At 44.1% G+C, this 68,994-nt stretch overlaps 8 protein-coding genes across 10 annotated transcripts in view; 2 read left to right on the forward strand and 6 right to left on the reverse strand.

Moving 5' to 3' along the window:
- Positions 1-276: 276 nt before the first annotated feature.
- On the forward strand, positions 277-7,876 carry LOC112938173 (ricin B-like lectin R40C1). Its single transcript, XM_026023656.1, has 5 exons — positions 277-384; positions 542-664; positions 792-1,127; positions 1,219-1,338; positions 7,643-7,876. Exons 1-5 carry the CDS (start codon positions 277-279, stop codon positions 7,874-7,876), a joined length of 921 nt encoding a protein of 306 aa, XP_025879441.1.
- A 2,040-nt stretch (positions 7,877-9,916) lies between these two features.
- LOC112938174 (ricin B-like lectin R40C1) lies at positions 9,917-12,733 on the forward strand. Its single transcript, XM_066308456.1, has 4 exons — positions 9,917-10,024; positions 10,158-10,280; positions 11,673-12,005; positions 12,076-12,733. The coding sequence occupies exons 1-4, from the start codon at positions 9,917-9,919 to the stop codon at positions 12,238-12,240; spliced, it is 729 nt and encodes a 242-aa protein (XP_066164553.1). The 3' UTR covers positions 12,241-12,733.
- Positions 12,734-14,560: 1,827 nt separating this feature from the next.
- On the reverse strand, positions 14,561-19,329 carry LOC4332708 (phospholipid-transporting ATPase 1). Its single transcript, XM_015775760.3, has 7 exons — positions 17,709-19,329; positions 17,306-17,612; positions 16,153-16,837; positions 15,941-16,064; positions 15,637-15,856; positions 15,102-15,560; positions 14,561-15,015 (listed from the first exon to the last, which is right to left on the reverse strand). The coding sequence occupies exons 1-7, from the start codon at positions 19,063-19,065 to the stop codon at positions 14,805-14,807; spliced, it is 3,363 nt and encodes a 1,120-aa protein (XP_015631246.1). The 5' UTR covers positions 19,066-19,329; the 3' UTR covers positions 14,561-14,804.
- Positions 19,330-25,548: 6,219 nt separating this feature from the next.
- LOC136351267 (phospholipid-transporting ATPase 1-like) lies at positions 25,549-28,991 on the reverse strand. Its single transcript, XM_066308649.1, has 2 exons — positions 27,090-28,991; positions 25,549-26,068 (listed from the first exon to the last, which is right to left on the reverse strand). Exons 1-2 carry the CDS (start codon positions 28,687-28,689, stop codon positions 25,674-25,676), a joined length of 1,995 nt encoding a protein of 664 aa, XP_066164746.1. The 5' UTR covers positions 28,690-28,991; the 3' UTR covers positions 25,549-25,673.
- Positions 28,992-33,631: 4,640 nt separating this feature from the next.
- LOC4332711 (uncharacterized) lies at positions 33,632-38,116 on the reverse strand. The gene is made up of 4 exons (XM_015776219.3): positions 37,992-38,116; positions 36,930-37,446; positions 35,017-35,057; positions 33,632-34,886 (listed from the first exon to the last, which is right to left on the reverse strand). Exons 2-4 carry the CDS (start codon positions 37,240-37,242, stop codon positions 33,903-33,905), a joined length of 1,338 nt encoding a protein of 445 aa, XP_015631705.1. The 5' UTR covers positions 37,243-37,446; positions 37,992-38,116; the 3' UTR covers positions 33,632-33,902.
- An 11,900-nt stretch (positions 38,117-50,016) lies between these two features.
- On the reverse strand, positions 50,017-52,108 carry LOC4332712 (thioredoxin-like 1-2, chloroplastic). Its single transcript, NM_001417637.1, has 4 exons — positions 51,795-52,108; positions 51,395-51,571; positions 51,134-51,298; positions 50,017-50,638 (listed from the first exon to the last, which is right to left on the reverse strand). Exons 1-4 carry the CDS (start codon positions 52,020-52,022, stop codon positions 50,369-50,371), a joined length of 840 nt encoding a protein of 279 aa, NP_001404566.1. The 5' UTR covers positions 52,023-52,108; the 3' UTR covers positions 50,017-50,368.
- A 3,106-nt stretch (positions 52,109-55,214) lies between these two features.
- Positions 55,215-60,687, reverse strand: LOC4332713 (U11/U12 small nuclear ribonucleoprotein 65 kDa protein). Of its 3 annotated transcripts, none has more exons than XR_010740088.1 (12): positions 60,219-60,687; positions 59,976-60,047; positions 59,630-59,836; positions 58,808-58,889; positions 58,530-58,712; positions 58,283-58,441; positions 58,035-58,205; positions 57,347-57,434; positions 57,174-57,232; positions 56,881-56,946; positions 56,046-56,217; positions 55,215-55,508 (listed from the first exon to the last, which is right to left on the reverse strand). XR_010740088.1 is itself a non-coding variant. In XM_066308650.1 (11 exons), the coding sequence occupies exons 1-11, from the start codon at positions 60,449-60,451 to the stop codon at positions 56,134-56,136; spliced, it is 1,404 nt and encodes a 467-aa protein (XP_066164747.1). In that variant the 5' UTR covers positions 60,452-60,687; the 3' UTR covers positions 55,215-56,133. The 3 variants fall into 3 exon arrangements, 1 of the variants encoding a protein (XP_066164747.1); XR_010740087.1 differs by having other exon boundaries at positions 55,215-55,950; XM_066308650.1 differs by having other exon boundaries at positions 55,215-56,217.
- Positions 60,688-68,200: 7,513 nt separating this feature from the next.
- LOC4332714 (NAC domain-containing protein 92) overlaps positions 68,201-68,994 on the reverse strand; it is a 2,038-nt gene continuing 1,244 nt past the window's right edge. Inside the window, exon 3 of the mRNA XM_015777635.3 lies at positions 68,201-68,994. This exon is cut by the window's right edge and continues 351 nt beyond it. Within this exon, the coding sequence (XP_015633121.1) occupies positions 68,749-68,994 (246 nt within the window). The 3' untranslated portion in view covers positions 68,201-68,748.

Genomic DNA, 68,994 nt, shown 5'->3' on the forward strand with positions numbered 1-68,994 from the left:
CTAGGGGACCTGACAAGGCCTGACAGGTTTAGAACCGGGACTAAAGATCAAATATGCCCACTGTAGCCATCAACCGGGACTAAAGATCATCTTTAGTCTTTCTATTATTGATTTTGGCCGACCGAACAAAGATAGTTTCTCTACCATTGGAAGTTTGAACGAACATGTGGAATCTGCCACCGTTCCGTCTTCCAAGTTCCAAGTGACTACAAAAGCCAACAGTTCTGCACTTTTGCTTTCACCCACAGGCGCACCGCTAGCCCACTACTACCAGCCATGGCTCACATGTTCAGGATCCAGTGCCGCGCGTCCGACGTCCTCAGACTCACCATCGTTAACGGCGAGGTCATCCTCGGCAAGTCCGACCCACGCGACGACCGTCAGGCAAGGCCTCTTCACTTCCCTTCTGCATCACTTTTCCATCGTCTCCGCCATGCACACCACGTCCTTGCGCTGTGCACCCTTCGTCAGTATGGTCAGCAGTATCCCAAGATCATCTCTGCACTCGTTGTATGATACTGGTACGCTTTCTACAATGTAGGTCTGGCACAAGGACGCAAAATACAGCGCCGGCATCAAGGACGAGGCAGGCCGTCCTGCCTTCGCACTCGTGAACAAGGCCACTGGCGATGCCCTCAAACACTCCTTGGGCTACTGTTGCCCTGTAAGCAACTGCTGCCATCCCCGGCCTCGTTCTCCCTGCTGCCGTTTCCTTGTGAGAGTTAAAGAGTAGGTTTAAACATGAAGATGACGTTTGTATTTCACCAAATCATTTGGTAAGGGTGATCAAGTTTGAGCCGGGGTATCTGGACGAGTCGGTCCTGTGGACTGCGAGCGTGGACGTGGCCGACGGCTACAGGCGCATCCACATGATGAACAACGCCGACTACATATTCGACGCAGAGGAGGACACCCCGCAGTACGGCGGCGCGCGCGACGGCACGCGGCTCATATTGTTCCGGTGGAACGAAGGCCTGAACCAGATCTGGCGGATGGTTCCGTGCGGTGGCGGCGTGCTGGAGCACGAGAAGCCCCTCCGCGTCGTCTGCCACAGCAACCAGGCACTCTTCCTCTCTGTTCGTGACGGTGTGGTCGTGCTCGCCGACATCGACATAAAGTCGCGTCGCGTACTATAGCCCGCCCTATGATCAGTTGCTTTGCCTAGGAAATCAGCAGTGTTTCACTTGACTTACGTCTCTATGCTTGAGCTCTCGGTAGCAATGGATCGTGAGCTTCCAGAACACCGGACGCGTGACAGATGCTGAGGGGCACCGGTCGTTTGTCCTCGTGAACTGGTCCTCTGGGAAGGTGATGAAGCGCTCTGGTGATGGAGAGCCGGTACGTGTCGGTCGGCCTGTTAGAATTAATAATTTATGAACCTCATATCTAAGAACTAGAACACCATCATAAATCCATATTATAACTTAAGATGCGGAAGCGTACCAGAAACTGTAGCCATGGTTGTGAGTTGAATCGGCGGCGAGGGTTTTGATCTTCCAAAACAATAGGCAAACCTAATTTCTCCAACTATTGACGGGATATAATGGATTGGTTCGTGCCCTACTTTGGGGACCTGACCCTGTTTTTATAGGAGAACTTGAGTTGTTGGATTCCTATTCTAACCCATCACAGAATAGGAAACAACATCCGGTCTCTACACGTATATAAATCCATGTTTCTATAATTAGATGCTTTGGCCCCAATACGACTTTAGTTGATCACTTTATTTTTGAGGCAACTGTCATAATAGCCATAATATGTGTATGTGCATCCACATATAGGAAATTATTCTAACAATCTCCCACTTGGATCACATGGTTAAACACATATTTCAAAATAATATGTATGAGCTCAAAAATGCTATTATTATATTAAGCACCTACAACAATCCGGTCCATCAATTATATCAATAAAGGATCATAGCGGCTTTTGTCACAGTAAGAGTAACTCAGCCAAACAATGGTCACATATATTAACATACTGAATGACATGGATCAAACATGGACGTGTAGCAAGGAAATTATATGAATGTGATCATAACATATCTATTTCCAATAGGTCCAACTTAATTCTTTAGTGAGATCAATTTATTTCATTAACCACACATGATAAATGTATGAATCAGAGTGAGAAAAACTAGTGTTTCTGCGGAACAAATAGCTTTATGCCTTTAACTAAAGAAAAAAATATCATATATGCATTAAAAATATTACAAACTCCCACTAAAATTGAATTTCTTCAATTAAGCCTACACCCATACGAGCAACATGCCCATAAAAAACTTTGGGTGCTAAACCTTTAGTAAACGGATCCGCAACCATGGAGTTTGTACAATATGCTCTATTGACAACTGCCCACTCTGAACCCTTTCCTTCACAACAAGGAACTTGATGTCGATAAATTTAGACTTTGTCGAGCTCCTATTGTTATTAGAATATAAAACCGCAGATTTGTTGTCACAATATAATTTTAGTGGTCTATCAACATAATCCACTATGCGCAGCCCAGTGACAAAATTCCGCAGCCACAAACCATGATTTGATGCCTCGTAGCAAGCAATGAACTCTGCAGCCATAGTGGATGAAGCAACTAGCGATTGCTTAGCACTTTTCCATGAAATGGCTCCTTCAGCAAGCAGATAAATGTATCCTGAAGTTGACTTGCGACTATCTTGACATCCAGCAAAATCAGAATCAGAATACCCAATAATCTCCAATTGATCTGATTTTCTGTAAGTGAGCATATAATCCTTTGTTCTTTGCAAATATCGCAACACTCGCTTGGCTGCTACCCAATGATCCAATCCAGGATTGCTTAAAAATCTGCTTAGTATTCCAACTATATATGCTATATCTGGACGTGTGCAAACCTGAGCATACATCAGACTCCCTATCAATGCTGCATAAGGAACCTTTTGCATTTGCTTAGTTTCAAACTCATTCTTGGGGCATTGACTGAGATTGAATATTTCTCCTTTAGCTACAGGGGTGTCTCCTGGTTTACAATTTTGCATGCCAAATCTTTCCAAAACTTTATCGATATAGCTCTTTTGTGACAATCCAAGTATACCTCGACCACGATCTCGGTATATCCGAATTCCTAATACAAAAGAAGCATCACCAAGATCTTTCATTTCAAAATTCTTTGATAGAAATCTCTTAGTTTCGTGCAATGAGCCTATATCATTACTAGCAAGCAATATGTCATCAACATATAAAACCAGAAAAACAACCTTACTCCCACTAAATTTATGTTACACACAATCTTCCACTGCATTTATCTCGAAACCAAATGAGATGACAATTTCATGAAATTTGTGATAGCACTGACGGGATGCTTGCTTGAGACCATAGATGGATTTCTTTAATTTGCAGAACATTTTATTCGCTTCGCCAGATACAAAATTTTCCGGTTGCACCATATAAATTGTTTCATCAATGTCACCATTTAGAAACACAGTTTTCACATCCATCTGATGTAACTCAAGATCGAAATGTGCCACAAGTGCCATAATAATTCTAAAAGAGTCTTTCAAAGAAACCCGAGAGAAAGTCTCTTTATAATCAATACCTTCTTTTTGAGTATAGCCTTTTGCGACAAGACAAGCCTTATATCTTTCCACATTGCCCTTTGAATCCCTCTTGGTTTTAAATATCCATTTACAACCAATGGGTTTAAAACCTTCCGGCAATGGAACAAGATCCCAAACGTCGTTGTCTTTCATGGACTTAAACTCATCATTCATGGCATTGATCCACTTTTGTGCATTAGGGCTTTGTATGGCTTTCTGAAAATTGATAGGATCTTCTTCCTCTATTCCAACATCACCCTCATGCTCCTGAAGAAAGATAATATAATCATCTGGAATTGCACTTTTTCTTTCTCTAGTGGATCTCCTTAATGGCACTAGTTCTTGAGACTGTTGAGTTTGTTCTTATGTAGTTTCCTGATTTTGAGAGGAATTTTCTAGGACATTTTCTTGATTTGCTTCAACAAAATCAGGTAAAGTAACTTGATCTTGATTATTGTTAATAACCAAAGGAAAAGAAATAAATTCCTCTTCATGAATTTCTTCAAAAATAATGTCCCTAACCTTATCACCCCTCGCAAACTCAACATCCTCAAAAAACTTGGCATTTCCCGTTTCAAAAATTGCCTTAGTAGTAGGATCAAAAAATTTATAACCCATGGATCTTTCAGCATATCCAACAAAATAGCTACTAATAGTCCTGAAGTCCAATTTCTTTTCATTAGGCCTATAAGGCCTAGCCTCAGCTGGACAACCCCACGTGCGGACATGATTTAAGCTAGGCTTTTTATTTGTCCAGTGCTCGTACGGGGTTTTGTTAGTCGCTTTAGTTGGAACTCTGTTGAGCAAATAAGCTGCAGTCTTTAACGCTTCTCCCCATAGTGACTTAGGTAATGTAGAATGACTAATCATGCTTCTTACCATGTCCTTAAGCGTTCTGTTTCGTCGCTCAGCAACACCATTCATCCTAGGAGAACCTGGCATGGTATACTGAGGAACGACACCACATTCCTCAAGAAATTTGGCAAAAGGCCCTGGACATTGTTCACCTGATCCATCATATCGACCATAGTATTCACCACCACGGTCTGATCTGACAGATTTAATCCTTTTGCCAAGTTGGTTTTCCACCTCGGCTTTAAAATTTTTAAACACATTCAGGGCCTGAGACTTCTCATGAATTAGATATATATAGCCATATCTTGAGAAATCGTCTATGAACGTGATAAAATATCATTGACCATTCCAGGAAGCCGTAGGGAATGGCCCACAAATATCTGTATGAATCAGTTCTAAGACATCCGTAGCTCTTTGGGCACTTAATTTCCTTGTATTCGTTTGTTTCCCCTTTATGCAATTAACACAAACATCAAAGTCTGTGAAATCAAGTTGATCTAGAACCCCATCAGACACAAGCCTCTGAATTCTTTGTTTAGAAATATGACCTAAACGCTTATGCCATAAGGAACTAGAATTCTCATTAGTTAATTTTCTCTTTACACCACGAGAACAAGTATGCAGGACTTCATTAAATGAGGCAACAGTATCAAGTAAATATAGGCTATCATTCCATATTAAAGAACCAGTACCAACTTTATTAGAATTCTGGAAAAGACCAAACAATCCATCTCCAATTGTACAATGATAACCTGATTTGTCCAATTGGCAAATAGAAACCAAATTCCGTCTGAATGACGGTACAATGTAAGTCTCTTCTAAATCTAAATAATAACCAGTCTTTAATAATAACCTAAATGTGCCTAAAGCCTCCACTTCCACTGGTTTGCCATCGCCCACAAAGATGAATCTTTCAACATCACTTGGCTTTCGGCAGTTCAGGCAACCCTGCATTGTTACACTGACGTTAACAGTTGCACCAGTGTCTAACCACCAAGTGTGTTTGGAAACAGAAATTAAGTTAACCTCAGAGCAAAGTGTAGCAAAAATTGTACCTTTCTTAGCACGCCAAGCGTGATATTTGGTGCATTTTTTCTTCTTATGTCCTTCCTTCTTGCAAAAATAACAGAGCTCCTCGCCACGGTTATTTTCCCTTTTCTTCAAAGGAGGTTGGACATCTGCAGCTTCTTTGCTCTTTCTTTTCTTGTTATTTGAGGTCAGAGATAAATGAGCACTTTCTGTTCTATTTTGCTTTAACCTTTCTTCCTCTTGCACACAGTGAGTGATGAGCTCATTAAGTGTCCATTTGTCCTTCTGACAATTATAGCTCACCTTAAACTGGTTAAATTGTGTAGGAAGTGATATCAAAATTAAGTGCACGAGCAAATCCTCGGATAAGTCTAACTTAAGTGCCTTTAATTTTGAAGCAAGATGAGACATCTCCATGATGTACTCCCTCATGTTTCCTTTTCCCTTATACCTCATTGAGATGAGCTTTGCTAAAAGAGTACTAGTTTCAGCCTTCTCATTTCTAGCAAATCTCTTCTGAAGTGTTTCAAGGAAAACCTTAGCTGTAGTGACCTCCTCAGATGCACTATCCCGGAAAGCTTCCGGTATAGAACGCTTCATGATCATAAGACTCATGTGATTTGAACGATCCCATCTCTCATATTCCATATTTTCATATTTAGTACTTTTGTCTAAGAGAATAGGTTGTTCCTTCCGAAGTACAAGGTCCAGATCCATAACCCCGAGAACGATTAATACATTCTCTTTCCATTCTTTAAAGTTTGCACTAGTAAGCATAGGAATTGAATTGATGCTAGCAGAAATATTAGAAGCAGAATTTGCAGCTGGAAAAGGATTAAAAAAATGCTCATAAGTATATTTTAAATTAATTCAAAAATAATGATACTTCCCATCACAAGATACCATGCAACATCAAAATTTCGTCTTTCGACAGAAATATTAACTTGCAAGTGGTATTCTTGACGTAATAATCAAACACTAACAGTAAATTCCTGTCAAACAACAAGCCTTTCTTTGGACCGACATATTGTTCACATGGAAACCGTAAGACTGTTACGTATCTATTACTACAGTCTATATAAATAATCCGGCCAAGCATTGATTTTCCTTTGGGCTAATCAACAAGTGCATGAATTATATATATAGTAAACTGTCTATATGTTCCAAAATAAAAAATTAACCTACACAACAGAGGCTACTTTGGCAGCTTATTGCTTCAATTAATCCCTTCTAAAACACCATGAAAAAAATGTATCGGCCGGTATTGAATTAATTTTACTGTAGGGCTGTAAACTAAATTACACCCTATTATACTAGCTTTAGTCTACCATATAATTAGCAATCTAGTGCCAACTATAAGCATACGTGTACGATATACTTAAAAAAATATTAATACTGTACCCCTTCGTGTATTGTGCCAATAAATAAAATATCCAAAATTGCATGCAAGCATAACAATCTAATTACTGTACTGAAATTTGATTAGCACATAGTACTAGGGAACAAACAGATCTATAGGATACGGACACCAGAAAAATTAATAAGACAAAACCAGCTTTGCCGACTCGGAATCGAATCGAACTTGCTAATTCAATAACTCGACGACTTGGCTAAACAGATCAATAAAACTTTAACCCAGATATGCGACATGCTCGGCGGAATCGAGCAAACGCAAAAGACCAGAGACTAATTAAACGGCAATTAAATAAAAAAATTATCGCTGGATTCTAATCCTACATGTGTTGCTTTGATACCACTTGTTAGAATTAATAATTTATGAATCTCACATGTAAGAACTAGAACATCATCATAAATCCATATTATAACTTAAGATACGGAAGCGTACCAGAAACTGTAGCCATGGTTGTGAGTTGAATCGGCGGCGAGGGTTTCGATCTTCCAAAACAATAGGCAAACCTAATTCCTCCAACTATTGACGGGATACAGTGGATTGGTTCGTGCCCTACTTTGGGATATGACCCGTATAATTAGATGCTTTGGCCCCAATACGACTTTAGTTGATCACTTTATTTTTTAAGGTAACTGTCATAATAGCTATAATATGTGTATGTGCATCCACGTAATAGGAAATTATTTTAACACGGCCTACTTCTTCCTAAACTATCGAGCAGAACTCGTGATGTTGTGGGTTTTTAATCTCCTTGGCACCTGGCTTGAACGCTGCAGGTTGAACTCGTCGGTCACAGCCTAGACTCGGTGGACGTGGCGCTGCTCTGGACGCGCGGCGACGACCTCGGAGAGGAATTTAATTGCATTCGCACCGTCAGCGATGTTGGTCTCGTCCTTGATGCGGCGGGAGGCGTGCCTGAATTCGGCGGCGCGCACGATTGCACGCAGATTATCGTGTTCCCCTGTCACGGCGGTGCAAACCAGAGGTGGTCTATGCTTCCGCTTGACTGACTGTAGCAGCAGAATTTTGGATTTGCTCTATTATCAGCGGCAACACATTTCTACTCGCATGTTATAGATGCATGGAGTGATAAATTATGGAGCAGTACTGCCCCATACTATGGTTCGGCAAATCCTCAATTCTTTTATTTTTATCAAAATCTATTTTCAAGTTTTGTTTCAAATTGTCAAGCAGCAAATGCTTTTTTAAAGAGTCGATTGACTGAATTGGAAGAATGTGGTACCGAAAATTGTATGTTCGGCTGCACTACTTGGGCTGTGGTGCAGCCATCTTTCACAGTACTTTGTATCAGCGTGCAGCTGTATGGCTACATTACAGCGGCTACAAGCGTGCAGCCGAACAGAACCATGATATGCATGTCGCCCAGACATCGTAATTTATTGCAGATCTTTTAGTGTCCGTTTTTATGATTTTAAATAGATTTTTAAACTTTTTTGGTTCTTAAGTTTAAAAGATCTGAATCTTTTGATGACATCAGTCGGACTGATATAGTAAAACAACATCGTCCATCAGTCTATATAATGTGGTTGGCGTGACATGAGAAAACTGAAAAGCTTAGCATGATTGCTTTGCGATGCTAAGCTGTAGGGGTGGGCATTTGGTTAGATCGAGCAATTAGGTCTTGGTCTTCACTGAAATTTCAGTCATCAGAAACTCAAGAGTGGAGACTGAATCTGTCTTTACAGAAATTGAAGACTGAGCAATTTGGTCTCAGTCAAAATCGAGATTCTTGAGATGAAAAAAAAATACACATAAGCTATCCAGAATTTTAGATATGAACCCGCCCCTCCACCCCCCCCCCCCCCCTCTCAAAAAAAAAAGAAGTGCATGCTAACAAGAGAGGAGTTAATGGTACGAGCAGCACATGGAGGCGGGCTTTGACACTGGCACGACCGCACGGGGTCTTCACGACAGGATGTGGCACTGGATATGGGCAGGTGGACGGCGGTTGTTGCTCTATCATGATGGAGCTGGATTTGTGAGTGGTTTCCCGCCGCAAGTCCATCGGCAACTATGGCCTCCACCAACACCTGTTGGAGGTGTGGCGGCGTCTCTATGAAGCTGTCGTTGCGTCGCCCTGTTGGATTGAATTAGGTGCATGCAACAACATCCACGGCATGGGGAGGAAAAGGCGGTTGTGGTGCGAGGAGGAGGCAGCAGCAAATGCGGCATGGCTTGGAGGAATAGTGTGGCGCACCGCGCAGGTGGTGAGGATTCGAGGAGAGGTGGGGATGGGCGATGGAAGGGTAGGGTTTTCTCTAGTTGGTTATTGGGTCGGTGTGTTGTATAGGTTTTTATTGGGCTTTAACAATGATTCAATTAGTTTGGTGATTTCGATTAACTGAACTAGATGATAAAAAACAACGTGTTAAATTTAGAGAAGAAGAGGAGAGGGAGGGAGAGGACGGGTTGATGAAGAAGGATAGTGATTTAGTGAGGCATGCGCAGAGAAAGGGGAGAGAGTGCGAGAGATAAGGGAGATGGAGGGAGAAGGAAGAAGGAAAAGAGAGAGAATGACATGTGGGTCCCATATATTTTTTTAATTCTAATGTCACAAAAGCGTCACGTTAATGTTGCATGGGACGAAGACCACGTCAACACTGCCATATAGGCGATATGCCAGCAAAACCGTTAAGGGAGTCAAATTACACCGGTTTTAATAGTTGGGGTTCGAGATATTTGGTGTTGTGGTTTAGGCACCGGTTTTAATCAGACTCTATCACTAGTTAAGGGACTCATTGTGGACTTATTCCACACAAAATCCATGACGACGCACGCTCGAGACGGGTCGGAGAGGCCTCTGATCTTGCGGTCCATATCATCTCTTTACGCCACCTAACCTGGGCCCTGAGGAAGATTTATCTGATCCGGTGTGTCTTATACTCATCTCTGTAGTTCGTGACATCTCGGGTCTCCAAGTGCTAACTAGTGCCAACCGAAATCATCCACCGGTCATCTTTCAGGTGAGTACAAAACCCATCTGCACTTCTGCTTGCACCCGGAGGGGCTCGCCATCACCATCACCAGGCATGGAACACGCGTTCAGGATCCAGTGCCGCGCGTCCGACGACCTTAGCCTCGCCATCGTCAACGGCGAGGTCATCCTCGCCAAGTCCGACCCACGCGACGACCGTCAGGCAAGGCCTTCTTCTCTTTTACTTCGCTTCTGCGTCACGTTCACATCCTTTCCCTGTCTAGGGCATGCACGTACGGATACACCTTTGTACTCAGATTCAACAAGATCTTTCAAATTTGCACCCTTGAGTGCAGGTCTGGCACAAGGACGTACGATACAGTGCCGGGCTCAAGGACGAGGCAGGCCGTCTGGCGTTCGCGCTCGTGAATAAGGCCACCGGCGAAGCCATCAAGCACTCGTTCGGTTACAATCACCCGGTAATAGCAAGTTTAATAGTATAAACAACTACTAGCTTCAAATCATCTATAATCAATATAATAGCCAATTTATACAATAGTTGTTTACTATACTATTAATACCTAGACCTACCTGTCATACACCCAGTACGTCTTAAAGTTCTTACTGTAGCTAGCTACATATCTGTAATCCGTTGCTCTTCTCTCTCTTCCTTTCTCTCTTTAAAATATATTTATAGCTGGCTTATAGCCTACTATTGTACATGCTCTCCTGCAGTGTTCTACCAGCCTACCACTCATGCTCCTCGTACTTCTGTTAGGTTTTCTATCCCGTAAAAAACTTCTGTCTATAGATTAAATCTTGATATAGAAGTTGATTCTTTTTCTACGAAGATAATACTATCTCCGTCCTATTCTAAATGTAGTTGTGGATTTTCGTGTCCAACGTTTAACCGTCCGTCATATTCCCCCGTTTCTAAATTTTCGACGCCGTTGATTTTTTTAAAACATATTTAACCATTCGTCTTATTAAAAAAAATTAAGTAATTATTAATTTTTTCCTATCATTTGATTCATTGTTAAATATATACTTTTGTGTATACATATAGTTTTACATATTTCACAAAAGGTTTTGAATAAGACGAACTGTCAAACATGTGCTAAAAAGTCAACGGTGTCAAATATTTAGAACGGAGGGAAAACTTTTGTGAAATATGTAAAACTATATGTATACATATAAGTATATTTAACAATGAATCAAATGATAACATGTTTAAGAAAATCAACGGCGTCAAATATTTAGAAACGGAGGGAGTATTTGAAATATATATATTTTTAAAAAATAGTCACACATAAAGTGTCTTTTTCGGACAGAGGTAGTACTATACGGTTTTTTGACGTATACGGAACACATTTGAAGTATTAGAAGTAGACTAATAACAAAATAAATTACAGATTCTGCCTGTAAACTGCGAGACAAATCTATTAAGCCTAATTAATCCGTCATTAGTAAATTTTTACTGTAGCACCACATTATTAAATCATGGCGTAATTAGGCTCAAAAGATTCGTCTCGCAATTTATATGCAAACTGTGCAATTGGTCTTTTTTTCGTCCACATTTAATGCTACATGCATATGTCCAAATATTTGAGTGATGAAAAAGTTACAAGTTCGAAGGGAACTAAACATAGCCGTAGGCTAAAAGTTTTTTTTTTATGAATTACTCCCTCCGTCTCATAATATAGCAATCTAGGACCGGACAAGACATTTCATAGTACAACAAATCTGGGCATGCATCTGTTCAGATTCGTTGTACTATGAAATGTCCCATTCAGTTCTAGTTTGCTAGTATGTTATAAGACGGAGAGAGTAAGTACTACTGTAGTATGTCAGCCGTGCATTTCTTTCATCAGGTACGTCTTGTCAAGTTCGAGCCGGGGTATCTGGACGAGTCGGTCCTGTGGACCGAAAGCGAGGACACGGGCGACGGCTTCCACCGCATCCACATGATCAACAACGCCGACTACATCTTCGACGCGGAGGAGGCCGTCCCTCTCTGCGACGGTGCGCGCGACGGCACGCGGCTCATCCTGTTCCGGTGGAACGGCGGCGATAACCAACTATGGCGGATGGCCCCATGCATCGGCGCCGAGCCAGATCACGAGCCGCCCGTCCACGTCGTGTGCCTCACCGTTCGTCACGGCGCGGTTGTACTCGCCCGCATCGACCACAAGGACCCCAAACAGGTACCAGTCTCGCGCTGCGTACTACCAGTTGCTTTGCGTCTTACGGCCAATTGATGTGCTCTCTTGGCAGCATTGGACCGTGAGCTTCCGGAACACCGGGCGCGTGACCGACGAGGAAGGACACCGGTCGTTTCTCCTCCTGAACCCGTCCACCGGGAAGGCGATGAAGCGTTCTGCTGACAAAGAGCAGCCGGTACGTCTTGGCCTGCACACAGTTTCTCGCTCATTCCGTTGAGCGGAACGTGTGATGTGTGGCGTCTGCTTGTAACTCCTTGTGCGTTGCAGGTTGAGCTCGTCGGCCACGGCCCGGACTCGGTGGACGTGGCGCTGCTCTGGACGCGTAGCGACAATGTCGGCGAGGGATTCCATTGCATCCGCACCGTCAGCGACGTCAGTCTCGTCCTTGACGCGGCGGGAGGCGGCAGGCACGACGGCACGCCGATTATCGTGTTTCCTTGGAACGGTGGCGCGAACCAGAGGTGGTCTATGCTTCCGCTTGACTGACCGTGACAGCAGATTTGTGGATTTGCCTTTATTAGTACTTGCAACTGTAGTATTTGCAACACAATTGTACTCACATGTTAGAGATTTGTGGATTAACAAACTATAGAGCACTGTCCCATGCTAAGGGGTTCATCAAAATCAAAGTAGTCAATCGAGTGAATTGGGACAGTAGGACAGCGAAAATTGTACTATTCAGGGGCAGGGCTATTGACTCGGAGAAGGTCAATTCACAGAGGGAATGTTGAAGTAATCCATCCGTCCCATAATATATGGGATTTTGGATGGATATGAGACATCATTCCATATTCGTTGTACTAGGATGTGTCACATCCACTTAAAATCTCTTATATTATGGGATAGAAGGAGTACTTCTGAATTCTAATAGTATTGTAGTATCGAAAGTATGCTACGGTTTTTTATTATTATATTTTCTTCACATTTGTGTTAATGACTCATTTTTCTTCTGAATGTTTTTGGGTCTGGTAGTTTCTGAGAGCGGAGGCTCCCGTGCCATTCTCCTTGGGTGACACGGAAGGCGAATAGACCCGAGCGGAGGCTTGCCGGCCACGTCCTGCTAGCATCACCACCGCCAGCGATGGCGATGCGGTGACACCTCCCTCCCCACCCCCATCCATCCTTCCTCCCTCCCTCTTCCTTCTACCTTCCCCTCTCTATCTCTACAAATCCAGATCCAGTTGCTATGGTGGTCTCCATGTGGGGACTGTCTAGTGGGTGGCAGCGACGGTTTGGTTCCACAGCTAATTGCTAGAGCTACGCCGATCCAGCTAGGTGGAGCAGGTTGTCAAAAGCGTTGTCTGGCCGTGGTGCAGGTCGTTGCAGCGTGTAGGTGGTGGTGTACATAGTGCAAGTAGCTTCGGTGTGCATGTGGTGTTTAGTGGCTTCCGTTCTGGTCACTATGGTTAGGTGGGACTCTGAGGCAAAAGTCTTGCTCGGCTTGACGATGTTAGTGACGGCGACATCCTTGGACACCGTTCACCTTCTTTAGTTCAATGTGTCAATGCGAGGGATTTCTCCGGTTTTTCGTAAATTAACCGTAGCGTGGTGAGGTTTTTGGATCCGGTTTTTCTTATAAACTGGATCGACTCTCTTCTATAGTGAATTGCAGGAGCTCTCTACCCGTTCCCATGAAAAAACTATCATCCAAAACAATTACACTGACGATTGTGCTCTGACGACCCATCATGACTGTATACTGTTTTTCTACAAACAATTCCGTTTCCAGGCAGATGATGAATTTTACTGTCATTTGTGAAACACAAATAGTTGGAGTCGTTTCGGATTTTATGCCAAAACATGTCCAACCTTTGAATAGTAAATGTGATATTTCAGTTTGAGGATAAGCCATTAGCATTGCCAACATCCAATTGGTACCAATTTACTAGAATCTAACAAAAGTTTGGCTATAACTGACACCAAACCAAATACAACTTTACCTTGAAACTACTAAATTTTGCTATAGTACTGAACAGAGACGGCCAATGATTTATAGTGCCGTAGAATCTTTGAGAAAACGTTGGTTAAACCCAAACAAACTTGGGTATACTAAATATACTGCCAAGTCTGTAACTTATCTGATGGATTGACGAGGCAATTAGCTGGTTACATCATGGTACTTTCAGCTGACCTAGTGACAACAACCGAAGAGAATTTTAAAGATTCCTTTGTTTGTTGTTGCGTGTATGAGACTGCTAATCATTTGTTTTTAGGTAGCTCTCGAATGTTTTTCGCTAAAATGAACCAATACACAAGCTGCGTTGAAGACTTGAAGTCTGAAACTGTCGAAAGAACGGCGAAACAGCCTGCATGATTTTATTGTCAAGTTGAACTCTGATGGTCAATAGGTTTGATTTCAGATTTTTTTTTTTGGCTGATAAACAGGATCAGTTACGTATTTTGCTGCTCGGTTGCCCCTCAACCAATAAATCTTTACGGAATGAAAACGTGCAACCATCATTAACACTACCAGTACCAATAACTAACTCTGGACCCGGCAAAAAGAACTTACTCTGGTTAGGAATCAACAGGGGCAATTTCTGAAAATGTACAGTTTACTCCTGTATGATTTCTTTTTTGGTATAAATCAACAAAATTTGGCAGGCGGATACACAGCATGGGTACAAAGAAACCTATCCTTTGGATAGCTGACAAAGGCAGCAAGCAACAAGAAATGTGCTTACTACAGAAAGAATTGCCTAGTATACACACAGTAAAAAGAACCAAAGAAAGGTGTAGAGCTATCCTATCTGAATGAACAAAAAGTATGTGACCCCTAACCTAAGCTCGTGCCACTGTACTCATCTGAATTTCTGGATGAGTGACATCATGAGAATCTTGAGATTTCTCCATTTCTCTCGCAATCTGAATATCATTCGGAAGGAAATGCTCCCTTATGGCCTTAGCGACAAAATGAGGAATCATTCCAACCACAATTACCGCGAGCAGCAATGCCCAAAACAGTCCAGTTCCCATCACCTTGTATATTGCCCTGTCATACAAATGCAGAGTCAGCAACCAGGTATACATTTATCCGGGGAAAAAAAAGCAACCAAAATAGTTCAAATGAGTGCATACCAGAAACCAGGCAATATCGGTATGGAGTCTATGACCATGACACAAATCAGCGTTGCGACTATACTGCCCCATATTGCTGCGTGCGTGATCCAGTTCCATCTGATGACATCGATTGCAAGGTGAATGTTCACAAGAATGACAACAGCTAGTGTCCAGAGGTCTCCCAGACTCGCACCGTCGATTGTACTCTTTCTGTATGCAAGGTAAGGGATAAAGAAAACTGCGAGGCTCTGCCAGATGGAGTCCAGCATGACAAAAATGAACAGCCTTAGGTTGTAACTCTCCTCGCGCTGCCCTGCACCATAGAGTTGGGGGTATTTCAACAATGTCCTCCTACTCAGATCCTTGTCGAGAATCGCAACAACGATAGTTGGGACAGCAGTATAGATCACAGAATATAACACACTGCTCCACTCGGTTATTGCTGTTGTCAGGGTGAAACCAGTGTTAAGTACGTACCTGCAGTCATTAAGGAGTTAATATTTGATAATTATAAGCAGGCGAGCAAACATAGCAAAAATAGGAGCGCACTTACCAAAAAAGCACGAATACGAAAGTAGCATTTCTGTAGAAGTTATATAGGATCATGTAGCCCATTCTCTGGTAGTTCCAATGACCATGAACCAACAACAGGTCAACCAAAAATCTGAATTGTCCCATGGCAAAATCTGATGCCATAACAGCTTGCCTTCCTTCTTGTCCACTGATGCCAATACCAACATCAGCCATTTGAATCATGGATACATCATTTGCACCTGGAAAGGTACCTCTTTTCAGATTGAGAAAAATATAGTAAATCAAGTAATTCCTGAATATTTGGCGAGAAAAAAAAACTGTACCATCTCCAATAGCCAAAGTCATGTCACTTGTCCGCTTTTTTATTAGATCGACAATACCGGCCTTCTGTAGGGGAGCTACCCGGCAACATAGAACAACATCACAAGCTATTGCCACTTCAAAAAGCTGCAACAAAATCGATAATTCATGAGCAATTTATGTGTTTATAATAGAATTCATTGGGATGACTCAGAAACATAGTATGATTGATTACCTTCTCTTCCCGTTCTGTATCAAAAATGTAGACAAGGCTGTTACCATCAATGATCAAAGCGAGAGGGACTCTAGCTTGTGAGTCCGTTGATAATGACCGGAGTTTGTTAACCATTGAAATTGCATCATCAAGACTCTTTCTACATGACTCTCTTGAGTTACTGTTAATTACAATCTGTGTCATCTCCCTTGTCAAAAGCTTGCAGGAAAAGCCAATGGAGATAGCAGTTTCTTGCTTGTCACCAGTTAGTACCCAAACCTTAATCCCAGCTTCCCTGAGTTTTTCGATCGCCTCGGGTACACCATCTTGCAGCTTGTCTTCAATACCAGAGGCTCCCAATAGGCACAGGTTCTGTTCGATGTTGGCAGCCACACCACGGAGTAGGCCTCCTCTTCCTAGCAATGCAGTACTAGCCTTCTCATAAGCCATTTGCCACTCCTGAAACTCTTCCTGGCTAAGTTCCCTGACACCGATAACAAGTGTACGCAGCCCCAGTGAGGAATATGCATGGAGATGCTTCTCAGTTGCACGAACAACATCGGGATTCATTGTTTTGTCGATGACTCCAAACATCGAATTATCCGCGCCTTTTACGAACAGCTTGACAGTTTTGTCAGGACAGCCAATGATAACAGACATCCTCTTGCGATCGCTGTCAAACTCATGAAGTCCAAGAACATCAAATCTGCACATGAAAGTCAAGTAAAGGAAACTAAATAAATAAAAGTTAAGTGAAATTCATACACCAATGTTTATCAGAACAAGAAAATTACAACACGCAAAAAGATATTAGAGCAAAATGGAGCAATATTGCAGCAACAAACAATAGTAACTGAACCAATTGCATCCACCTACAAAAGTCAACCAAAATGAAGCACTTCCTGCAGTTGTTCAGTTACTGAACTACTACTACAAATAGCATTGACATTTATGCACTAGAACCAAAAAAAGAGAATGCAAGCAACAGCCACAAACCAACAAAGTTTCAACTACTAACAGACATGAACTAACAGCAAAGTCTCCTACCAATACCACGAGAATAAAAAACCGCACGCCTCTTTTGTCCCTATTCCTCAAGCTGTTAATCTCAGTGGAGCACCACCAAAAGCGCCAAAAATTTTAATCGCAACAAGGGTGTGGTCTCGATCTGTACCTCTGCTTCTCACCAAGGACGTCAATGACAATGTGCCCGGAGGTTCGTTCAACTAGCACGAAACCATACGCGGCGGCGGCGGAGACCAACGCCTGCTCGTCCGGGGACTCGCCCTGGTAGTCGACGATCTTCTTCTTCGGGTCCGGGCCATCAAGAATCAAGGGAACAATGGTGTTGCACGTCGCAAGAGCAAGGAAGAACTCCCGGGCGTACCTTCCTTGCTCTGTCTCTCCCCCATTCCTCAGCAACTCCACGATCTCCCCGTCGACGTTCACCGGAATCTTGGGCACCCAAATCCGATCACCCTCTGCCATGTATCAGAAGCCATCAGCTCCCCATCCATGGCTTCCCGCCCCGAATGGAAAGAATTCAGGATAAGAGAGAAGAGAGCTAGTCCTCCTACCAACAGGTTGCTGCCGTGCGATGTCGCTGTAATCGACGCCGCCGACGCTCGCGCACCGGAACTCCATCTTGTTCTGAGTGAGCGTGCCGGTCTTATCGGAGAAGACGCACTTGACCTGGCCTAGGTCCTCGTTGATGTTGAGCGCCCTACACTGGAACCTCGAGTTGGAGGACGCGTCGTACAGCGTCGTGTCCCGGATCATGAAGTAGGCCTGCCCGAGCCTGACGAGCTCCATGGAGATGTAGAGCGAGATGGGTATCATGATCTGGAACACGATGACGGCCATGAGGAACACGAACACGATCTGGGCAGCGATGCCGTAGTAGTTGTAGTTGGCGTTCTTGTCGTCGCTCACGTAGTTCTTCTTGTGGAAGAACTGGGCCAGCTCGAGGTCGGCCTTGTGGGTGCGCAGCCACACGCCCGAGAGCGCCGCCACGAGCGAGCAGAGCACGACGAGGATGGCGGAGAGGAAGAGCGTCTCCCGGTTCATCTGCGTCTCGAGGCGGCTGCGCTTGGTCGGCGCGCCGGCGTTGTTCAGCATCGCCTTGGTCTCGCGCCCCGCGTACACCACCACGCCGATGGCCCAGGTCGTGTTCTTGAGCTCGCAGCCTCGCAGCACGATGTTGGACGGGCCGAGCGGTATCCGGCGGCTCTCCCCCTCCAGCTCGAGGTTGGCCTGGAACCCGTAGATGTTGCGGTTCGGGCGCTCGCAGCGGATGACGGCGCCGGTGAGCTGCTCCGGCGGCGTGGTGAGCGTTTCTTGCTTTGCGTAGCGCGTCTTGAGGTTGGACTCGCCATCAAGGTTGAGCGTCTGCACGTAGGCGACGCCGGTGGGATCGCTGGTAGCGAGGAGGACCATGTCAGCCGGGAGGGACTCGTCGGAGTAGACGCGCACGACGTCGCCGACGCGGACGTGCTTCCACTTGGTCGGGGCGAAGTGGGTGCCCGCGCCAGGGGATAGGAGGACGGCGGCGAGGCGGCCGTTCTCGGCGCGGTCAGAGCGGTGTCGCCGCCAGTCCTCGTACGCGTCCTTGACGGCGGTGACGGTGAGGACGAACGCGAGCGGCATGACCGACGCGCCGCGCCCGAAGACGGCGAGCTGGGGGAGCTGGTTGAGCACGGCGATGACGAGGAAGTAGACGTACGCGAGGCGGTGGAACTGCTCGAACAGGTTCCGCGGCAGGAACGTGAGCGGCGAGTACTTGGCCGTCCGCACCGCGTTCCCGGCGAACTCCAGCTGCTCGTTGGTGCGCTCGGCGTCCCCGACGCGCACCACCCGCGCGTCCTCGTCGCCGAGCTCCTTCTGCGACGCCGACATGTGCCGCGACGACCCATGGTGGTCGTGTTCCTCGGCCATACCGGGCGGGCGGCGACCGCTGACCCACCCCAAGGCCTCAAGCCAAGAACCACGGCGAATCCCCGCTCGCGTTCCCGGCCATGGAGATCCCGCCGTGCCACTCAACACCAAATTTTGACCAGCGGATCGGAGGGAACACGGGGAGGCCGATCAGGGCCAAGAAACAAACAGGGGAGAGATGGATGGGAAGGGGAGGAAACGAGTTGGGTTTTGGCAACCACGAACCAAAGCGTGGGGAGTGGTTGGGTCGAAGTGGACACGCCTGGAAGTAACTAATGCAATCGATGCATTAAAAGTTTGGCTGCCACGGGAGAAAACGAAATTTATTCTCAGATGTTGAAGAAGAAAGGGGTAGCGAGTACAAGAGGATGAATGTTGCAGAGCAAGAGCTGAAATAGTTTGGCCTTGGTCATGGGGGGCTTCAAATCTGGAAGGGAGGAGTTGGTGAGGAACAAACAAACGCACCGTTTGTATGATACCCTCCCCAGCTTGGACTTTTGGACTTCTACGTTGGCCTCTCTTGCCTGTGTTTCTTGTTGTGTTCTCTCATCAATATCCAATTCAAAATTTCTAGGCTAATAGTCGCTAGTTGACGCATGATGATAGGGCTAGATATTGGATTAGGAGGAGATGTGAACATGTGTTTTGATGCCCTGCCTCCATGGAAGCTTCTAATTGAGTAGGACTGATTGAGCTACAGAGGAGGGAATGAGGCTAAGCGCATTCCCAACCCAATAACTAGGATGGTGTCCTTAGCATTAAATAAGCTTGTCACCTAGGATGAAAAATGATGTGGCAAGTGAATAAATGAGGAAAGAGAAGGAAACCATGTCTTGCATGAGACATGGTTTCTTCACAACATCCAAGACATCACGTGAGATAAGTAGCATTAAATTTAAGTATGGAATAGTGGTGTTTGCATTGGAAGAGTAGTGTCTAGTACTAGTTTCTTAATGATGTGGAGTTTATGGAAACTATATCTAGTGTTTTGGGTTGGGAATTGACTAACATAGCTGATTTCTTTAGAGTTTCCTCCTAAGTTAATTTAGGGGCGGCTTTAGGGCAGTCCCAACCCATAACACTAGACATGGTTTCCATAAACTCCACATCATCAAGAAACTAGTATTAAACACTACTCTTCCAATGCAAACACCACTATTCCATACTTCAATTTAATGCTACTTATCTCACATGATGTCTTGGATGTTGTATATTTCATTCTCTTTCCTCATTTATTCACTTGACACATCATTTTTTATCCTATGTGATAACTTATTTAATACTATAGACACCATTCTAGTCATTGGGTTAGGAATGCCCTTAATAGGCTGTCATCGAGTAGTACACTCCTGGTACATCTGTACATGTTGGTGCGGGTCAAGAATGGACGGACGGGAACGTGGTGTGCAAAGTGGACGGACGGTGGGGGGGCGGCATGGTACTTGGGGTTTAGATGGCCGGCTTTGCTTTGTGGCGGAGATCTTGAAGCTTCCAGAAGGCCAAGCAGGTCGGAGACGATCAGACGATATGGTTCTTTTGGCCACTGACAGTTTTTGGTGGGCCCCGGAACACGTCAACTAAAGTTTATCTATCTACCAGTAGCTATCTGCGTATTAGCACCCTATTTAAGGAAGGCTTAAGTGAGTGATTAAATGCAAAAGAGCTTGTTTGTTGCCAGCGGCGATCACCGCTCTCAACCGTTCGATCGAGCAGGATTTGCATCTGAGCCGTTTAAACCTTTCCGTTTCTTGCTTTCAAAATCCTCACTCCCGAATCCTAGTGGGCTTACGATCTCGTTTTGGATTGAAATTTGAGTACTAGGGCTCCATCGTTTGGAATAAGCCATAAGGCATATTTGCAAACGAAAAGTAATTTATGAATATTTTATATATATGTTTTCTTAGTGATCTAGAAACAAAGGCTGAAAAATAAATTTCGATAAAAAAAACCCTCAAAATTAGCTTTGAAAACTTAATTTTTAGCTAATAAGTATAAGTGAAAAGATAAGGCTGTCATTAAGATTACGAAATTCGTTTGAGCAATCTCGAACAAAATTCGATCTACATACATCCCCACTTGTAATGTAGCCCGGTGCGACCGCTAGCCTTAAGGACAATGTCATGATCTAACGTTACTGTGCCTATATCTACGTCATTTCTTATTTTGGAATTTCTTCTTTTTTAGAAAAGGAAATGTGGAAAACCTCTTTCCTTAGAATCTCCAGTTTTACATTATCTTTATCCTTTTCTGTTATTTATCTTTAAATTATTTGTTCGATTGTAGTATTCACTTTGTCTAAATAACTTTCTTTTGGAATTTTTGCTTTTGATTCTCCCTTTTGGTCGTCTTTTTACTTTTAATATATTTCAGTTTCCAGTTTGGTTTTTCCCATGTTTTGATTATTTTTATTCGAAAACATAGTGCTTGTACACATTCGAGAGCTTAAGACCACCTTTGAAATAGATGGATTGAAATATGTATCAAATGTCTATATTTGATTAATACTGAAGTAAAAGTTTTGACTTTCTAATCCCGGCAAAAATAAAATAGGCTGCGAAACAAAATCAAACTATCCAAATACTCCTATCAGAAAGACTTGAACCCGTGACAAGCGAAATTAGAAAATGCAATTTCGCATTACTTGCACGGCAATCACTAAACACTTTCTCTGACCTACTGACTTCCGCTACTCCAAGACTAACAACCCCTTTCAGCGTTTGAATTCGAAACAAGATAATCGAATACCAATATTCAATCACGCCAAACTAACAAGTGGGGGTGTTAAATATAAAACGATACAATATCTTTAGCCGGGTAGAATCTTTGGCACCAAGGTAACTACTCTGCTCCAGGATCACTGTACAGAACTAATCAACCATTCGTTAAGCCGCCGATCAACGCCCTCATAATCTAATTACTGTACTACGCAGAGTTGACATTGAACTCTAGACTGAAAAAAAAACGCCATCGTTCGTGTCCTTCCAGAAGCTTCCGCGGGTGACGACCGTGCATGCGCCATGCCACTGGAGGAAGTTCAGCTGTTCTAAACTATGCAAGTCGTAGTACGTGCGTGCTCTAATTAAGTACTGTACTACTGGTTCGTGACAGTCCAAGGAAAACCAAGGCTGACACGGCATAGTGATGGAAACTCTAAAAATTATGGGCTGTTCACTTTGATGCTATTTTCAACCTTACCAAATTTTAGTAAAGTTAAAAAAAAGTTGCTACATTTAGTTTGTTATCAAATTTTGGTAACTATATAAGAAATCCTGTCAAAATTTTGGTAAACATTATACCAAAATTTTAACAATCCTATACTCTTTCCGTTCAAAAAAAAACTTAATCTAAAAAAGAATACGACCTCTTAAGATAATAAATTTGGACAAAAGCGTAGCGGCGATGAGGCGAAATGCTTCGTAACATCGCGATGAAACCATGGAGATGGAGCTAGGAACAGCTTGGATTTGGTGGCGCGGCATCAATTGCGGCACTACTGCTCCACTTGAAAAACTCCTGGAAAAGATAGGCAAACTGGAGGCGCTTGTCCCTGAAATTCAGAGCTCGTCGCATTGCATGGCCGGGTGACCACGCCATGTCGCACAGTGGATTTGACTGGAAGAATCTATTTCGAAAAAAAGAAGGGAGTATTTTATGGTTGGATGTGATCTGTCCTTGCCCCTTTTGGCAGGAAGAGTACTCGATCAAGGGGCTAGCTAGGGCACTAGGGCAAGACAAGGGTGCTCTTTTCTTGTCCTTCCTTTCGTGCCCAACCTGACCAGGATCAGCTCCCATATGGTCCTTTTTCCAGGAAAAGGGCGCTTAAACCCGGGATATTTTTAGTACTAGCACACAACGGATTGACCATGAATATGTCAGCCCCCATGTACCGGAGTAGTCGCATTGGAGAAAATCCCTGATTTAATTTTGGTTAGTATATGATGGATCAAGGTTTCTTGCCCATGAAGATGAAGAGCTGTTGACGAAAAGGAGGTTAAGGAATATCTCCGGTGTTAAGCTGTACAGAATTGACTAATCGTATGGTACTAGTAGAAGACAATCGTATAATCGAGGAGGATATGATCAGGGAAGGATCGGTTGGAATCATGTGGTGGGGCTTGATCCAAGATTAATTAGCTCGAGTCAAATCCGTTAAACTATTGGCTGCCGGACTAACGAACCAAGGTGCGCGGGGAAAAGGATAGGTCTACACGTGCTAATCTGCACCAAATCGCCCAAACTGAGCACATAAAAAGCGCCTCCTTGTTTTCTTTAATAAACAAAAAGTAGTATATACCAGTTCAATTCTAACGATGATTTTATTATCCTAGTGGATCTATCTAAAGAAAAAAAAATCAAAAGTGAGAAAAAAAAATCTAAAATGACCCAGATAAAAGCAAAATACCTAGTACTGGTTTTGCCGGCCGGACGTTTGGGTAAAATGGCATGAAAAATAGATGAGGAGACCAGCTGAAAACTCCACTGAATTGCTCCGTTCTACACGGCACGCTAATGCCCATCATTAACGTGGTGGAAGCGGAAATTATCAAACCCAATGGGGCATCGCCGCCGCGCGCGACCGTGAGAAACGCGCAACGCTAGCCTAGGGCAGTAGTACTAGTACTCCAGCTTCCCGTGTCCAGGGAGTTTGACGTGGGAATTTTCGGAGGCCTCGGTGGCATCGCCCGGTTAGGCCGGCTAGTCCGGGCGAGACACGGCCCGGGCCCCGGCCGTTGCTTGTGCAGCACGGGAGGATCCTTGGCCGTCCGGCCACTGCTGACAGCCAGCATCGGTCAAATCTTGGCCTCCTTTTTTTTTGTTTGTTTTTCTCCCTGTTTTTTTTTCTTTTAATAGATGTCGTGTGACATGTGTTGTTGGTGTGCCAATGAGAGCATGTGTGTATGTATATAAAAAGGAAAAGGAAAAATGGAAAATAGAGAAACAATAAATTGGACGTGTAAAGAGTCCTTTCCAAGAACTGTGGCGTGGCTGGCCCGTGGGCCTGTCCTTCGCCGTGCTGGATTGACCCATTCGGCATGTCGTTTTATTTTAAGAACTTGTTATAGTTAAATCGTGTACTAGTATAGTACCAGGGTTATGATTCCTGCGGTGTACGATTGTAGAGTACGAGCTAGTACTACCAGTTTCAGAGATCTTGTAAATCATTTAGAATATTGGTTAGTTAATCTCTGCGCTATCAGTGGTATGATTTGTGCAATGACGTTGCGCGCTAGGCCACCACCGGCGAGATCTTCTCTCAGATTAAACAAAAGATGTAGAAAATCCTCGGTATTTTGACTTTCTGCAAGGGGCTGTGAGATATGGGATGGCCCAAAGTCTACATGGTGCACATGTGGAATTGTGGATAAGCCACATGAATTCTGTGTGTTTAATTTGGACGTCCGGGCCCACATGTAAGCCAGACGTGTGGACCAAGAATTCCTCGTTGCTATGAATGGCCATACCCTTCGACGACGTAACACGAGTACTTACACGTTGATGGCTTGTACTCCTACTTGCATTAATTAATTAATTAATTAGTTTTTCCATATGCCTAACTCTGCCCCTTCTAGATGGTCGAACAATTTCGTACCGTATCCATCATTACGACTTCTTCCCTCATTTCCATATCAAAATTTATTGTTGATGTTGGCCTACGGCAAGATCCATCACGTTCATCACCTCGCTTAAAATGTGCGAGTAGCCGTGAACTTAGCCCCTGCGAGGGGCTGCGTGCGGTACTGCGGTGCAATGCAAAGCTAGCTATGCCGGCGATGGCAAAAGCCTCGCGAATGTTGCCAATATGTGCCACACAAGTGTAATTCATCTTTCCGTTGCGAATTAATACTACTCGTTGTCGTTGATCAGCTATCATGGTTGGGTTGGTCAGGGAGCTGAAAAGTCTATAAATCTGATTATTCTTCCAGGTTTGCCTTGGAAGAAAGCTAGGATAAGATGTAACTACAGGTTACTGATGGAAACCGACGGGTTTGGATGGGCATATAACCAAGCCGCCGGCCAATCATACCCTGATAAGTGTTCATGGCCCCATGGAATTCTACTCCATGATATCGACGACCTGACCATGACGAATCCAATTTGTCCATAATCATGCTTAGAAAATTGATTTCAACACTAATATTCTAGCCTGAAATTTGGGTTGCCCGTACGTACATACTGTAGTATAATGAGCCAGGGTAAGGACTGCCAGATATGATTGGTCAAGAGGCCTAACACGGTACTAGTACGATACAAACAACAAACCTAACCGGTAGTAGTACTACTTAAAAAAATAACGATCTTATTTATCCTGATCTGTTGTCACTAGCAGCCTGCAGCCACACACGTTTGACTTGTAGCGAGGTGGAGCAGTTGGGAGTACTTTTTGCTGATCGGATGCAGAGCATTTAGCAATGGATCATCAGCCGTCAGGGCCCAAGATTTGGTGACATTTGCCACAACCTTTATCCTGATCTGTTGCTTTGCCCTTGTCCCACACTCATTAGTCCCCGCAATCATGCTAAACCCTAGATAGCCCATTATTATCCTAACAAGCAAGCAGAGATTTCACCCAAAGCAATGCAATCCAATCAGAAGCAAGCAATGCAATTTCACAGCCAAAAAAACAAAAAAAGCAACCGGAAACATAGAATTTGCAGGTGATGGGTTCGTCGTCCATACCTTTGCCTGGTGCCAAACACGTCGATGATGATGTGCCCGGAGGTGCGCTCGACGAGCGTGTAGCCGTACGCAGCGGCAGCGTAGACCAGCGCCTGCTCGTCGGGGGACTCGCCCTGGTACTCCACCAGCTTTGCCGCCGCTGCCGCCGGGTCGTCGTTGTCCTCGTCGTCGTCGACGATGATGGGCACGATAGTGTTGCAGGTGACCAGCGTGAGGAAGAAGTCGCGGGCAGCGTCGGCCTTGGCGCCGGTGCCGTCCTTGAGCATCGCCATCAGCTTGGGGTCCGTCTTGACCGCCGTCTTCGGCCGCAGGACCACGCCGTCCGCTGCACCAAAGAAGCAGACGTACCACGGCACATGATTCAGAAATATTTTCAGACGAGTTGCAGCTAAAGTTTCAGATGGGTTGCAGCTGAATCGGTCATCAGTAGCAGGCTAGCAGCACTGCTGGTGGCAACCCCAAAACTGCCACGTTTTCCCCTTGTTTAATTAAATGAGATGAAATTCCGATTGGTTAATTAACACCAGCAGGTGTACAGCATTTTGCCAAGTAATTGCTCTGCTTCTACGTCAGGCTTTAAAACCAGGTGAAAATGAGTGGTGATGATCAATCGTTATTGGTAGGAGTACATTGGAATCCCTAAAGAATGCAAGATAAATATTGGATTAGTTGAGGACGGATGTCTAGTGATTTTAATGTTCTATTCTTATCCAAGACTAATTCGTTTTTGTCCAGGAGTAGTACGATGGATGATCCTTGGTTATGCCGTTCTCTAGCTAGGTTATAACAATGTACGAACAAGACAGTCAAATGGCAACAAAAGCAGCAACACTTTCAGCTGGAGATACAGCTTTTTTTGACGCAACTGGAGATACAGCTTAAAAACCGTATGTCCATGTGCTGGAAAAAGGGCATTTTTCTACGTGGGATCAAATTATCAAAGAGGGGCGAAAAGTTTGTTGAAAAGCTTTGACTTCGACGGTGCCAGATACTAGTACTCCTAACTAGTCAAAGCTTATGACCGGCTAAATTAAGATGGCACTGTAAGGATACCACCATCCAACTATTTGTTCCGGCGTTTCTAGCTTGCAGTTTGCGCAAACTCAACGTGCTTTGGTACACCGGTGTACCCATTTCTGCTCTGGGTCAGCATTGATGGAAGCTTCAAGCAGCATGTCAGTTTGAATCATTGATGCAACTGACAAGTGCCATTTCTACGACTAATTTTACCATCTTGTCAGTTCAGGTGTGCTAACTAAAACGACTAGCAGCTGTCAATCGATGACTAGTCAGCGGAGCTTAGCGTTGATTTCCAATTCCAACCGAATAAACTGAAAGTTACTTACCGGCCACGGCATGGCCGTCCGCGTCGCCGCCGTCGGTCTCGCTGAAGTCGCCGCCGTGCACGCTGGCGCAGCGGAACTCCATGCGGTTCTCGGTGAGCGTGCCGGTCTTGTCGGAGAAGACGTACTTGATCTGGCCCAGGTCCTCGTTGATGTTGAGCGCCCGGCATTGGAACTTGGCCTGCCTCTTGTCGTCGAACATGTGCTCGTCCTGCACCATGAAGTAGGCCTGCCCGACCCTGACGAGCTCCATGGAGATGAAGAGCGCGATGGGGATCATCACCTGGAACTGGATCACCGCCATCATGAACGTGAACACCACCTGCGCGCCCGTGCCGTACCATTTGTACTTCTCGGCCTCGTTGGGATTGGAGAAGTCCTTCTTGCGGAAGTAGGGGATGACGCCCAGCTCGTCGCTGTGGTCGCTCAGCCAGATGCCGGCGAGGAGGGAGACGAGGGTGCAGAGGAGGGTGAGGACGACGGCGAGCACGATGGTCTCGCGGTTCGTGTGGGTCTCCAGGCGGCTGCGCTTGGAGGGGGCGCCGGAGTTGTTGAGCATGACCTTGGTGTCCCGCCCGGTGTAGACCGCGACGCCGATGGCCCAGGCCGTGTTCTTGAGCTCGCAGCCGCGGAGCATGATGTTGGAGGTGCCGAGGGAGACGGCGCGGCGGCCGTCGAGGTCGACGGTGGCGAGGAAGCCGTAGATGTTGCGGTTGGGCTTCTCGCACTTGATGAGCCCCGCGAGCGCCTCCGGCGGCGTGGACATCGTCTCCTGCTTGGCGTACCGCGTCTTGAGGTTGGACTCGCCGTCGAGGTTGATGGTCTGGACGTAGGCAACGCCGGTGGGGTCGCTCGTCGACACCAGCACCATGTCGCACGGCAGCGTCTCGTTGGCCACCACGCGCACCAGCTCGCCCACCTGTATCTCCCTCCACGGCTTCGGCTGGAACACGCCGTCGACCAGCACCGACGCCGTGCGGTTGTTCTCGGTCTTGTCAGACCGGTGCCGCCGCCAGTCCTCGTACGCGTCCTTGACGGCCGTGACGCCGAGCACGAACGCCAGCGGCAGGACGGACGCCACCGGCGAGAACACGCCGAGCTGCGGCACCTGGTTCAGCGCCGCCAGGATGAGGAAGTACACGTAGGCCACCCGGTGGAACTGCTCGTAGAGGTTGCGCGGGATGAAGGTGAGGACGGAGTACTTGGTCGTCGTCACCGAGTTGTCCGGGAACTTGGCCGGCGGCGCGTTGGTGCGCGCTGCGTCGTTCACGTACACGAACCGGGCGTCCTCGTCGCGGAGGTCCCGCTGCGAGCCGGCGCGCTCGGACGCGGACCGCCTCGTGGGCATCCGCGCGACGGCGCCAACCGGTTGCGGCCGCGACCCGGCGCGCCGGAAGCTCTCGAAGGATGACGCGGTGGACTCGGCCCTGCAGGAGCCCGACCTCATGTCGCCCGCGAACGTGACCGACGGCATGTCGCCCACGGACCGCAGTGACCGAGACGTCGACGGCGAGTGCCTCAGGATCGGCGATGGCACCGGGTCCGGCAGCCTGGCCTGCACGACGTCCATGGCCTCTTCACCCGATTGCCGTTCCGGTCGCATGCTTGGCGAATTCGCACTAACTGGCAGAAAAAACGATTGGGGTTTTAGCAAGGAGGGATCATCACTAAACGTGCCCGTGCACTGGAGTTTACAAGACGAGCGCGCGGCACAATTGTTGGAGGGATCGACGGCTTGGTGGTTTGCACGAGAGAGACGGGGAGCCCGAAGGAAGGACGAGGAGAAGCTCACGATCGTCTGGTCGGATCAGGTGCCGCGCGCTACGAGTGTCCCGAGCGGAGAGGGGGTGTGGTTGCTGATGGATACGGGGAGATGGAATGGAATTGGAGGCAGAAAAGAAAGTCAGTGGATGATGGCGGGTGCACCAATTGGACCAGAAGGTGTCAGCGTTTGATTTTGGCGCCGCCGTAGCCCGACCACTGGACCGAGTTCACGGGGTGTAAATGGGCGGGGACGTCCAATTTTTTAATGGGACTTGATCACATGGTAGGAATTTAGTGGCATTTTTTGGAAATCAGCACGGTTTTACTTTTATCCAAGAGTTTCGGTGGCATTTCTCCCATTTATAGATGGAAAAGTCTATACGTACTGAATTTTACTCTTTATAGATCCCTTCTGTACATTTTAGAAGTTCGGACGCCTACCAGAATGTTCATTTTTTTTCCAATATCAATTATCTATTAACAAATATTTTTTATGATAATTTACGGAAAAACTGATGTGACACTATCGCAGCTAATAACACCAATCATTTTTTAAGCATGAACAATATTTGAAAAAAAAAGAGATTTAGAGAGAGAAGTCACTCTAGATATTTTCTAAGAAGAAATTATAAGTGTATTAAGAATTAAACACGAGACATCAGAGTTGAAAGCACACCCCTTACCAAAAACACTATCAAGTGCATCTCCAATATATAGAAAACAATGCCACGACTTCTGGAAAAGCGGAAAAGCATCCACAAGAGCGGCATTCGATTCGTTCTTGAAGGCATTGCTGTGAAGAATGGTACTTGATATGTGTGAAAAATATCTCTTTGATATGATCTAGTATTCACCATTTAAATTTAGTGACGAGGATGATACTCTTTTTTTCGAGGAGTTACCATGAGGACTAAAATCTCAACACCCTTTTATTTCATAGTAATCGACTTTGTATGTTCTAGTATTGAGTCCAGTTTCGAGGCTGTGCTTTTCTAGATTAGTCAACATTGACAGTTTGTTTTCGTTATGTTTCTTTTGGTTTTTTACCATTTTCCTTGTAACAAGGGAGTTGTATTTAGGGATGTAATGAAGGTGTGCATCCTTAGTTGATATAAAGGTCAGGAGAGAATTACTTACTGTTGATGGGCTATATCCGCATATGGTATTTGTAAAGTATGGGGTTCATTAGAACCAGGATATACGCGAGATTGAGACAAAAGAGATGGGAGACAAATTTTTATACAGGTCTGGAGCCCTTAACTGACAGGTAATAGCCCTCTTGTTGACCGAAGCCGGTGTTGTCTTTATATACTAGTACCACACGAGTACAATGTTTGGAATGACCTAATCTAGTTTCTATTGGCTTAGTGGTATATGAAGCTCTCACACGTAGTTGACGGATAGTTTAATCTTCTTCCTTGATATGAACTCGACGAGATTGAAGATAGAGTTAGATCCCTCTTATAGATCTTTATGGCTTCCACATTGGGTTTGCCCAGGCTTGCCTTGGATTGTCTAGATCTGTATTGGCTTTATTTCGTTATCCTCTCCTCTACTAGGGGGGTCTTGTATCTATAGTGAAGATCATCTTCTCCGACTAGGACTATAACTCCTTCTATTCCGGGAAGACAATTTTTTTCTTTATCCGTCATATTTCCTTAATCAAAGAATATATTTTCGTATACTATTAGGTATATGGTATTTGGTATTGTCATATTACACGAATCCATATACCTTATTGACACTAACACTTACATTATCTAAAAATACATTGAAAAATATAGTAAACAAAAGAGTCACATGTTCTTTTTTTACTACAAACTCTTATATAGGGAAAAGGCTAAGGGTGCAATGACTGTAATTAACTTTATCTTTATCAGTTTTAAACACCACCTTAGTTTGCTAGCTAGCTCTTCGTACAACATATTAGGAGTATGTGTTGTGTTCTTTCGTACGGTTAACAGAATTCACATCAGTCGGGTAGGCATCGTGGACTATTTAAGCTAGTTCTGTGTTAATTTCTAACAAAGTGTCGTCACTTTCTTCTGGTCTTTTCTTGTTGGAATTAATTCTCACAACCCCATGATCGTCACCAAATCCCGTACATCGTACGTACATGGTAATTCCAAATAATCGAATTGGTGATTGCCACCTGATATAAAACACTCAAGAGCATTTTCAACGTTCTTGCAGAGTTACAGTTATCACTATTTCTAGTACTGTTAAAAATAAGATACCTCTTAAATATATCTAACGTTAGACATATCACAATCTCTACACAGCAATATAAACTAAGAGTTACTTGAACATTAGTTAAAACATTAATTGATGCCTCGCCAGTCGCCATAACTCTACTCAAGTACTAATGAAAACCTCCTTATATATAGCACTAACCGTAATTAGTCCATTCATATAAAAATAAAGTGTATGTTGTTTTGTTTGAATAAAATCTTGACAAATTACTCTCTGTTAGAATACATTATTTTACATAAAATTGATATAATTATATTTGTATTAAAAATGATTATATTTTTGAGTAAAAAACAATATATTAATATAGTAAAGTAACAGTTGGTTAAAATCTTATACTAATAAAACAAAACGCGCCTTAAATTTTAATCGGGAGAATAATCTAGAGAGACCAAAGACAAAGCAATGGGGTTGGATTATGCTACGGTCGGCCAAGCTCCATTCTTTATTGTGGCTGCTAATAGTACTTTACTAATAGAGTCAGACGGCAACAATATTAATTCAAGTGCACTCGGTCTAATAGACTATCTGTTTAACACTACGGTTTCTAGATTACCAGTAGAAAATTAAATGGCCCTGGTTGGAAGCTTCTGCATCATTGCTTCGGTCATCCATCGAGAAGGCCAGCGCTACGAGTGAGTACACCACATGCATGGAGTGCGTGCCGTGCGCATCTAGAACAAGGATTCCTCTCCTTGGAGGGTCAACCGACATCACGTTCACGCCGATGGTTCAACCAAGTATTCAACGCAGGAGCACGCTCGGCTCCCTTCGATTCCACCGGTATTTCGCCTCTAGAGAACCCGGCCGCGCGGTCGTCCACCCCTTCTAGAAGGCCACTAGCTAGTTTCCGGCTTTTTTTTTCTTTTTTTCCCATAGCTGGCCCTGCATGCCATGTCCTATGTACGTGGAAGTTTCACAAATCAAGCTGAATAACGCGTCACGTGTCGTCGTTACTACGACTCCCTGCACGAGCAGCACCGGTTCTTCCAATCATGGGAACGGAAGGATCCCGTTGATACTCGTGGCAGATGGGCTGGGAATCCGGGCGCGCTCCACCGGTTCTTCCAATCATGGGCCGGCTGCCACCGTGAGTCCGTGTGGCGTATTTCCCGCGGAATAAGTTCATTCTAGGTCCCTTACATTATCATCGAGTTTAATTAAACCGCAATACACATTTTCTCAACTTGTAAAACCCAAGTATATGAGATCTCACAGCAGAATTAAGGCCGATTTTAGGTGACTTTGCACTTAAAATCAATAAAATAAAATAAAATAAGAACTCGTGATCCAATTGCTTTTCGTGATGTACGTTTTCTTATGCATGTAAGCCTCCATCGTACGTACGAGCTGCAAATCCAGTTTCGGCCAAAGGCCCAAAGCTGCTTGGAAGGGGGCATTACAGCCGCTTGCTGCTCTTGCCGCCGGTGCGTAGAGTGAGAAGCAGCGTGGGGAGCGCCGGCGGTGCCTGGGGCTGCGCCGAGACGTCGCGCCATGACTTGCAAACGGCGGCGAAGCGGACGCGTTCGACTAGTGGTAGTAGGACGACTTTTTGTTTGACATGTGGGTCCTCTCATATTTTTTTTTCTTTTTCTAACTTTGAGTGTTACGTCATCGTCACGTTATTTAAACCTTCCTCAATACTGTCATCTCATATATTCCGGTTTAAATCAGGGTTCATCTTTTCGATCGACTGTCAGATCCCGACCTCAGCAATATGACATTTTTCACCAAATTTCGATCAAATTTCGTTTGGATTTTTTAGAGTGAAGGCCAAAGGCCCGGCTTTTACTGAAAGCACAGCGGTCTGATGCACTTGTTCTTGCTGGGAAGTGGGAACACCAGCTTTACAAAAAAGAAGCAATTTTGTTTGGATTTTACTATTTTTAAAATTTAAATTCTCGAAAATCATTCAAAATTTCACTTGGAATCTATTTAGTCAAAACCTCAAAATTATATACTCTCTTCGTTTCATGTTATAAGATGTTTTGACTTTCGTTAAAGTTAAACTGCTACAAGTTTAACTAAATTTATAAAAAAAATATAATAATATTTACATTACCAAATTAGTTTTATTAAATTAATAATTAAATATATTTTTATAATAAATTTATCTTGGTCGAAAATAATACTATTTTTTTCTATAAACATGATCGAACTTAAAGCAGTTTGACTTTACCAATATCTTATACCCTGCTTAGCCAGTTTGACTTTATCAAAGTCAAAATATCTTATACCCTGCTTAGCCATGTAGCATACCCAACAGATCGTACGCTTACACAAGCAGGCCAACATGTCGCGTTGGTAGGCTCGACAGACTTACCTTCGTTTATTATAAGTTGCTTTGGTATGTTTCGTGATAAAAATATTTCTATATATTCCTATAAACTTATAATATGAAACCGAGAGAGTACCAATGTTGGTTGCTGACAAATAATTGTCGCTGTCAACATGTTTGGCCGTTGCCCGTTCCCAGCACAAGTGTGCACAACAATAAACACAGATTTTAGCCATCAGCAAAGCCGAAGAGATAGTTGTCAATACTTAACAGTAAGCATTCATGCCGAGAGCATAATTATGGTGCCACATGCAAGGCGAACTCCAGTCCAACAAAACAAAAACACCACCACCTAATAAGTGCTAGCGCAGGGCCGCATGCATACAGAATTTCACCTTCTATCATAAATTATACATGGACTACGACTTCTTGACACACTCGATTAAACAGGGGCTAGAGTAGCAGCAGGGCACATTATAATCGCGCGATTTCATACTAGCTACTTCATGTATTTTTTTTTTCAGTCAGGCTTTCGGCTGTTGACGATCGTCCTGTTGACCTGAAGAAGACGATGATCCAACCTTCTTGAAAACTCTACCACCGAAGAGATCTTTCCCAAACCTCCCCTTGAAGGAGAACTGCTTCTTAAAACGGTTTCGGAACATCGTGCCACTGCGTCTTGCCACAAGGGCAGACTGATTTCTCTTCAAGCCATGATCACTACGAGAAGGATTTGCGCTGGTACTTCCACCAGAACCACCAAGAGAGAAACTATTACCTTGATTCCTACGAGCAGATCTGAGGGCAACATGTAATGGTTCCGAGAATGAGACACACCCTTCATCATCAGTGCCTCGTGTGCATAGAGGGCAAGGTGGTTCATGGACTTGACTCTTTGGAGTACTTTCCTCGAGACAATCTGCGTGGAAGACATGGCGACATGGAAGGACCGCCGCTACTGGCATATCAGAATTTTGAACAATCCGGTTTGAGGTCCATGGTGATTTCTGCCGCAGGAATCTCTCGCATAAGCCACACTTAAGAAACCTCACTGAACTTGTCGGGGATCTTTGGGACTCCACACTAATATGATCTGAAATGTCAATGGCATCACCATCATATCCAAAATCATAGCTACTAGCATTGCTCCATCTGAATCCTTCCCTCCTTGAGCTTGTGTTTGGCTCTGGTGAAGCCTCTACCTTCCGAAACTCACTCAATGCATTGTGGAACTTGAGCTCAGGACTTGCCAAGCTGCGCCGCCACACAGGAGAATCATCACTAGGTGTTGTTCGCCCAATATTACTAGCTTCAGGCATCCCAGAGGCTTCTGCTTCCGACACTGGATTACGGAAGACAAGCGGGTACACTGGTTTTGACATGAAAGATCGCCTTCCCAGATGATTGCGTGGTAAATGTAAGTATGGTGGTTTACTAGAAGATGCCAGCTGACTTGACTCTGAGAAGGGGGATGCAGAACTGAAACTGCTTACTGCAGTTAATTGTCTCTGCAGCATGCGACAAAAATAAAAGTCAACCACATGATACAGACTGCAAATTCTTGCATATTTTGGTTAAGAAATAAAAAACAGTCAGAAGATTGGGGAGATAACTAATTAAAAATATAATATAGGTTACCTCACTGGATTGGGGATAACCAGAAGTGTCAGGTCTTGATCCTGGACCAAACAAAATAAAATAAATGTTAATTCAACAGTAAGGGGTCCAAGGAATGTTTTGTGGCCTGCTTCAAATCGTTGCAGGAAAGCATGATGGAAGAAATAGTTTTGAGCAATTGCATGAGCAGCTGTCTTTAACTTGCACCCCAGCAATGCACATCTCATTACAGATGTTTACAGGAATTTAATAGTTTTCCTTAGATTTCAGTTGCCAAGGTAGCTTATATTGCTTAAAATCAGTGAGAATGGAAAACTGGATAACTAAATGGGCAAAACCACTTATTCTAATCTTTTTTTTCTGAACAGTCTAATATGCCTAGTCAATAAATTGTATATATCCGTGATATGCATGACTAAAGTATGATCCGCAATATATAGTTGTAGTTCTCCAACTCGTGCTTATGTTTGTATATCACATATCAGTACGGATTTTACACCCAAGTTCCACACCATATATTCATCTTTATTCTCATGGGAACATTATTCTTCCGGTTCAAGTATTCCGGGATTCACAAGACAGATAAATTCGATATAATATGTGATCCCTGTATACAGACTGGCATGCTGTTTAGTAAAGCATTTGATGTGAAAGATTAGATGAACCTTAAAAGAGAACGGCCAACACGTACCCCAGCGGCATAACCAGGACAATCTTTAAAAAAAAAAAAGCCCGTCTAAACAGCATTTATGTGTTAATTCTTGATACATGATAGAGTTAAAAGTTAAAATTTAAGTGGTTAATACTCTCAGACAAAACTCACAGGTGTGTTCTGATTGCTAATGAGAAGACATGCTTGGAGTAGATCATAAAGAAAATCGCTTAATTATCACCAGATCACTTTCTCGACCTAATCGTTGTTTCCCCTCAACAAGATCAAACTGAGTGCCTACACTCTTCCCTGTTCTCTTGCTTGCTCATGGTGCCACCCTTGCCAGTTGCCAAGGACACCTACGTCACTCTGCTGCAGAGCAATGACTGTGGCCGCCACCGACAAGTCTTCCACCACTCCCTCTTCAGGCGCTGTCACAGATCAGAACCCCCTCTCCAATTGACCAGACAGAAAGCATGCAAGGGAAATTAAGCAATTCGCAAGCCTGCTAGTTATATTCCTCGTTTACAACAATAGCAGTTTCTTGATTGTTGGAAGTTGAAGAGGAGCAAAGGAGCAGAGTGTGCATACTGCGCACAGATCTTCTTTTTTTTTTCACAATGGGGGAGATGATATCAGTTCAGTAATTGTGATGCAGCAGCATATGCATGAAGTCAACTTTAAGTGGCACTAAAGAAAACTGATAGGTTCCAACAGTATATATCAAAACTAGGCATTTGCTTGGTATAGACCTGTTTTCTCTAAACATAATATTAGAAGAAAAACTGATGGAATGTATCTTTACAGGAAAAAATCATGTCGATCTCTCTAAATTCAGAAAAAAAAAACATAGTTTATTCATAAGCTTTTGTGTTGTGTGTATGCTTCATTTGAACGTGTAGCTTCATCAAGCAAGAATACAGAGCTCCAGTATTGAGAGAGCTAGAACTCACCTTTAACACTAACTATTTGTGTGCAGAAGTTAAGATTACCAAGTTATGTTGTTTCATATAACAAATTAACAATAACTACCCTATGTTACAGGATGATGCTAGCCTTCCAAATGTTCTCCTGACATAAATTGGCTTAGAGTTTGATGCAGTTTTTTTTTCACTGAATGTTTTCATTCATCTTTTGCATCTTCTCTATTCTTTCTTTCTTCAGTCGAGTAGCTATTTTATGTCAAAAATTCTGGTAAACATATAAGCATATTAAGCAAATAGACCATGTGTAGTGAGTTCAAGATATCAACCATATGTAACCAGGGAGAAGTGTGTACCACCTGCAGGTGTAGAGAACTCGCCGAGATCAAATCTTTGAAGAGAGGGCGTCCATCGTGGAGCCTGGAGACTATCAGCTGGACTACCAAAATAAGACAGTGCCCCATCTGATACAGAATGCTGGTGATTCAAGTACTGGTCACTGCCAAATGCACTTCTACTTCCTTTACTATGGGATGACAGTGATGATACATAAGGTGGAGCATCATGAATCCTGTGTGGCAATCCATCAGATGGATTCCTGCAGTCCCATCTCCTTGACATTGGAGGAGAGAAGCTTGAATTCATCCGCCAGCAAGGTTCATTAGGATCCATAGAACAGTCTCTGCTTGCAAGATTAGACTTTGTCCCATGTGGCCTCGCGGCCACGCAGCAAAGAGCACCCGTCTTGACTAATTTTGCCAATCACGTGCAAGTACTACTGACTTTTTGTTTGAAGGATCAAAAAGGTTACTGACGAGGCAGATAACTGGTTACATCCAAGTCAAGGAACAGAGGACATCAAACGCATAGTATCACCTGTTGCATTTCCAGAGCATATGTCAGCAATATTTGTGGTATTTCTTTTGCCCAAACGGAAAAGTCACTATGTTTATCTTTAAAAAAAGGGTTATCATGTTGAATTAACAAGCATGAAAACCTGGTTGCACAACCCAATCCATATCTACCCATCAACACCTCTTGGCCATCATGCAAATCAGCATACAGCATACTATGCAGTTACATCAAATATAGTATTATACATCGTATAAAGCTTAAGTTCCTCAAACAAACTCAGTTATTTCCTAAAGTTTCAACCTTTTCCCCACAGGCCACAGCATGCGCAAATATTCAAACACAGGGGCGGATCCAACTTGGGTCATGGGGGTTCAGTTGAACCCCCAAAATTTTGGGGGAACAAACAAACTGTTACTTGTATTAAGGCTATTAAGGCTCTGGAATTAAGAGAAGAGCTTCTTTCAGATCTAGAAGAGAGGCTAGGGTTAAAGCAAAGCAAATTCCAGACAGAAATACTCCCGGTGGGAGAGAGAGGGATGAATCAGAAAGAGGATGTGGATGCTCACCAGGATCCCCTCCCCTCCCCTCCCTTGCTCTGCTCGCCAGAAGGAGATCGTCGCCCCTCCCTGTTCAGCCCGGGATGGCGCAAGGAGCGGAGGAGACGAGACGGGAGATTTTCTTTTACGCCAACGGAAGGGGGAGATAGTCGAGTACACCGGCTTTATGCCTTTATGTCAATTTTTTCACTACTCTATAAAGCAAGCTAGTACGTTACACATCTACGTTGGGATAGAAATGTATTGACTATTATTGGTATCAGTACATATTAAAATTAATATATACTCCCTCCATTTTAAAATATTTGACACCGTTGACATTTTAGCACATATTTAACCGTTCGTCTTATTAAAAAAATGTGAAATATGTAAAACTATATGTGTACATGAAAGTATATTTAACAATGAATCAAATGATATGAAAAGAATAAATAATTTCTTAATTTTTTTTGAATAATACGAATGGTCAAACACGTACTAAAAAGTTAACGGTGTCAAATATTTTGAAACGGAGGGAGTATGTAATAAGTTAATTATAATGTTCGTACACAGAAATGAAGATAAGTGATGGAAAAGAACACGCCACATAGGTACCTTTTTTTTATAGTATTTTTCTTCTTTGAGGGTTTGGCCTTGCTTATAGAATTAAAACAAATGGATTTATTAATTATGATTTGATAAATAGAATCTTGCAAATCTTGACCTTTATATCTACTCCATGATTCGTGCTCAACAGCATCTTCCTCTAGCTAGCTCTAACGGTTTAGCAATGTTGAACGATTGAGTAAGGTTTAGATTTACAGCAACAAACGGCATCGTATTTTCGCTTATACTTATATTTATTAGCCAAAATTTGAATTTTCAACCTTAAATTTAAAACTGATTTTAAGTTTTTTTTTCATTGAAGTTTATTTTTTTCCTTGCTTTTATATTACTAAGAACACATATATAAAAATTTTATTCACAAATTATTCCTTTTTTTTTGCAAATATGCAATTTGACTTATTTCACGGATAATTCAAACCATGGGGTCGAAAGCTTCTTACCTTCATGAAAACTGAGACAATCATAACATGCTTTATTAATTTGTCCTTAGGCCTAAGTTTAGTTTCAAACTTTTTCTTCAAACTTTCAACTTTTCCATCACATGAAAACTTGTCTACACACACAAACTTCCAGCTTTTTCGTCACATCGTTTCAATTTCAACCAAACTTTCAATTTTGATGTGAACTAAACACACCCTTAGTCTAGTCATATATGTTTCAAATAGTCAGTCTCTCAAGGATGAACAGGGATGGTAAATGGTAGTGAGAGAAACAAGAGATAGTGGTTAAGTAGGAGGGGCAACAATGGTGAGATTATGAGAGCCCTCAAGAATGAATATAAATAACTGAGGAGACACTAGAAAACAAGAAGATGGTGAAAAGGAAGACGTGGTAAAGTAGTTTACTGGTGGTCCTATACACTAAAATGGTAGAAAGATATGGTATGAATTTTATGGATATAACTATCTATAGTTTTTTTAAGAAAAAACTCTGATGGTGGTGGTGATTCTGCCACTAGTCCACCACACACCACTATTATCATATGGGTCCCCAAACAACGAAATAGGTGGATGTTTATCCCTTCACCGACCCTAGTCATAGAAACATAATTTTTTAAGTGAGATATAAAATGATGAAAAATATAACTTGGAGATATTACAGTAGATATAATTTTATTTTAAAATTCGAGGTTTAAAAGTGTAGGGTTAATTTCTCTTTTTTAATTCTTGTTGCAACAGATAGTATACAATTAAAACTTAAAAAGGAGATTATGAAGTTGAAGAATTACGTGCTTGTGTTCTTTGTCTATGATTGCTTGGTCGTGATCTAGAAATGATGTTGATTAGTATGTATGTAGCATACAAACCAATAATTATGGACTTAGTACATGAGATGAATGTTAGTTGACAAAAATGTTATATGTTTTGCATTATTCTAAAGAGCATTCAAAATTAAGAAACGTATGAACATGTTCAAAGTCAACCAGTTTCATTTTTTTTTTCAGAGACGTGTAGACAAGAATGAGAGATAAGCCAGGCCGATAACAGCATGCCTATATATATTACTGATCTAATGTTAATATGCTGAAGTTCTTAAAAAGAAGTGTTAAGACTGAATATGCATACCAGTCCGGCATGCAACGACCCGAGGTGTGTGCCGTTCTGATATGCAGAAACGATGCCAAATGAATGGAGCCTGACAAGTGGGTCGGTGATATATATAATTGTCCTTTTTGCCTCGTTGGTCCTGTTTATGCTAACTCCATTTGCGAAAAGCTGAAAAGGTGTGGTACTTGGCAATGGTTAAGGTGTAGCACATCAGCTTATCTGCTTGATTGCTACCGACAGAGTGATGGTTGGATCATGGGCCCAAGACGAAAAGAAATTCAAAAGAAGTGTTTACACACTGAATAAATACGGATAGCATTACAGGAGATGGTTACGTAACGTAATGATGAAAATATTGAGGTGCTAGCTCATTTCTTTGTTGTGCTGTTAAACTTTAATAGGCTTTAATATTTTTTTCTTGTTATACATGACTTTTCAGACACGAGGAGTATAAAATAAAATTGACGGTAAACGGGACCAACCAAAGAATATTAGGTAGCTGCCTTTGTCAATCAAGCAATTTAAAGTAATGACATGAGATGTAAAGGAGAGAGGTTTAAACATCAATTTTGCCAACAAATCATGTCGCCTCCGCGCGTGGCTCCATAGGTTTGGCGCGAAAAAGAGAAAATGAATGCGTTATTCAGCAAAGACGGAACGTCGTTTTCAATTTTCATCATGCAAATTACGAAAATACTTTTGAGCTAATCTACAAGAACCATCGGATTATCCGATATTTATATCAAAAATTCCTGACATTCTTCCAGACTCTTGTCAAAATATAGCCGTTGAAATACTTTATACAAATCAAAATATCCGAGGTGGGATGATTTTTTCCCCAATAACTACTTTTTAGGTATCCTTTATATACATGAGCCTAGTCCTTTCTAGGATTAGCTAATTCATTTCATTCAAGTTGCTTTTTGCTACAGCTTTGTGCTAAAGTATTCTTGGATATTGAGCGCTCTCTCTCTCTCTCTCTCATCCCCTTGACTTTGGTGGTTTGATTCTTGGTGGTGTGTGGATTTGAAGTTTGAGACATATGGTGATGCGTTCTTTTGGATCTTTAAACACTAGGGTTGATTCCAAGATATTATAGGACTGTTCGGCAATACAACATTGTAGCCGGCGGCATGATAGCTGTGCTACAGCAACAGTATAAGCAGCATAACTTGTGTTGTTGGTATTGTAGCTGTTGCGGCTGTGCAGCCGCAACAATCTCCTCTGAAGGCCCTATATAAAATTTATTATTCTTGAAGGTTTAGTACTCCTAAACGGTTATGCATCGTTCTTGAGCCATCAATCTACTTGTGGTTGCTCGAGAGAAGTTTGTAAGGGCCAGATTCACCCTTGCAAGGAAAGAAATACATCTAGTGAAAGAGGGAGTGCATTTCTATAACCCCACAAGGATAGGGTTGAAAATGACCTGGTTCCCGGTTCTATGTGAGCTTCTCAATAGAGAGTAGAATCTCCTAAATAGTATAATCTCCGGGAAATACTTCATCGTACAAACCATGGTGGCATTCCTCCATAGTTCCTTGTTTTCCACTTTGATACTTGTGCAGTCTTTTAGCTAGTTGTTTCTTCCTTACTATTGTTGTTTGAGTGGTGGATCTAAGGGACCGGAATACATCTATATTAGTTTGGACATTTTGATATTGATCGGAGTTTTTGACACAATATCAGAATATTCAATCAGTTTTCGCTTTAGGCCTTTGAGATAAAAGTGTGGCATCAACCCGAATAGGGAACGTGCCCGTGTGTGAATTACGCTCACAACGCATGCACACGAATTTGCAGTCATCACTAATAAGGATTTAAAACCTCGTATGAGCCTTCTTCTAATTTAGTAATGGACATGTGAGTGAAAAATCGAATGCCGTAAATTTTACAGACTCTTTCTACTAGATCATGTAAAGCAGTTAAAGTCGATCTTTGTTAACATAGAGTTTGTTTTCTTAATGGCACGTCAACCTATCCTTTCCACTCTGTTTTACTCCCTCTATCCTAAATTATAGGGCGTCCTTTTGTTTTAGAAAAAATAAACTCGGTAATTTTTTACTAATAATCATACTAATTATATTATGTAAATATTATGCATGTTATATCACTATATTAATTTTTTTAGGGTATTATATCACTATATTAATGTTTTAAAGTAGTATGTTACATGAACATAGGACAGAAAGTTGGGAAAACCAAGGAAAAGTCGTAACAGTGGGTGTTACACGGGCCTACCGAATGGGCCTCAAATCCATTTACAATGGTCTAAGCAGCATCCTTTTATAGGCCTTCTTGACCTGCACTGACGATCGGGGCCAAATATTTCCGGTGGGCCGATCGTACAAACGGAGCATCCAAAGCATGGAGCGAAGCAATCCTCTCGTATCCATCCTAGCGTTTGCCCTGCCTCCGCTTCTCTCCCCTCTGCACCGCCCGCCTTCCACGACGAGCGCATGCAGCGCCTGCAGATGGCACATGCGCGCGGTCACGGCGCGTGTGTGGCGCGTAAGGGCGGCCGCTGTACGACGGAGCCGACGACCACACAACACAAAAAGTCACAAACCCACACGGCCACAACCACCCAAGGTGCGACTTGCGAGGCGCCCCAGCCCAAACCGTCCGTCCCGAACGTTCGCGAGGGATCGGATTCCGTTCCGAGGAGCAAGAGAGCAAAACACCACACACACCACCACGCGACCGTCGCTCGTACGCGCGCGACCACTGAATCCTCGGTGTTTTTTCCGCTCTCGGTGGTCGCGCCTCTCGGCGGTGGCGCTCGTTCGGATGCAAGTGCAACGGTCAGTCAGTCCGTGGTTTTCTGTGATCTCGTCGCCCTGCCATTCGTTTCTCTCCAGATAACGGGTATAGTACACCTTGCGCGTGACACGTACCGGAGCCTCTCGACAAAGCCTCTCGACAATGGCCTTCTCGTCGCGGCGCTGATCGATTGATCGTGACCACCTACTACTGATGCAGATTTTCCACGTACCCCCTCCGAATTCTTTGTCGTGTACAGTATACGCGTTAGAGGTTGGGGAGCTGAGGGCTCCATGCCGTTCACTCCGATGCCATTCTCCGTGGTTTTCAGATAGGATATAGGATTACGAAAACTATTGTGGCGGCGCGTTCACGAGAGCAACAACCGTAGAGAAAAAAAATCTTTAACCTTCCAATCAAACGCCACGGAGGAGTTCAAGTTTGCATCAGATTAGGGCAAGTATAAAGGTAGAGACCGGTAAGGTCTCTACGTTAATTAGAGAGGCTATTACGTTATAATAGTTAAGACAATACTGTCTCTAACATTAATGTACTAGAATACTTTCTTACTAGTGATCTTTCCTTTATTAGACTCAATGCAACGAAAAATTTCCTAATAAATACTAAGAGTCGACTCTATGCTGTTGTCATGCGTAGCAACCATATTTCTTTTTCCTTCTTCCTCACTCTTCCACGTCACCAAATATACTTGCATGACAATAAAAAGAGACCACTAATAAAAACCATTGTACATGCCCTTACTTTTTGTAAAAACTTTCCTTTAGGAAGGCAGTAGATTAGGGAGCCCTTTGGAGACTGTTTCAGATTAAGCCTAACTACACGGAGAGCGCTACGCGTCGGACGTACGGTGCGAGACGAAAAATCGGACGCATCCATAAGCTGTCCCGTCGTCATCAGCCATCTAACATCATCAAGCATACATACATGCAAAAAAAAATTAAACTATTTTTTCTCTTAAATTATTTATCCAAATCATGATCCGATTGCACCATTAAATTCGTTGCAATTAAATCTATAAAACAAGACCACACATGGATATATTCCGGTGAAAAAAATTAGCTTATTATTGAATTATTTTTAAATGTTGCACGTTGTTCCACCAAGTATATCGGAATTGTTTCACTAGGTAGATCGAAAATGTTTCAATCGTTTAAATCGGACGTTGTTTCACCTTATATAAAAACAATGTTTCAGCAAATAGCGAAAGAATGTTTCAAGTCACTGCAACATTTGATCCATGTAAAGTGAAACATTTTTTGTGGAAAAAAATGAAACGAAATCTCTTAATAGATGATTTCCATAATATGTGGGTGATTTGTTGTAAAAGATTTTTTTTCAATTCACTTTAGCATTAGATCTATACATAAACATTGTGAATACACTAGGTGAAACATTTTTAGTGGAACATTATGAGTACACTAGTGGATACTCCCTCCTTACTCTTAAAGGAAGTCGTTTTGGATAGCGACACGGTCTCCAAAGCACAACTTTGGCTTCTTGTTTCTACAAAAATATTTATTGAAAAGTGATATATGTATACTTTTATGAAAGTATTTTTCAAGACAAATCTATTCATATAATTTTTACATTTTTAAACTCAATAACTTGAGAGTTATTCATGATTTATATTCCCAAGGTTTGACTTCACTCAACCAACATATATACAACATTTACAAATAAACCAGTGAAACACAATAAACTACTTAGTGAAACATACAAATAGCACCGTGAGATATATTAAAGAAAGATGTATACATCATGACACTAAATAAATATGTGCAACATAATAGAATTTCAGCTGAAACATTTAATTTTCATATGTGAAACATTAACTTTAATTGGTTGAAACATATGTGTGCTTTTTTATTATAATATAGTCATGTGAGATCTTATTGTAAAGATTTAATTGTAACGAATACAATGGTGTAATCGGATCGTAGATTGGATGAGTAATTTAGAAGAAAAATCTTTTTCAAGTTTGCTAAAAATGTGTTATGTACATGCAAGTAACCTCGTGTCATCTCTTTTTCATGCATATTAATACCAGAAAGGAAGCATATGTAACATAGAGAGAGGATCTGACAAAGGCTGCATGCGGTAAAATTATAGTAAGAGGTGTCTGATTTTTTTCTCAGGATCGGACGACCGAACTGGAGCATTTCCCTAACTACACCGCCATCTGCTGCAGATATAAGCCGGAATCACAAGGGAAACCGGGGCGAAAGAGAGCTCCTACTGTTGATGAATTGTTCATAGATTGACCTGACCGACAGGTTAATTTGGAATTCAAACACATAACGCCGAAATGTCCAATCCGACACCATTTGTATCTGCGGAGGATTCTACGCGAAACGCAAAACGACATTCCCGTCGACCGCCGGCGACTTATCTTGCTCATCGAATCGACGCGAGACCAATTGCAGGCTTGCAGCGGTCAAGAGTTCATACTACTAGTATGGAGTAACAAACATGCATACACTCGATGAAAGAAGCGAATTTCGCTGTGCTTATTCCGCCGGTGTATGTTAGGCCTGTTTTTTTTTCTCAAAACTTTCAACTTTTCCATCACATCAAAACTTTCCTACACAAACTTTTAACTTTTAGCGTGAACTAAACACACTCTTAGCAGCCTAGCACTGACAGGCACACATATCGGAGGCATGCTAGAATAGAAAAGGAAACCTTCATATTCACTCTCATGACATATAAATTTTTAAATTAATCAGATAAAAAAATAGAGTCCATATACAGATATAATTTAATAATAACTAAAATTGGTAGTCAAAAATAAGGAATATAGGAAGAGAATACTAGATTTCATAGCGGCATACAATAGAACTAATAGAAATTTGGAAATAAAAAAAATAAGAAAATTAAAAGTAGAGGTTAGAGTTCATATAGAAATACAATTTAGAAATAACAAAAAAAATTAAAAATTAAAAAAATAAGGAATATTGAAAGAAGAATATAGAGTCCATATAAAATACAACTTTAAAAATAACTAAAATTCAGAATTAAAAAATAATATTGAAAGATAAGTTCAAAGTCCATATAGAAGTACGTACAATTTAGAAATAATAGAAATTATAAATTAAAATAAGGAATATTAGAAGAAGGGTATAGAGTCCATATAGGAATTTAGAATTAATTAAAATTCAGAATAAAAATAATAAAATTAAAAGTAGAGTTTAGAGTCTATATAGAAATACAAATTACAAATAACTAAAATTAAAAATTGAAAAATAAAAATTGGAACAATAGTTTAGAGTTCATATAATAATCCAATTTAGAAGTAACTGAAATTCGAAATAAAAAAATAAATAATATTAAAATATGAGTTTAGAATCCATATAGAAATACAATTAGAAATAATGAAAATTTAGAATTAAAAAAAATAAGAAATATTAGAATAAGAGTCCATAGTCCATATAGAAACATAATTTATAAATAACAGAAATTCAGAATTGAAAAATAAGAATATTGAAAGAAGAGTTTAGAGTTCATATGAAGTATAATTTAGAAATAACTGAAATTTTCACTTTAAAATAAGAAATATAGGAATAAAGTTCATAAATAATATAAACTCATAATTAAAAAAATAAAGATTGTTGGAAGAGGAGTATAGAGTCCATACATAAATACAATTTAGAAATAACTAAATTTCGGTATTAGAAAACAATTAATAACTATCACATATATATACAACACAATATAAATATTACACATTGATAGTTTGGTCAAGTTAGTACAAAATTTAAATTATGCTATTATTTTAAGATATTTTAATAATAAAATAAAACAAATATGCTATTATATGAGAGAAAACATAAGATGCTAGCCTCGCAAATTTTCATGGACCACCATGGTAGTCGCAAATATGTTACTTGCCAGATATTATGAAAAAGTTATCGACTTTGTATAAAAATAATTAAATATTTTTAGAAACTTAACATATACCTTAGAACAAGAATAAATAAGCTAAGCAATAGAATAGATTTTTTTAAAAAAAATATTATATTTTTAGAATCGTAGAGCAACTACGAGAATAACTCAGTGAATAGAAACAAACAGGGTAGAAGTGTCAAAATGGTGGTGGGGTGAGAGACCTTTCAAGGTCTCAAAATTAAGATGCATGCAGCGATAAAAAATGAAAAGGAGAGGAGTTTTTTTAGCACCACTCGCATCTGGAGTTTCTGGACACAGTTTTAACATCAGAGAGCTACAGCGTACGTACGTGTACAAGCTACAAAACCATGATATTTTCTTGTCATTTTTCATGGACGTGCTCTTTTCTCTTCAGTATTACAATTTCATCGACGTTTCTGATTCCTCGGATTCGGAGGGGTCAATATTCCCTTTCATGCAAGCGCATACGTACTACACTCCATATTGCAACGTATAGATCGATAACTGCAGATAACGATTGCATATGTCCTAGCTCTAGTGGATCAGATTATCGAGAGACATGGGCGTTGCGAATTGGAATCCCGCAGCGTGCCACGTAGTCGTATTCCCGTTCAGATCTTTTCGACTAGCATGGCCGGAGTGTGTCCAGTGTCACTGCAGGAACACCGTCTTGTGGCTGGTACTGGAATCGACAATTTTGTGCATGAGATCCTGGAAATTCCATGCTTCCCGCCCAGCCAGATCAAGATACGAAGACCTCGTGTTTCCTTTTTTTTTTTTTTTGAAACTACGGTCTCGTGTTTATGTTTTCATCAAATGCTACTGGTACTGTGTACTATGCAGGAGTAAAGAATATGAGAAGCCATACCGTGTGGTGCACGCGTCGCTCTCGCGCGGGCGGCTCGGGGGGCAAAAACCCTAGCCTCCCGCGCCTGTCAGCTCCCTCCCGGCGTGACGTGGACGGGGCAACGCCGATGAGGTACCCCACCGCCGGGAGAAGTGGAGGCGGCGGGGCGGTGTGGGGTGGCGGCGGATCCGGCACCCCCATGGCCGGATCTGGCGCGGCAGCGCGGCCCGGCGGTGGTGCGCGGCAGGGGGCGGCGACGGTGGCCCGGCGGCGCGATGCGGCTGGGGGCGGCGGCGGCGGCCCGGCGGCTGGGAGCGGCACCTGGCAAGGCGGCGGCGGCACCCCGCCCAGATCCGGCGTCCCCGCGGCCGGATCCGACTCCCGGATGGTCAGGGTCGTTATGGCCGGCGTCGCCGGCGACGGGAGGACGACGCGTGCGGAAGGACGGCGCATGCGCGACGGGAGGACGCCGGCGTCAAGGTTGATACGTGTGGCGCCGTGCAGCGGGCCGACGCGGCAGTGGCTGGCGCCGGCGATGCTTGCCACCGGACCTCGTGGATGACCGCCGGTGGGGGCTGCTGCCAGATGGATGGCTGCGTTGTGGGGGATCCGACTGGGACGCCGGCTTGCATGGTGGCGGCGGGGTCGTTGCGCGTCGCCCGTGTGGCGGCGCTGCAGGTGTTGGCCGGTGGAGATGCCGCCGGATCTGGGGTCGAGCTCAGATTCAGCCGCACAGCACTGCCATCACGACCGGTGATGACGAGGGGATGCCATGTGGGTGCCTTCTCATCTCCTTGGAGCTCCTCCCCTTCTTGACCGCCTGGTCGTGGGGAGCTCCTTTGCGAGACGGTGAAGGCGGCGGCAAGGTTGCCCCAGGTTGTTATCGATAGTGATGGGCGGTGGCAGGCACTCTCTTTGGAGGTGACAGCATGGAAGGAAGGCTAGCTGGTCGCCGAAGTGCAACGGTGGTTTGGTCTTGCTCGTTCCAACGTGTAGCTGTGGGGGTCGCGCTGGCAGCAGGTTAGGTCGCTTGGAGTCCAGCCCACGGAGGGGCGTCGTTGCTGTAGAGGCCACGTGTTGACATTGCCTGGAAGTCGGTGAGGTAGCGGCAAGAGGGGCATTGGCAGGTGCTAGGCGAAAGCCGGCCCAATTCTTGGGCGGCAACGGCGACGTCTTTGGGCGTTGCAACCCTCTTGAGGGCGTTGTTGAGGTGCCTCCCTCCCCCTCTTCAAGGATCCTCTAGGTGAAAACCTCATACTTTCGGGATGGGCGATGGCGGCGTTTTGAATGTCGTGACCTTCTTGAAGGCATCGTTTTGGAGGTGGCCGTGTGTTCCTCTCGGTGTGGTGGTGTGTAGGCACGTGGTGGGGTGTGTTTTCTCTTGTCCGGTTCCCTTGTCCCCTGCTACTTTTGCCTTTGGTTGTAAACGTCTGTTTTACTCCTCTTAATAAAAAATACGCTTCTAGCGTATTCCCGAAAAAAAATACCGTGTGGGGCAGACTGGAGAGTGCACATGCCTTGGTTCTCAATTCTGATAGACAAGCATATGGCATGTGATGAGCAGAGATTAGGGGTTTGTATGTTGAATACTCCTATAGAAACTGGTCATAATCATGGTGTAATGGATTATGAGAACACAGGCTGTGTTTAGTTCACACTAAAATTGGAAGTTTGGTTGAAATTGTAACGATGTGACGGAAAAGTTGAAAGTTTATATGTGAAGAAAAGTTTTGATGGGATGAAAAAGTTGGAAGTTTGAATAATTATTTTGGAACTAAACACGGCCATACTCGGATGAACAGCCCAACAATGGTCGGAATAATTAACTATTCGCCACTCTTACGAGTAGTGATAAAGAATTTACCACTGGATCCACATGTTATAGACAAATGAGGACCCACATGTTATAGGCAGCGAGTGGCAAATTCTTAATTGTCACATTTTAAAAGTGGCAAATAGTTAAATGTCCCGCTGTTAACTGATTCAAGAATGAACAGCCGCCTATGTAGCTTAGCAGTACCTTTTCTTCTGACTTGAATCAAGAGCAACCGCAAAATTGTCCCATACCATACCTTCAATATGAAGTTTCAAACCAACCTTTTTAGTTGGAAGTTTCAAACCAACCTTTTTAGTTGCTGCAATTTTAGTTCTCCAATTACAAGGACCCAGCTTCGAGCTTATTTCTTCTTCACCCGTTCGCGGCCACAAAAGGCCAAAGACGAAAACAACCACAAACCCTGTCCCAAATATCGCAACACCATCGTTGGAGAAGCAGCCATCTGTAACTGCCACAGGACTCCACCTCACAACGGTATGTGACCGGAATTCAGATTTTCAAAATACAAGTTCAAAACAAAATAATACTCATCCAGAATTATTCGTAACAGTTGTACTTGAAAGCAGAAAGTAGGCCACAAAAGAAATTTTCCAAAGGTCACACAACTAGGCAAAATATAGATGAATTCATACAGCTACCCATACAAATCCCTGGCATTGCTACATGCCTACAAGGCTACAACACTTGCTGATACTACTGCTTGCTGCTACGCTACATGCAGATGAACGGGCAGGCTTCACAATAAAAAATATTAGCCTGCACTCAACCATAAGGCACAACCTGTACACATCAAGAACAATCAAGAAACTGTACAGAATTGAGGGATGCGATCATACAGACCAGCATCTCATCTCATTTCATCTCATCTGCCTGATGAGACCAAGGACCTCTCTTCAGAGCCCTGCTTGACCAATGGTTTTGCGGGTGGAGAAAGCTTTGTGCTTCCACGATCCAATTCCTGGGCAGCTGCGGCATCTCCGCTAGGAACCAGTTCTGGTTTCTTGGTGTAGTTGAACTGCAGATCCTTGTTCGCAGCCAGCGCCAATAGCTCCGACTCCTCGAGCCCCCTAGTTGGGCCAAGGCTGCATCTATCTGGTTTATGCTTAGCAAGCGCATCCCTGAACTTCTTAATCTGCACACAGAAGACACCACAATTATAAGTACATCATCAAACAACTTACGACACTGCACACCACATATTCAAAGTATACACATGTGACCAAGTTACTGGTACAGAAACCCCGGTTAAAAGCAGAAGTATACATCAGTAAAGAGGTAACACACGTGATCTCCATCAAGTCATGTTCTAATTTAGCAACAAAATTTCTTCTCCTTTTTTTCCAATATCACCGAGCTAGCAGTAATGTTTAGATGCAGGAGAATCTGGTCGATTAATTGGTAAATTTTGGAAGAACGTTTCAAAAGAGGCATCATTGTGAGTTTAAGAGAAACTTCCCATACTAAATTTTACTAGTAGTAAATACATAGTACTCCCGAAACACTATAGAAGATTAAACATGAACTAGGATCCAATTATACCACAAGGCTAATGGGGAATAGTTTCCTTACAATACGAATATTAAGCAACACGAGCAATTGAAAGCACAAGACCAGATCAAGATCTTACAGTTGCGTTAGTACAGCTGAAGCTGCAGAGCCGGCCCTGAGCTCCCCTGTAGAACCTGAAGAAAGGAAGAACATGAACATGGAGGCTGTAGCACATAGACTTGTGCTCCTCATAGTTCACCTGCAAGAACAGCACGTCCGGATTCTGCTCTGCAATCTGGCAAATCTGCGCAAAGAAATACATGTAAAAAATTTTCAGAACTGCCGAAATCTCATGAAGGGTAAGCTGCAATTGAACTACTTCATCGGCTCTGATTTTGACCTTGGGGTGGAGGGCACGGCAGCCGCCGCAGCCAGGGGAGAAGAAGTCGACGATGACGAGATTGTCGCCGGCGTTGGTCAAGGAGTCGACGAGGTCTTGCGCGGACTCGACCTCCCGCATGTTGGGCTGCAATCCCTTCTCCCACCACTTCGTGGCTTTCGCAAACGCGAGATTCATCTGCCGCGTACAAAGCAACCAAATCATATTAGCACGCTCCGAAAAAAAAATGTTGTAAAAATAACTATCTATGTAAAGTAAATAAAGTATGAAGAAATTTGTAGAAAGTAAATTTATGGTGAGGGATGATTTATTATGTGAAATAAAAGATACTTAACAAATTACAAAGAAAAAAAACTAAAACAGGATGAAATGGAAGAAAATTTTTTTTTAGTCAAATCACCTGCACCGGCGCGACGAGATTCCGGGGCACGGGCCTGGATCTCCTCGGCCCAACCGCCAGCCTCCGGCCGAGGAAGGGGCTCCTCCTGCCGATCCGCAACGCCGACGTCGCCGCCGCCGCCGCCATGCGCACCGACGCCACGGCGCCCCTCCGCCGGCCGCGGCTCCCGCACGGCGGCACCGCCACGCTCCCCTTCACCGCCACCGCCTGCGCCGCCGTCGCCGCCATCGCCGCTCTCACGGATCAACCAACACGCTCGCCGAGGAAGGAGGAGGAGGAAGCACGCGAGGAGAGGAAGATGAGCACGAGAAGAGGGGGAAAGGAGAAGAAGAGGATTGGAGAAGCGGCGAAGGAAAGCTGCTCCTTTTAAAAAGGAGGCCCACGGATAAAAACGAAAACCGCCACTTCCCATCCCTCGATCTCAGCCGTCCGTTCGACCCATCAACGGACGGATGGACGCCACGTAAGGCGGAAGCTTCTGGCGCTTCTCTGTTTTTCCGGTGGTTTTTATTTCGAGGAATGTATATATTCCGGATAAGAGAGGAAAAAAAAAAGAAATTGGGGCTCACCGCTCACATGCCCCGTAGGGTCAGGAAGGCGCGGTGCCACGTGTGGGAGGGTGAGCTTGGTGCAGCTCGCGGGGGGCACGTAGCGAGACGCGGTTTCTTGGTCAAGGATGAGGTGGGGCCCAGCGCACAGCGAAGTGGAGAGGTAACTGTATAAACCGGCGACCCATGACCCCGGCCGGTTTTGTTTTGGTGACACCTATTTACATCCCTGATTTCATCTATCGGAAGTTTTTTTTTTAATGTTAACAATTGTTACTGTATAATTTTTCTTGTTTAGTTTCTTAAGCTGTTTTATCTCTAGCTGTGATCAAACTATGTTAAGAAATTTTGCAACAAATGGCAAACAAGTTGGAATCATATGGGTTGTTTTTAACTTTTTCAACTGTTAATTATCTTCCTTTGGGGCACCACACATGTTAATTATCTCTATTTACTTGAGAGTGGACTACCAACCAGGCCACTACTATTAATAGTGAACTAGTAGTATTTAGATAGAGATGATATTATGTGGTGAAGTTTCAACGCAGGACGGTAACTCCTATTCATAGTAACTGATTCGGATAAAGAATGAAAGTATCCGCCGATGGCAACTAATAATATGGCCATGAATGATTATTAGGTGTCTATTTTAAGCACAACCACGCGTTGATTATCTGTAAGATTATCTTTCATTTTCTGATTTTGTTGTCCTGCTAAAAAGAATGCGCTCCTTGGCATATGCTTACGATTTAAATAATTAAATTCGGCCTACCAATTTAGTGTCATTTATCTAAAATGACGAGTGTAGAAATATGGATTCAATTAACCCAAGAAAAGCCGGATCTCGCTGGCCTTTTTCTAAAAGAAAAATAACCCAATAAATATATACACCAGTGCATGAAATAATTCGGAGAAGGAAAAACTTTGCGTACTCTATTTGACATTTTGTCAAGCAACCAAACAAAGATGTGATTATTCCACTACTTTTCCCCACCTTATTTAAAGAGACGTTTCCTGCAGATCCACTATTACTACCGCTGTCATGGACTCACGAGAACCCTGAGGATCTGATGGCAAAGTAATGAAGAGCACTAATGAGTCATGACGTACACAAATAGACATCCAAATAGAAATAGTGACATCCTGAACCCTGAGATTCCGATGTCATAGTACTACAAATAAACATCAGGAATGGGTCGTGCCGTACACAAATAAACATCCAAATGGAAATAAGAGTAAATTACAGATTGGGCCATGTATTTTGATCGTAGTTTCACATTGAACCATCTATAGTTCAACTTTTTCATTTAACACCAGATCTTTTTACCTAAAGTTGCAATTTGGACTAGTGGAAAAACAAAAGGGGACTAGCTAAAAAACTGTCGAGTATCTTTTGAGGGGAAAACTTTCAAATCTAATTGTAGTATATAATTTCATTAGAACTATACTATAATAATAATAACTTGTATATATATGTTTTAAAATAATATATGCAACAATTTATATAGAGATAACAATGTAGTTAGAGTGTAGTTACACTAATTATAATATAACTACAATGTAACTAGCATGTAACTGGAATGCAATTTAGATGTCACTTAAATAAATCTACCATAAACATATGATGATGGGACTAGCTTGTGAAAAGAGAGTTTAGATCCGATAGCAAAATATCTCAACACAACTCTTAAAGCGGAATAGACGGCCAAAAAAATTGATAGTTTTCACTCAAGAAAAGGCAACCCTGACAGAAAATTTAACTACTGAGCTCGTATGGTCTGAAAGAATTAAGTACTCCTACCTGTTCAGTTAGCTCAAGGAAAACAAAAGGCAACCCTGACAGAAAATTTAACTACAGTACACCCACGAGGACTGGTCAACTAGGCAATGTATCCTATGCACACACCTATTTTGGTGCACTCATGCACTCGGCCACTGTCGGCCCTTCGATTCTAATCCAAAGGCTAAAAACGAAGGTGCGGCGTTTTTGTAAAAAGCCGCCCACAACACCTATGTATGTTTGCAGAAAATCCCTCGCTTTCCTTCATCTTCTTTCGTCCAAACCTCCTCGATCCACGTCAATCCCCAAACCTGCTCTATCACCTTCGGTCGGGGATGGCGGGACTCGTCGTCGGCGCCTACAGCATGGCTGTTGGTGATTTTGCGTCCATCTACACACAGCTGAACATCGAGCTGGCCGAGCAAGCAGCACCGTGGCCCGATTGGCCGGCAAGCAGCAACATGACTGGGGAGTATCATGGTGTTCAATCGAGGAAAAATGGCAGCGAGGCTGCCATATCAATAATTAAAATAGGCTATGTCCAATCAGGAGAAAAACAAGAAGAGAAATCAACAAATAAACATGGACATTGCAGCTGAAGAATTGAGAAAAAAAACACGAGAAGAGACTCGCCGGAACAACGGCCTCCATGGATCCATGTGGACACTATAGATGGAGACGAACCATTCATCGAGCAGCTGGACAGCCACGCCAGCTGTGAAGGATAGCGCCGAGGCAGCCGCACCCTGGCGTGTCGACCGATGCTAGCCCTAGCAGCAGGATTCAATGAAAATCAAGATGGGTCGTCGTTCTGTTCAACCCCATCGTACGGAGATGAGATCTGGATCGAGGAGGTTTGGACGAGAGAAGACGAAGAGAAGTGAGGGGTTTTCTACAAACATACACAGGTGCTGCGGGTGGCTTTATGCAAAAACACCGCACCTGCGTTTTTAGCCTTTGGATTAGAATCGAAGGGCCGATAGTGGCCGAGTGCATGAATACACCAAGATAGGTGTGTGTATAGGATACGTTGCCGCTCAACTATCTACTGACAGAAAACACTAGTGCTGTATTTTAAACCTGGATTCCACAGAGAGCATAAAACAAGAGTTTCGACTAGATTGCTACTCTTAATAAATTCGAGTAGTTCACACCTCGCGCAGGAATCTCTTAATGTATGAATCAGTTCAGTTCCCACCGAATTCAGTAAATAAATGCCACATTACATAGGCCTCAATTGTTTCCAAACCCAACATTTTCAGACCGCAGAACAGAACCGCTACAAGGTTCTGTACAAGTTTATCTTGCACCATATTGAACGAGGATGCTCTTCAGCCCACAATCTACAATCTTCACTCTTCTGTACAGTGTACATGCGCCCAGTTCCTTCCACATATTTTACCATTTAGGGCCCGTTTAGTTCCCCAAAAATTTTTCCCAAAAAGATCACATCGAATCTTTAGACACATACACGAAGCATTAAATATAGATAAAATGAAAAACTAATTGCACAGTTATGGGGAAATAGCGAGACGAATCTTTTAAGCCTAATTAGTCCGTGATTAGCCATTAAGTGCTACAGTAACCCACATGTGCTAATGACGGCTTAATTAGTCTCAAAAGATTCGTCTCGCGGTTTCCAGGCGAGTTCTAAAATTAGTTTTTTCATTTGTGTCCGAAAACCCCTTCCGACATCCGGTCAAACGTCTGATGTGACACCCAAAAATTTCCTTTTCCCCAACTAAACACACCCTTACAGGTGCAACACGGCCGAAAAACATTGTTGTCCGTCAGACTGAAACAATCAGTGCCATTCCCCACCAAACGTCTGGCAGCACAGTAAAGCACATTTAATAAAAAAAAAACGGGGCTCGGAACCTAACTCCTATATCCATATATTTAACAGTGGAGATAAAAATTTACCTGAAGAAATACTCAAGAGTTTTGGTCTCCATTTGCTAGTCCCTATTGACTTAAAAGTGCATTCAGTATCTGAAAGAATGCAACCCTCCTAGGAAGATTTGTTAGCCGCAGGGTTTCTGCCAAACTGTATAATCATTGGTTTGCCTTTGAACACAAAACCATGTACAAGATTCTGCAAAACAAAGAATCAAACCATTCTTTAGCATGCATGGCCATGATAGGTTCAGTTGTAAACAAATCATAGTCTTCAGCGTGCATGCCTCCAATAGACTCAATTTTTGTAAAAAGTAATAGAAGGATAAAATACACCAAATTAAAGCTGTATCATAAGGAGAATTCAGTAAAACTGTGTCCGCATGGGCCCAACCATAGCATGCAGACTAACAAATCATAAAAAGTTTGATGAAGTTTAGAGCCTCAAAAGGCCTAGCAGAGTTTAGTTACTGTCCACTTGGATTGGTTAGACAGAATCTATCTCCAGTTGATTGAGGAAAGACTGCAAACCTTAACCATGAACACTCAGGAGTTTGGATGATTAAATTCTTTAGGAAGGAACCTGGTATGTGCCATTCGCATATTGTGTTTTCTATCCTAGAAATTGAACAGGGGGACGTATGCTCTTTCAAGATAAATAACATAATTCACCTTTTCTTTCTCAGTTAAGCTGCGTTAATGCAACTTAAACTGACATTTGCCAGTGCCGAGCCTAATGAGAAGCTCTAAGTATTTTGTCAATGCCAGTAGTTTAGTCACTAGAGTTTGGTCGATTACTTGTGTCTTATTGTGGAAAACAAAGAAGTAATATTGTCTAAAGAAACAACTGATAATCACTAACCAGTGCGCGTTGAGCAAGTTCAACCGATGGAAATGTCACAAAAGCTTGGCCCCGCATCCGCCCCTCCTGGAAAATGACCAAAACTGATAATGCAACCGAATAATCCACTAGCAAAGTGAGACGACAAAGCAGTTTAAAAGCTAATAGGTTATGTGGTTTCAAACAAACAGCGAATTCTCTGATAGTTTTCAGCATGGATAACATGGGTGCAGAGGAAGGAACATCATTTGTTGTTTTGCATGGAACTTATTTGTGGATAAAGAGTAAAAGCAAAAAGAGCATGCACATTTGACCTGCATTAGTTTGATGCTCAGACTAGATCGTGCAATGTCCATGTTTTCAAAAACAGACCCTGGGGAGCAGATAAAAAAGAAATTAGCAAGATAATATGAGAATTGAGAAGATACTGCCGTGATCTTTTTACAAGTAGTTAATAAACAATGCATTCAGTTTCCAGCTGTCTCACCAAAGACATAGTAGAAGTCATCCTGAATGACATCCTTTGCCAAGTTTTTTATGTATAACACACTGGCAGGATTCCCTGGTGTGTAATTCTGCCCAAAAAAACAGTGACACGCAGAAATGTCAAAGAAATAGAAAAGAAAAACCTGAGACTGCTAGGTTTGCAATAAATTCTTTTTTCTGGTTCATGTTCTATGTCCAATTTAAGGAAAAGCAACTGAAAAAAGGGTCACAGTGAAGAACAGGCCTATTTGTGTGACATCAAAGCAATACCAGCGTATGAAAAAGAATATAATGCGGCTTATCTAACACCAATCTTCGAACTTGTAGTTTCTCATTTCTGAGGTCAAGACGATGAAAGCAGCTCAACAACAGCCAACAGATAATAATGGTGGCATATATTTGTATTGACCATTTTGATATTACATTCAAACACCAAGAGAAAATTACATAACTGAAATACCCTGCAAATGACACAGGGTCACTTTGTAGTTGCTGTGCTGCGGGATCCAGGTAGTGAAAGGGATCTTTACTAATGCAAATAAGGTTTTGTTATAACTCAAAAAATTGTGCTCAAGTAACAATTTCATCCTAAAATAGCAAGAAAATAAAGACACAAGAGTTTTCTAAAAGCCCTGTCATATAATACCAAATTGATGAATAACTAGGCTTGGCAACCAAAGTTTATGTACCTTGAACATAGGAAGGGACAAAATCTCCTCTGGCGGCAATTTCTCTTTTTCTATATCCTGAGGTGTGACAAAATGTTTTCCTTGAAGTTGTTCAGCTGTTGGCACCAATTCTTTGTCAGTAGTACTTTGAACAGTAAGCTCCTTCTGTGCAGCCTTTGGGGCAATATTAATCTGTAGATAATTGTTGCATTAGAAAATATAAGAAGGCACTAAACCTTTGGATAATGACATATGGGAAAGAAGTTCACCTGCAGAACTGGATTTTTCTTTTTTATCACTTGAAGCTCACTAGAAACTAATGCAGCAGGTTTCACCCCGACTGCTTCATGAGCAATACTTTTATCAACTGCAGGACCAACAATAGCTTCATGCTTTGTGCGCTTAACTTTCCTTTTATCAACATCCTCCTGAAACCAATAAAGTAGCCATGCTTTATGATTAAAATGGCAAAGAAACTACAAGGTGGAAAACGATAAAGGATGAAGTAGCATGTACATCAGAAGATTCCAACTCAGACTCATCACTAGACAGATCTGTCAAATGAGGTTTATTTGCTGCAGACGGCTGTGGAGGTGGTGGTGGTGGTGGTGGAGCAGGCACTTGTGATGGTAGAGGTGGAGTAGGCAACGCCATCCGAAATGGAGCTGGAAGATTCATCTTATTCATCAAATGCAACACCTGTAAACAGAACATACATAAAAAAAATGCATCTACATTGACTTCTCAAAATCATGCCATGAAATGCTACATGTTAGGTTGAAATCCTAATAAACCTGGGTGTAAAATCGGGGAACAGCAATTAGAGCATTGACTATATTTGTCAATATGTTTCCATCTGGTGGAGGATACGCGTACCTACAAAAAAGAAAAGACATTCCAAAGTGCAATAAGATCAAACAAGAGCAACTGTGGTAGCTTATGACTTGTAGAAATGTATATCAGATAGATCTCCTCAAGATAACAAGTGGTTGACCTATTTGAGAAATGTAAAACGTTAATTTGAACTTAAATAGATAAGAGTGGAGAAGACACTAGTGTGATTTTGGTTAGTTCCAGATGGATTGCCATTAGCGTGGGACATAGATGGGCATTGCATTGAAGAACTCAAGCCTTGTTTGGCTAATGGGTTAGGGGAATGATTTCCAACCCACCAAAAGGCATCTTTAAATCCTAACCATCCATTTTCCCTCTTCCATTTAACCCTAACCCTTCACTCATTTCCCAATCCCAATCCCACTCTTCTTATCCCATTATCCAAACAAACCCTCAGGCCTTTATACTAGGCAGTCCGTCCAAATGATCAAGCAGCTCAACAATTCAACACACATAAATCAATTCGTTTCTCGATATCCAAGCATTGCATTGTAACATAAGGTGCAATTTGCAGTTAGGAAAAACAATGTAGAGCTTATGAATATCGAGGACAACTTTGGCAGTTGCCTACTCGGGGCTGATCTCAGTGTGCAGGTAGAAGCTAAGCTCTTAATTATTTTTTCAAGACTGGGCATTTGGTATGTAATCGGTGTATTCACAGGAAACAGAACATGTTAGAAGGTGATGAAAGAAATGATGATGATGATGATGGTGAAACTTACTCGAGGTGCGGAGGAAATGGATAATCCACCCCAAGCCTAGGCGCAATTGGTTCAGCAGAAGATATGGGATTCTTCTGGTTTAAGGAATTCATACTTGGCACTTGCAATGCCCCTTGTGCTTCATGCTCCTGTTGCTTCTCGTTAGCATTCTTTGAATTTGGCTGGTTCGCTCTCTCGACTATCAGCACTTTCCCAAGGAACCTCAACCTGCAGAAATGCATAATTGAACAGGATAATATGGAACATGTAAGGCCAGTTGAGCATTACGGAGGACTGGTTCACAATATTAAGAAAATATCCTCAAGTGATTTAACAATGAGCAGAGCTTGTGCTTGAGGAAAAGAACCTGTTCAGCAGAGACTGTGCCTGACTGGCCACTACCTCGTCCCTAAAATCTACGAATGCGCAATTCCTCAACCTATTGCAGTAAAACGAAAATAGTTTCAGTCATCACGAAAAATACTACAATTGTTCCATCGCTGCACATGCCAAGCGACTACTGCAGTAAGCAGATAGTTGATGAATTTCAGAGCGACATAGTTGAAACACTTCGTAGCACATAAGTAGGCGATAAGTGAAGACCAAGTACTTTCCACCGGCGCAGGGGCGGACGGATGTGGCGCCGTAGTGGGAGAAGAGGCGGGAGAGCATCTCCTGCGGGATGGCCTCTGGAAGGTGCCGCACCAGGAGCGTCGCTGCCGGCGGAGCAGATCCAGGCGGCTGCTGCTGCTGCTGCTGCGGCGGCGGCGGCGGCGCTAGTGATGGAGTAGCGGGCGCGGGACGAACGTGCGGAGGCGGCGGCGGCGGCGGGAACGATGCCATCGGAGTCGTACCGGGGCTCGGTGTCGATTCGGGAAGATTAGTAGGGTTTTCGCCGAGGTGCCTAGCGAAGGTGGGAGGGCGCGGGAGGAGGAGATGAGGCTTCCGGGGCGCTAGGGGAGATCGGAGAGTGCGGAGATGAGAGAGGCGACCGGCGAGGAGGCGGGAGGAGGACGGCGGCGCTGCTGCTGTGTGCCGTGCGGCGGGGAGGGCGGCCGTCTGCCGAGGAGAAGGCCGATGCCGTGGCATGGCTCAGTGGCCGCCTTAGTTGTGGCCGGCCCACTAGTACATGGGTTGGCCCACCAAGGGCCCACGGCCCAGACGAATTGTGTGTGTTCGTTGGCCCGACCCAATGGCTTGCAAAGTTGCAAGGAATAAGTTCACTTGAAGTCCCTTAACTTGTAAACAAATCTGATTTTCGTCCTTCAACCGAAAAACCAGATACAACTGGGCCCTCAACTATCAAAACCGGTACAAGTAAGGTCTCTTAGCGTTTTAGATGGTGGTTTGGCTGACGTGGCGCATACGTGGCTGGTTTGACTTAGTCATCATCCTACGTGGCGGTGAGGTGGCACTGCAAGCAAAATATAAAAATTTAAAACTAAACAACAAAAATGGGGCCCACATGTCAGTCGGACGAAAGAAAAAAATAGAGGGACCCAAATGTCCCTCTTCTCTATCCACTGACGACGGCGTGTCGTCGGCTCGGCGCCTCCTCTCTCCCGGCTATCCTTCCTTCTTCGTCGAGCTCCCTCATCGGCCGGTGAGCGCGCGCGGAGAGGGAATAGGGCGGCGGCCGGCGAAGGGGTGGAGACGGACGCGAAGAGATAGAAGGGTGGTGGCCGGCGAGGGGGACGAAGACAGACTCAAAGAGGGAAAAAGGGCGGCGGTCGGTGAGGGGCGGCGTCCGCCTCCTCCCTTTCCGCGCACTCAACGACTTCCCCCATGTCCTCCCTGTCCACTCCTCGCGCCTCCTCCTCGAAGCGGCGGATGTGGAGGAGTCGCACCCACGCAGCTCAAGAACGCGCAGGCACACGAATGGCAGGAATGAGAGCGGCGCCAGGTCCCGCCCCGGCCCGGCGGCCACGACCTTGAGCGACGTGAACAGGCGCAGGATCTGCCGGAGCTGCTCAAGCGCGCGGTGGTCGCCGAGGTCGGCGGCGTAGGCGCGGAGGTAGTCGACGGGCGCACCGGCGCCAACCGACCTCCAACTCCCATAGTTGCCATTGCAACCGTCGGGATCGGGCTAGGGTTTGGGGAGCCGCCGCATTAGCGAATAAAGGCAGAGCAGACGTCGAGGAGGGGAGAGGTGGCGGTGATGGTGATGGGGAGAGCGACACACCCGCCTCCTCCTCCCCCGGCCACCGCCTCCTCTCCTGTCGTTCCCGTCGCCGCCGCCGCTTCCTTGAGCCCCATCGCCGTGGACCTCCCACCACCACCGCCGCTTCCTACGGACGCAACGGTGATCGCCGCCACCAACCATGTGCTTCAGATCGCGCGAGCACCGTGGCCGAAGAGCTCCGGGCGGCAGCGGTAGCTCGTCGGTGAGGGAGCTCGAGGAGGGAGGAGGGGATTGCCGGGATGGAGAGTTATGAAGCGTCACATCCGTGGAGATAGAGATGAGGGTGGGATCCACTGACATGTGGGCCTCACTAATCTTATGTTTTGTATGACTGACATGTGGGTCCCATATTTTTTAAAAATTTACATTTTTTACTTCTAGTCCACGTCACTGCCATGTAGGAGAAAGACAAAGTCAAACTAGCCACATGGGCGCCACGTCAGTCAAAACCGCCATCCAAACCGCCTTAGGACCTTATATATACTGGTTTTGTAAGTTGGAGATGCGTTGGATCCAGTTTTGAGGTTCAGGGATGAAAATCAGACTGGACGACAAATTAAGTGACCTAAAGTGAACTTATTCCAAGTTGCAATTAACTGCCTGGTCTACCTAGCCCACTTTCACCCTGATTTGTATGTGGGCTTGTGGCCCATGAAAAAATGCAGGTCGTGCTCGATTCTCGCAAGTAGCTCAAATGAAAACTTTTGTGCTGGAGAAGCGGGTTTTTAGAAGCCGCCTGCAAAATGAAAATTTTCACGCGTTTTCGATGGACTTTTAACTGGAATTTTTACGGCCCCGTCGCAAAGTATCGGCCATTTACGTATGATCGTACGTCGTTCACAGTTTTCCATTTTTCTGCCGGCCAAAATTTGTCAGTTTCGTACTCTCACTCGAAGCGCGCGTTTCATGATCAGCGGTGTCGATCCCGAACTCGCTCATCATCTCACCGCGCGTCGATGCATGCGCGATACTATGTGCCACGTACGCTGCCATGGTCGCGCACGACTGCGTGCAGACGTGCAGTGTGTGCGAACCGGAGTGCAACGACGGCGAATCGCGGGCTCGCGGCGGTGCGCACATGTTCAGAATTGACCGAGGCACCGAGCTGTACGTGAATATTCTGCTCGTGAAGTAACGACGTCCTGCATGATCAATGCAGATGTGCATGTAACAGATTGTTGACCGCGGAGGAGGCCCCAGTAGTCAGTACTAGATAATATAAACAACATTTGACATTTCAGTAGCTAGGCCAAAAAACCATCACACCTAACACGTACGTACGTAGGTATAGTAGTAGGTACGTACGTACATACGTTCCTTTCCTCTCATCCTAGCTGCGCGCATATCCATTCCAGTATGCCTACCCTTATGTTTGAAAATATCTTAGCCCTTGCTTGTAAAACTCTCGAAAGGGGATTTTTGTACGATTTACAAGCGTGTTCTTGTGGCAAGCATGCGTCCTTGGGTACGTGCAAACCCGTTAGCCAAGTGACCCCGGAGACGTAGCCATCGAAGTTCCCAGTTGGCGCACTCAAGCGAACCACACCTGGCAATTAACAACACCTGCATCAGCGCAGCCACGCAGCTCGCCATTTTTGCCAGCTTCTTGGACGAGCCAACGAAAAAGAGCAGAGAAAAATCGAATCCAGGAAGAAGAGAATCCAACATAGCCTACAGCTAGCGTCGTGACGGATTCGATCACATAATACGAAAACATTAATTGCGGCCGCCGTTGACATGCATCAGACGCCGGCCGGGCTCAAGAGATCCCTCGATCTATGAAGAAGTCATGCAAGTATGTCAAAATTGGAACTCGTAAGTTGAAGTGGCGAAACGGCAAACATCCTTCGTCGGATGATTCCAAAAACGGACGACTCTTGTGTCCCGTTTCACGCCAAATGTTTTACGGCGTTTTAGGACTCAAAAACTCCCACGTGCGTACATGTGTACCATATATACGCCCTCGTGGTTGAGCGACCAGCATGAGAATATGCGAGGCTCTTGTCACGAAACGTAAACTTGGGCTCGTGTGATACACGATTTTTTTTTTGTTTCTCCCCAAGACTAGAGCGCAGGTGAGTGAGACGCCAGTACGGAGTACAGTACAGCTGTCTCTGAAACCAACATGCATGAACCTATCTACGTGCCACCTCTCTATCTCTCTCTCTCTCGGTTGCTTTCACGACGTACGTTGGTTAGCTACTCAGTTTTGCACAACCTTTGGAAGTCGATCGACACGAGAACTGAAAGGAAAAAAAAACGGTGCATCCTTTGACAACAAATCCATTTGTTTATGGTGCGAGCCACGGGCAAAAGTGTCACTTGACTAGGTTAAACTCGTACTTTATTCGCTTGCACTACTGACAATGACAAGTACTGCGTCCGCCACCAACCGCAGGGGAAAATAAACAACGCAGCAGGGAAGCGCCTAATTACCAAACTTTTTATCCACTCCGTTCTCACGCTGAGTTGATCTACCCTATCTCACGGCGTCGATACTACTAATACTACTCTCTTCGGTTTCATTTTAATTGATGCTTTAAACAATGACACGCTCTACAAGATATATCTTTGACCTTATTTTTCTATTATAATATATACAATAAATAAATACATGTTTATAGTGTTTTGAAAGAAAAATCTATATATGTTTTTCTAGTTTCTTTAAACTAAATATTTTTAAATTTATTGATGGTTAAAGTTATAAAAGTTTAATCTCAATCTTGTTCAAAACGTCAATTAATATAGAACTAGAGAGAGAGAGGGAGTACAGATCATCAGTAGTACACGTTGCAGTAAATCGTGTACTAGTATTAACTATTGTGAAGAATCACGTTATATTGATCGGTGCACGGTGTCGGCCGGCGTGCAGTGTCTCGGAGACTGAGCTTAGTGAACACTCCTATCTAGACCGACCTAATAATAATACACGGTTGGGCTAGTTTTGTCCGGTCTTTTTCGACGCACACTTTCTCGCTACGGATGGACCAATGGGGCGGTGAGCCGGTGACTCACCGAGGTCGCAAGTGTGTGCGTGCATGCCTCAGATGAAGCAAACGTGTATACGACACGTGAACAATGCCTTGTGTATGCTAGTACAAAAGTTTGCGTGCCACATGCATTCGGATGCATGCTTGGATCGTCTGATGATTCCAAGTTATGGGCATCAGCTAGATTAGTGCTGCTACTACCGTCTTTCTACTAGATTCTAGCAAAGGAAGTATATATGCCTTCATCTCCAATACAGTACTGACCTTTTTGCCCATCAAGGTTAGGTAAACTCTTCCGCTTTGTGGGCTTTAGACGCTTCGCAAAGGCGGTTTAGTCACTTCGTTTCGATTAAGATGGCAACCAAGTAAAAACAGATGAAAGCATTGATCCATCACGATCCATTAACTTCACTGCCCGGAAAGACAGAAAGAAAGAAAGAAACGCTTGCAGCGGCAGAAAACGGTAGAAAAAAAACTCTCATCTAGAACGGGAGAGAGGTGGACGGGTGTGGGCCCCGGGGAGGCAGTTGGCTTCGAGATCTTTTTTTTTTCTTTGGCACCAAGACTGAACCGACCAATGGGTGGAGGCCGGTGGGGCCACGGCGTCCGACAGCGACGTCGCCCCGTTGCCGTTGCACGCGCCGAAGCGCGTCACAGGCGTCCTCGCGCGGGGTGGGAGACGGAGACGGCGATGTGGCCGGCCGTGCAGCAAAGCAGAGCGGATCGGACTCCCCCATCGCCACCGCGCGAAACCTACCAAAACGTCCACGTTTTCACAAGTGACACCGTGACAAGGATCCCCCGGTGAGGCGGTGACCCTGCATCAGGAGTGGTTCCTCTGCGAAAGATCGCGAATTTAAATTAGCATGTTAAAACGACCTTTAATTATAGCTCCAACGATAGGCAAGTCAAGTGCAGAAATCAAGTGAAAACCGCGTGGGGGAACGTGACTGTCAAGGAGGGTCTAAAGACTTGAGAGAAAAGAGAGTATTAACCAGTCATTAATACTCGAGGATTTCCATCATTTAATCTCGCGAAAGAAATCTCTCCCTTGCTAAACGAGCAAAGCGAACGACCGCTGCTTGCCGGGCTGCTGCTTGGTTGGGTGTCGCATAGCTGTCAGTAATCTGGGGAGATATGCTGCAGAGCGTAACGGTCCCAGATGAAGCCAGCAGCAGTGGGCGCCTGTGATGAAAAGAGCACGTACATTACGCGTACCGCGGGGGCACGTGTCGCGCTCTTGCGTCCAAAGTCCAAACGGAAAACCGACCACGGTTTGCGAAGTTGCTCTTCGGTGGACACAGCACCTTCCGTTTCTGATATGATGATGCGTATCAAGCTGTACTGCGCGTACAGGATTGAGCCGATCACGAAATATCATACTAACGCTTTTCTTGTTTGGTAATTCGTATCGGTGCCGTCCTTGTGAACCGTGCATGTTCTTCTCGCAAAATGATTGCACGGCTCGCATATGTCACGTATTTTTCAGGTACCATGTAGCAGATAGTTTAGTTCGTACAGGCATATGTCCATATGGGTAACTACTCGATCACCAGGTGTACCTTAGCCCAGGATTAATTAAAGACGGCCGATGATTCGTCCTGCTCCGATCCGATCATATTCACACACCTGCTAGTGCAGAGGTCACCTAATCCGTTCCGTTCCCGTACACGTCCAAAACGCCATCAAACGAAAGCGAATCATGGGCGTGCGCATCGGAACAATTTCTGTTCCGACGGAGACAAACTTTTGGGAATACAATACTCCTGCGGCCTGTAGCCGGGTAGTTAGTGGTCACGCCCCCAATCGATCGCCTCACAATTATACACAAATCAAAATCCATTCGGGTGCAAAAAAGAAAGCCTTTCAGAGCAGCATATACTGGTGCTTTTCTTTTGGGGCAGAAAAGGAGGGCAATATCTAAATGAGAGATAGGCCCCGTAGGCCCCACGTCAACCGCCACTAGCTATGGCTTGTCTAGTCTCGTCTCATCTCAGCCGATAAAATCCCTTACAAAATGCGGGCCCTAATCAGCATCCTGAAAGCAACCTGCATCTGGACATCCCCATCGGATTAATTAACCAAATCCCCAGAGGAAAACAAATAGAGTAGTGAGGAGCCTAGCCAGGGGAGGCATGGATGCATCCCCCAGGAGGAACAATTAGTGCCATCTATCAAGTTAACCTTTCTTTAAACCTCCCTGTGATTAGTATACACACCATCGCTAGCCTGTCCAATTGTTCTATCCATGATTCCTTCATCCACCAGAGGGAGGTGGCGCTGTTTAAAGAAAGAAAAAAGAAAAGCTTGGAAAGGTGCGACGCAAGTGCCATCGGATGATCGAGGAGCTAAGCCTAAAGTTGTGACGTCACGGCGCGACATGGACAGCTAATCCAATCCGGATCCCGAGGGTCCCCCTAGGACACGAGACTCCAGAGTACGTGACTCTCTCTCTGTCTCTCTCCCGAGGAGGAGTATTTCTGTGTCACGGCTCACGACTCCTCCCTAATCTAAACCGTGTAATATCATTGGAGTCGGGTTTAGGGGGGAGAAGGGAGAATATTCGCGCAAAATCAACTCTCGCGAATGCGACCGGCTCTGCCTGACGGGATGAAAACGAGTCTTCTTTGCGCCGGCGGCATCTGCTCACGCACTCGCTTCCTTCCCCGTCCTTCTGCCGTGCGAGCCTTCGGCGCCGGGTTTTGATGCACGATCGACGCGATCGAGCGCGTGAGAATAGCAAGCGCATCGCCGCGCAACCCGGCTGTCGCCGAGCGGAGGATTCGTACATCGTGTTGCGTTGCGTCGAACGGGAAGCGATCCTAGCAAGAAAAACCGTTTCGTCTGGCACGAACGAACGAACTCGCCCGGGAGCGCGGCTGTCCCGTCCGGCTCGTCGCCGTCGCCCACTAGCAGCCGCGCGCGCGCCCCCGGCTGCTGCTGCGGCGTGTCCGCGACAAGTTCTCGAACCGGCGAGTTGTGGGGTTGCCGGGTTGGTTAGCTGGTAGTTGGTTACGATCGATGTGCCCGTTTCGTCTCGTTTTTCTTTTCCCGGCTTTGGGCCGTTGCGCATCGGCTAAATACATACATGATCGGGGAGGCGCTTAGGTTTCCAAAAGGGGATAAGGCCGAAGCCGCCGACGCAACGGAACGCATGGCGCACCCGCTCACCGGCTTACGTATGTGTTCCTAGTACTAATAGGCAATAGCTAGTAGTAGTACGCGTCAACGTAGCACACGATTGGACGAGCGCGACCGTGATGACATCGCGGGCCATGAACAATAGTAGGATAGGATAGATTTGTGAGGGCGTTCGTGATCGATCGAGCAGCAGCAGGTGGTACTTTCAGCTGGTCACGTCGAGGTTGCACCAGCAAAGGGAGTAATAAGTGAGGATTGATCAACATGTTGAAGAGGTACTAAAGGAAAAAGGCTAAACCGAAGCATCAATTCACATATGATGAGATGTCTAGCTCAAGCAATTAATGGTACATGTACATAGTATAAAGCTTTATAAAGCTAGCAGCTAGCTGGCTCATCAAATGCCAAATTAATCAATTCGTAAATGATCAATCCACCCCTAATCTACACCCCATTGATTGTAGTATAATCAATCATCATGCTACTAGACACAATCAGGATACCCCGTACTTAGTAGTAGTAATTGTATTTACATCAGATCAAGACATGAAGAAACCTAGCTAGCTAGGATTAATTAACAAGGAGTCCTAGCTAATCCCTGGAGGTCTGGATGGATGATAAATAATCTGATCATCCGAACCCATCCCGAGAAGAAGCCTTCGATCGGAAGGAGGAAGAGAAGGATGCATCAACAAACTGCCACTAATTAACCCAAGCATGAAACACCAAGTTAATTAATCAAATCAAGTAATTAATCAACCAGCCTGAAGCAAAATCCTGTAGCGCAAGGTCGGTAGGGAGCTAGCTCCGGATCATTCAGGCGTGGATTAGTTCCAGAAGTCGTCGAGGCCCAGAATCCCGTCGTCGAACTCCGGGAACGGCTGGGACGTCGGCGCCGACGAGATCTCCGCGCAGCCGGCGGCGTTGGGGTCGGTGCTGAGCCCGGTGTCGCGCGAGGCGCTGAGCGCCGACGTCTGCCCCGAGACCTGCTCCGCCTTGCAGTACCTCCGGATCGCCGACGGCGTCAGGTCGCCGGGGTGCACCGCCGGGAGCGAGAAGTACTGACCCGAGTG

Source organism: Oryza sativa, chromosome 3 (assembly GCF_034140825.1).
Source record: "Oryza sativa Japonica Group chromosome 3, ASM3414082v1".
NCBI lineage: Eukaryota > Viridiplantae > Streptophyta > Magnoliopsida > Poales > Poaceae > Oryza > Oryza sativa.

Excerpts from the sequence above, each read along its gene's own strand:
- LOC112938173 (XM_026023656.1), top strand. The coding sequence starts at position 277 with ATGGCTCACATGTTCAGGATCCAGTGCCGCGCGTCCGACGTCCTCAGA. Across the intron at positions 1,128-1,218 it reads TCGACATAAAGTCGCGTCGC|CAATGGATCGTGAGCTTCCA; the intron begins GTACTATAGCCC and ends AGCTCTCGGTAG. Across the intron at positions 1,339-7,642 it reads GCTCTGGTGATGGAGAGCCG|GTTGAACTCGTCGGTCACAG; the intron begins GTACGTGTCGGT and ends TGAACGCTGCAG.
- LOC112938174 (XM_066308456.1), top strand. The coding sequence starts at position 9,917 with ATGGAACACGCGTTCAGGATCCAGTGCCGCGCGTCCGACGACCTTAGC. Across the intron at positions 10,281-11,672 it reads CGTTCGGTTACAATCACCCG|GTACGTCTTGTCAAGTTCGA; the intron begins GTAATAGCAAGT and ends TTCTTTCATCAG. Across the intron at positions 12,006-12,075 it reads ACCACAAGGACCCCAAACAG|CATTGGACCGTGAGCTTCCG; the intron begins GTACCAGTCTCG and ends CTCTCTTGGCAG.
- LOC4332708 (XM_015775760.3), bottom strand. The coding sequence starts at position 19,065 with ATGGCCGAGGAACACGACCACCATGGGTCGTCGCGGCACATGTCGGCG. Across the intron at positions 17,613-17,708 it reads CGCACGGCAGCAACCTGTTG|AGGGTGATCGGATTTGGGTG; the intron begins GTAGGAGGACTA and ends GATACATGGCAG. Across the intron at positions 15,561-15,636 it reads TTCGTATTCGTGCTTTTTTG|GTACGTACTTAACACTGGTT; the intron begins GTAAGTGCGCTC and ends TAATGACTGCAG.
- LOC136351267 (XM_066308649.1), bottom strand. The coding sequence starts at position 28,689 with ATGCGACCGGAACGGCAATCGGGTGAAGAGGCCATGGACGTCGTGCAG. Across the intron at positions 26,069-27,089 it reads GGACGGCCATGCCGTGGCCG|CGGACGGCGTGGTCCTGCGG; the intron begins GTAAGTAACTTT and ends TCTTTGGTGCAG.
- LOC4332711 (XM_015776219.3), bottom strand. The coding sequence starts at position 37,242 with ATGGATCCTAATGAACCTTGCTGGCGGATGAATTCAAGCTTCTCTCCT. Across the intron at positions 35,058-36,929 it reads CGAGTTCTCTACACCTGCAG|GATCAAGACCTGACACTTCT; the intron begins GTGGTACACACT and ends TGTTTGGTCCAG. Across the intron at positions 34,887-35,016 it reads GTTATCCCCAATCCAGTGAG|AGACAATTAACTGCAGTAAG; the intron begins GTAACCTATATT and ends CGCATGCTGCAG.
- LOC4332712 (NM_001417637.1), bottom strand. The coding sequence starts at position 52,022 with ATGGCGGCGACGGCGGCGCAGGCGGTGGCGGTGAAGGGGAGCGTGGCG. Across the intron at positions 51,572-51,794 it reads ATCTCGTCGCGCCGGTGCAG|ATGAATCTCGCGTTTGCGAA; the intron begins GTGATTTGACTA and ends TGTACGCGGCAG. Across the intron at positions 51,299-51,394 it reads GCCGTGCCCTCCACCCCAAG|ATTTGCCAGATTGCAGAGCA; the intron begins GTCAAAATCAGA and ends TTCTTTGCGCAG.
- LOC4332713 (XM_066308650.1), bottom strand. The coding sequence starts at position 60,451 with ATGGCATCGTTCCCGCCGCCGCCGCCGCCTCCGCACGTTCGTCCCGCG. Across the intron at positions 58,890-59,629 it reads CCATTTCCTCCGCACCTCGA|GTACGCGTATCCTCCACCAG; the intron begins GTAAGTTTCACC and ends TCTTTTTTGTAG. Across the intron at positions 56,218-56,880 it reads AACTTGCTCAACGCGCACTG|AATCTTGTACATGGTTTTGT; the intron begins GTTAGTGATTAT and ends TTTGTTTTGCAG.